Source organism: Diceros bicornis (assembly GCF_020826845.1).
Source record: "Diceros bicornis minor isolate mBicDic1 chromosome 21 unlocalized genomic scaffold, mDicBic1.mat.cur SUPER_21_unloc_1, whole genome shotgun sequence".
Classification (NCBI taxonomy): domain Eukaryota; kingdom Metazoa; phylum Chordata; class Mammalia; order Perissodactyla; family Rhinocerotidae; genus Diceros; species Diceros bicornis.
The window spans coordinates 1,446,547-1,518,635 of NW_026690885.1; the positions used below are offsets into that span (position 1 = coordinate 1,446,547).

General features: G+C 43.8%; 2 long non-coding RNA genes across 3 annotated transcripts in view; one reads left to right on the forward strand and one right to left on the reverse strand.

Moving 5' to 3' along the window:
* Positions 1-21,343: 21,343 nt before the first annotated feature.
* LOC131401867 (uncharacterized) lies at positions 21,344-48,113 on the reverse strand. Of its 2 annotated transcripts, none has more exons than XR_009218065.1 (4): positions 47,802-48,113; positions 41,425-41,487; positions 21,564-21,682; positions 21,344-21,403 (listed from the first exon to the last, which is right to left on the reverse strand). It is a non-coding gene; the product is annotated as an uncharacterized LOC131401867 (long non-coding RNA). The 2 variants fall into 2 exon arrangements; XR_009218066.1 differs by having other exon boundaries at positions 21,564-21,685.
* A 13,100-nt stretch (positions 48,114-61,213) lies between these two features.
* Positions 61,214-72,089, forward strand: part of LOC131401870 (uncharacterized) — a 19,565-nt gene continuing 8,689 nt past the window's right edge. The window contains exons 1-2 of the long non-coding RNA XR_009218068.1: positions 61,214-61,414; positions 68,230-68,347. This is a non-coding gene — a long non-coding RNA (uncharacterized LOC131401870). The remainder of the gene's footprint in view (positions 61,415-68,229; positions 68,348-72,089) is intronic.

Below are 72,089 nucleotides of genomic sequence, written 5' to 3' on the forward strand. Positions count from 1 at the left end.
CAACCTGCTCCACGTCACAGCCAGCGTGCAGCCTCCGCAGAGTCTGGGCCCCAGAGCAGACCAGGACATAGGGCAAGTGGTTTGTCTGCAGGTGAGGGAGGAGGCCCGAGGGAGGCCATGGGGAAGGGAGCCTGGAGGAGGAGCGCCAGGGCGGGGCCTGACGAGGGAGCACTGAGGTGAGCATCCCTCCTAGTCCTGCTGGGAGACGAGATCCCACCCGGACTGGCTGTGTGCCCGTGGGTGGAGGGTTTACCCCGGGTTGTGAAGGCTTCTGTGCTACAGGCTGGTACAGGCTCGCAGGAGAGGAAGCTCCCGCTGCAGGAGAGAGCCCTCAGGCAGAGAGTGGATGCAGGTGCTCCAGGGGGACACTGTGGGCCTGCCGGGGACTGGCTCCCGGGGACTGCAGGGACTCAAGTGGGCTGAGGGAACTGAAGGGCAGCAGCAGCAATGTCTGCAGCGGGGGTCTGCACACATGTCCCACACTTATGCCCCCAGAAAGGCTGCTCTGCATGGCATTTCTCCCCCCAGACGCGTAGTTGCCCCAAACCGCCCCTCCACTCCACACTCCCAATTCCTTTCCACTCGTCTCAGGTTACTAGAAATTCAGAATATTTTAGTTGGTGTTGGAGCCCAGAGACTTTTGTTTGTCCTGCCCATGTTCTAACATTGCTGGCTTTTTAAAGATCTCAGGGCTTTGACTCCAAAACAGCAAGATGATGAGGATCCCAGAGAGCTTTCTGGAAGCAAGGCTTTATGTTTTGCAATACTGCCATCCCACCAGCTCTTCTCAAAATCCCTCCAGGACACAGACTCACAATCTTGGGTCCTCAGATTGCTGAAAGGATGCGCCTTCAGAAAGTGATCGGCGTGGGTCGGCAGGACGCACCGAATGGTTGAGTGAGGAATTCAGCCAATCCTCTTCCCGGAAAGCCATGATCACACCGGACGTGCTGTCAGAAAACAACCTCTGGGAAGAGACCGAAGACATACAACCAACTGAGGAGCATGTGAAGCTGAGGGAAGAACAGTGAGAGTCGTGGTGTTTTTGCCCAGGGCAGGTCCCGTCCCCACCCCCTCAGTGTGACGGCCCTGTGAGCGGCGCAAGCCTGAATGCGGGTGGCTTCACTGTCAGAGGTTGCCCACTTGATGTCGCCATGCGTGGGCAAAGCCCGGCCCCTAAGCATTCCTGGAAACAGTAGCCATCTCAGTGGCAAGCTGACGTGGAAGGTCAACTTTGCAGCCGCCTGAGGTTGGATCTAGAACAGAGCAGCGAATCAGCCAGGAAGGTGAGACAGACAACCACACAATGCGACAGACACAGCGGCCTTGATGGGCTGCACGTAACCCCAGGGGGTCTGGAAGGTGGTGTGCTTGTGCAGGCCTGTGCTCAATCAGGTGAGACCAGGAAGATGGGCATTGTGGGGATGCTTAGAGACCTGCCACCAGCCTAGGCCCTGCCCCCAGGGGTTGCTGCCTCCCAGGAAGTCCAAGTTGACTGAGGGGACAATGCCCAGCCCTGTCGAAGGTCCCTGTCCACTCTGGGGCTCCCATGGAGAGAGGCCTTCCCACCTGGAAACTTCTCCCCAGGTCTTCTTCAGAGGCTGAAACGAGGTGCTCTCAGAGCAGAGAAGATGGTGAGCAGTGAGGAGAGGCTCCTGAGGAGTCGGCCCTCCTGGGGAAGGAAGCAAATGAGCTGGGAGGGTGGAGTGGTCCCTGCTTGCTCTGGCCTCAGCCCCCTCAGTGTACATCTCCCTCCTGGAGGCGACAGGAGCCCAGGGAACCCGGGAGAGCACACCCGGGCCGCGATGAGCAACACTCCCAAGGAGGAGGATCTGAGCTCAACGCAGGATCAGCCCAGGTAGGAAGGGAGCCTTTCGCCACCAGGACACTCGAGTCAAGGTCAGCGTGCCCCTGCAGGGATGATCTCCCTGCCTGTTCTTCACGTCCCTGTGGACCACTGACTGCTTAGGGACTGGCTTCTGACCAGCAGACCCAGCACAAGTGACAGGACGACCCTTCCCAGATTCCATCACCGAGGCTGTCATTCTCTCTCACTCGCTCTCTTGTGTTCCCTCTTCCCTCTCCCCTTGTTCCCCTCTCTCAGTCTGTCTAACCCCTGGACCTGGGGACATACATGGACGTCCTGAGCTCCCCTATGCAGAGGCCCACGCAGAAGAAAACCAAGGGAATGCCCCGGCCAACAGACAGAAAGGAGCCAGGCTCTCAGTGAAGCTGATCCTGACCAAGCCCACAGGAGTAAGCTTGACAGCACATCTCACCCTGGTCCAGCCTCGGTGGAGGCCACAGCCCCAACCTGGAAGTCGTCATGAGCAGAGGCTCCAGCTCAGTTGTGCAGGAGTCCTGGTCCACAGAGATGGAGAGAAAGTGAATATTTGAGGTTTACAGATGCAGGGTGGGGAGCAGTGTTGTCAGAGAGGAGGAGACACCTCACACCATCTGCCAGTTCCCGGGTCTGGCCTGCCCTTCTCCCTCCTCTCCCCTCCAGGTTCTCTGCAGCCACAGTGCCCACCTCTCTAACCTCCTCTGGCCAAACTCACTTCTGCCTGGGTGTCTCCACACCAGCAGTGCCTTCTCCCTGGCACGCTGATCACAGGTGAGTGCAGCGCTGGGTCCTCATCTCATTCTGGTCACAGCAAATGTCACCTCAGTCAGGCCTTTCAGACCCTCCTACCCAGTGAGACCCCAGCCCTCCCTGCAGGACACTCTTTATTTTCATTCCAGTTCATGCTCTTCTCTTTCACGTGTCTCTGATTTTGTGCTTTTGTCCATCTGCCTCCAGACTGAGCTCCTGGTGGGCAGGGACCACTGGGTAGATTTCAGCACCACCCTTGGGCCCACCAGGGCTCCCAGCCCAGGGTGATGGCTTGGCACATAGCTGCCGAATGAACAAATAGGGGCATCTTGGATCCCTCCTTCCTGCTTTTGCTCCACTCAGTCGGTGAAGAGGAACACTAGTAATAGGAAGTGCAAGTGGGTCCTGAGGCAGGCGGAGGGTCAGCATGACTTCTGCATGAATCCTCCTCTCCCCAAATTGCTCCAGCAAAGCTCAGTGGGCACCACTGACACAGGAGGCTGCCACCTGATGGCCAACACAGGAACTGCAGCCTCAGGCAGGGACAGCACAGCACCAGGCAGGCATGTATCTCTTGTGGAGAAATGCCTATCCAACGCATTGCCCATTTTTCATTGTGCTATTTGTATTTTATTGTTGAGAGGGGAGAATGTATTATATATTCTCAATAGTAGACCTTTATCAGATATGTAAAGATCTGTAAACACATTCTCCCCTTCTGTGAGTCGTCTTTTCGCTTTCTTGATCGTGTCTTTCAACGCACTCAAGTTTTACTTTTCATGAAGTTTAATTGATCTGTTTTCCCTTTGGTTGCTTATGTGTTGGGTGCCACAATTACAAAAACATTGCCTAATCCAGGGTCATGTTTTCTTCCAAGAGTTTTATAGTTTTAGGTCTTACATTTACATCTTTGATGGTAAGAAGATGTAACATTTTTGTATATGGTGTGAGGTAGGGGTTCACCTTTATTCTTTCACATGTGGATATCCACCTGTCCCAGCACTACTTGTTGAAAAGATTATTCCCTCCTCATTGTCTTGGCATCTCAAATAATTCTAGAATCTGTGGTTGTTGCAGGTGGTTTGACTTACAGTTCCTTAGAATTTTTCTTTACATGAAGGTTGCTTTTCTCTGGCCTTGTGGACTTTCACCCACTGCATATGTAGACTGATCATTAGCGAAATAATCATATCAGGTATTTGGACTAGTTTTTTCTTTGCTTGCGGTGGGTATGTAAGTCCACACCCTGTTACTCCCTGATGGCTGGGTGGACCACATTGCACCATTGTTCTGGCCTGGATTATCGCTCTATCCTTCTAACTGGTTTCTCTGCCTCTATATTTGACCCGCCATCTATCCTCAATGCACCAATTGGAGTGACCCTTTAAAACCAGATGTCACACCCTGACATTGTGAAATCTCTCAAGGGGCTCTCCATTTCTCTCAGGGGGAAAGTTCAAGTCCTTATGATGGACCTCAAGCCCAATACAGTTGGTCCCACACTCTCTCTGACATCACCTTTGGCCAGTCATCCCCTGTACCATTTGCTCCAGTCCCTCTGCCTCCATTATGCTCCTGGTACATGCCAGGCACTCTCCCACCTGTAGACTTGTACTCTATGTTCCTTCCACTTGGAATCCTCTTCCATATGATGATTTCATGCCTCATCTTCTTCACTATCTTTAATTCTGTGTTCAAATGTCATCTTGGTGAGGCTGTATTGACCATGTCATTTAAAATATAAACTATCCTCTTGTCCTGACACTCCCTATCCAACTTGTTCCCCTTTCATTTTTCCCCTTAGCACTAACACCCTATAAAATAATATATAATGATAAGAATCAGTGTTCAATCAGGACACGGAAACCAACCAATAGATTGAGCAGGGACAGTTTATATAATGAACAATTAACCATAAACCTTTAAAGGGAACTATAGAGAATAGCCCAGAATTACAGTAGAGTAGTTAAGAAAGAAACAAATTTGGGAGAGGACCCCCTCGCCAAGGCTGCCTTCAGGCCTTGTTGGAGAAGGAATTATTGCAGCACAGGGATGGTGGAGAAGATTGTCATGTTTCCCAAGGCCAGTACCAGTCCCTGGTCAGGGCAGAGCTCAGCAGGTAGGGAACAGCAGGCTGAGACCGGCAAACAGGAAAGCCCTGTCCCCTCCCAGGGGCAGGTAGGCTGAGGCTGGGATGCCTACTGGATTCACTGGGATTCCACTTGCAGCGGTGCCACTCATTCTCCTTATTAAGCCATCCAAGGGGATCCACTGAATCCACTGTGGATCACCCACTGTGGGTGAGTCCATGTAGACACCCCTGAATTGTGCCACTGCTGGTTGTACTGCAGGAGAAAGAAAAAGAAAAGAATGGAAGCACCCTGGAATTAGGATGGAAGGCCCTTTGTCCTAAACCTTCTCTGACAAAAGCTTAACCCCTGCCAGGTGCAAAAGAGAAATGTCTACTGGGTGCAGCTCCATTATTGCAGAACAGACAACAGAGGGCAACACTCTGATGTTGTTACACAGGGGCAATCCATTGATAACTGGCACCATAATTCCCTTATTATTTTGTTTATGTATTCCATGCTTTTACTTCCAACTTGCCTCTATTGCTTTATTTGAAGTAAGATTTTGAAGACAGCATATGTTTGTATCAAGGTTTCTAAAAAAAGGTATTTTGACCCCCCAAAATGCCATTATTAGATCAAAACAACAGAAGAATTAAAAGTACAAAGTAGCTATACTATCAGTATATGCCTTAAGTAAATAGTTTACTGTCAAATTCCTCTTATATAAGAAAGCACCATGCAGTTTCATTTTAATGATGTTAGCCTCAATAATCTAGTATAATAATAAACTCCTTTGTAATGAGTAACTATATAAAATGAAGTTACAATAATTTACAATTTACGTCTGTGACATGACCCAACTACTCTCTACAAGCACCACTGAAATCTTGATTGATGCTTGGCTACCTTGTTCTACTAGAACTAACGGGAATATTTCACTGCCAACAAATTCTGTTTACCTACTGTGTAGTTTATAAGGGTTGAATTCTTCTCTACTTGAAAATCACCATTTTCATCGCTCCATATGGATACCTGTTTATTGGTAGATAGCTTTGCAGCCAGTATAGTTTTTTTCAGGAGAGTCTTATATAAGAAGTCATGAAATATGAGTATAAATAACTTACACTTAGGCAATTTTTCTTTTTCTTTTTTTTTCCCTGCTTGGAAAGATTTGCCCTGAGCTAACATCTGTTGCCAATCTGCCTCTCTTCTTTCTCCCTTCCCAAAGCCCCAGTACATAGTTCTATATTCTACGTGTAAATCCTTCTAGTTCTTCTACATGAGCCACTGCCACAGCATAGTCAATGAGAGACGAGTGGTGTGGTTCGTGCCTGGGAACTGAACCTGGGACTCCGAAGCGGAGCGTGCCAAACTTTAACCGCTAGGCCATCAGGGGTTGCTCCAGGAAATTTTTCTAGAAAAATATTGGAATCAAGATGTATGATTTATTTCTAAAAATTTCATAGCATACTTTAAAACATGAAATGCTCAACATGTTTAAAAGCACTTTACCACTCAGTTTACCTTAACAAAGATATAGCAAACATTTTGAGAAATATACTTTCAACAGGAAAGTCCAATTGTAGCTTTATGCTTTTGTAGACCACTCCCAATAATGTGGCTTAAAAAATATAACTGTAAGATTCTCTCAAGAAAATGTATTTCATTTCTATAAAAATCGTTCTTTACAGTGTCTCAATGTTTGTTTCCTACTAAGCTTCTCAATGTTCTTTAGGCTTAACAATATAGTAGAATCAAGCTCCTATAATCTAGCTTTTAATCCCACAATCCGGAAAGCTCTATCTCAAGGTCATCAACGACCTCTTAAATCACTGAATAATATTATTCCCATTTTATAAGTGCGAATACTAGGTTTTAAAGAAGTCAAGTTCATGCCCAATATTGTTTAGCTAGTAAGAGGCAGAGCCTAGATATGACTGACTCCTGCTGTCTGATTCTAAAATCCATAAGCATAACCTCTAGGTATACAGCCAAACATAACACTCTGTATTCTTGCAACAGAATAAATGCATTTGCTTTTTCTTTAATATCTGTAACACGGTTCTTAACTATTCCAATACATTGGTTTCTCCCTTTCTGTAAATGAGAGTGTTCTTCAAAGTACCTTCCTTCCTCCCTGCTCTTCTCTATACATTCCCTCCACTCCCAGTTCTTGAATTCATTTAACAAGCATTTATTTTATTGAGTCCATACAATTCCAGACCCCATGGAAAAACAATGAAAAAAAACCAGTCCCTGGCCTTGAAGGATTTACAGACTACTAGGGGAGAAAGCCCTATAAGCAAGTCCAATACTATTTTCAAAACAAAAACACAAGTTTGAGTCTGCACAAACACAGAAGGCTATCTATGCCACATAGCACGGGTTTTCAAGCCTTTTCTGAGGAGGACTACAGTTTTTTAAGAAATAGCGTTTAAAATTTCCAAAAGAGCACGCAAGACCTAGAACTTCCCTGATCCACTGTCCCCTTCCCACTACAAGCCATGTTTTTTCTAAGACTCTTAATAACATCATTTGAAAACCACTATATTCTAACATCTTAATAGTTTTGCCTTTCATGCCTAGGTCTTTAATCTACCTGGAATGGATTTTTGTGTACGGAGTAAAGTAGGGTTCCAATTTGAATTTTTTCCATACTGATATCTAATAGTCCCAGGACCACTTAAAGAAACGCCCCTCCTTTGCCCTCTGCTCTGTAAGAGCACTTCTATTAAAAGAAATCAAGTTTCTGGATACACGTGGAACTGGATTTGTGTTCTCTACTGTTTTCCACTGGTCTAACACTGTGCTAATACCAAAGTGCTTTAGTTACTATAGCTTTATATATAATAAATCAGGATATCTCATAGATCAAGTCTTCTCACCTTGACCTGCTGCTTAAAAAATATCTTGGCTATTCTCAGTCCTTTGTATTTCCATATGGATTTCAGAAAAGACACGTAATTTTGAGCTCTGTAATTTCCTGGTAAACTGGTAAAATACCCACAAAACAAATCTAGATCAGTGTTTCTCGACCAGGGCAATTTTAACACCCCCACCTCCCACCCCAGGGACATTCAGCAACGTCTGGAAACATTTTTGGTTGTCACAAAGTGGGGGGTAGGTACTACTGGCCTCTAGTGGGTTGAGGCCTGGGAGATGCTGCTAAGCATCCCACAGTGCACAGGACAGCTGCCACAACAAAGAATTATCCCATTCAAATTTTAATAGTGCCACTTTTGAGAAACCCTGTCCCAAATAAATCAAGGGGCAAATTTGCATGGGCCCATTAAAGACCAGGGAACGTCTACCAAAAACAATAATTTAGTTTTAGAAAAACTGAACTGCCATGTGCCAAATGAGATTTACCCCAATTCATTAAAAAAAAAAAATCATATTATTTGCATAGACCAAAAGGCTTATCTTCCTCTTCTCTATAGCAGGGACATTTGCAGGAAGCTTATTGGAGGGGTTAAGTCTTTAAAATACAAAGTTATAAAGAAACAAGACATATCCAGAAGATATTTAAAAAAAAAAAGAAACTCATAGAAATCAGTAAGAAACAACCCAATAGAAATGTGGGCAATCTAAATAGGCAATTCACTAAAAGGAATATTCAAATGACCGATAAACATATAAAAAGACACTCAACCTCATTAGTCACCAGAGAAATACCAATTCAAACTCACGAGAACACCATCCATGCACCAGAATGGCTAAAATTTTAGAAGACTGGACATAGCAAGTGTTAACAAGAATGCTGAACAACGTAATTCCCATATACTACTGGATGTAGGGAAGGGGTTGCATAAACTGGTTCAACCACTTTGGAAAATGTTGGCAGTCTCTACTATAGCTGAACATATCCATACACTATGACCAGCAATGCCATTCCCAGGTATATATCCAACAGAAAATACTTACTTATTTGCAAAAGAATGAACAAGAACCTTCATAAAAGCATTAAAAGCCTAATGTAGAAACCATCCAAATGTCTAATAACTGCAGAATGGATTAATAAACTGTGATATGTTCATAGAAGTAAATAATATACCACAACAAGAACTACTACTATATGCAACAACACAAATGAATCCCCAAAATACAATGTTAAGCAAAAGTACGCAGACTCAAGAGTACAGATATCACTCCATTTCTATAAAGAGGCAAAACTCATCAATGGTGACAGAAGGGAGGATAGCCAATACCTGTGGAGAGAAAGGATAGTGACTAGAAAAGAGCATAAGAAGGGGCTGTAGGGTGTTGGTAATGTCCTATTTTTATCTAGGTGGTAGATACACGAGTGTGTTTACTTTGTGAAAATTCATCAAGCTATACACTTAGGATTTGTATGCTTTTCTGTATTTAGCTTATATCTTACTAAAGAATTTGCTTAAAAATAGAAAGAATCCAACCCTGATTTATCGCATCTGATGCTTCAAGAGACTATTCTAAACAGCCCAAACTCACAAGGATGCTAAAATGCAAGTTGTGTATATATTGACAACGGATTTTTTACCAAGGAACAAAGGCAATGCAGTGGATAAAGGATAGCCTTTTCAATAAATGGTGCTGAACAATGAGATATCCATAGGCAAAATAAATGAACTTGGATCCATACCTCACACCATATACCAAAAATAACTCGAAATGGATTTTAGACCTAACAGTAAAACCTAAAACTATATTTGATAGAAAAACACTTGTATTCAAAATATATAAAGAACTCTCAAAACTTAACAATAAGAAAAAAAAAAAGGCAAAAGTTTCAAAAAGACATTTTATCAGAGAAGATATACAGATGGCTCATAAGCACATGAAAAGACGCTCAACATCATAAGTCATCAGGGAAATGCAAATTAAAACCACAATGAGATACCACACTACATGCCTATTAGAATGGCAGACAAGACTGACCATACCAAGTGTAAGCAAAGATGTAGAGAAATGGGAACTCTCGGACACTGCTGGTGGGAATGTAAAATGGTATAATGTATAAACACTTTGGGTAACAGTTTGGAAGTTTCTTAAAGAGTTAAACATAAGTGATCCACTCATTCTACTCTTATGTATTTGCCCATAAAAAGGAAAGCACATGTCCATAACAAAGACTGACATACAAATGTTCATAGCAGCTTTATTTGTAATAGCCCAAAACTAGAAACAACTCACATATACATCAACATGTGACTGGATCAACAATTTGTAGTATATCCATAGAACAGAACCTTACTCAGCAACACAAAGGAACAAACTGTTGACACACACAACATGGATGAATTTCAAAAGAATTATGTTAAGTGACAGAAGCTAGACAAAATTGGTGTACAAATTGTCTGATTCCATTTATATAAACTCTAGAAAATGCAAACTAATCTATAGTGATAGAAAGCAAATCAGTGGTTGTTTGGGGAGAGAAAGTCACAGAGGGGTGGGAAGGAGGGATAACAAAGGTGCATGAGAAAACTTTTGAAGGTAATGGGTATGTTCACTATCTTGACGCTGACTGAAAGTTTCATGGAGGTACACCTTATGGTGGAGGCCATAACTTATCAAAGCGTACCATTTATTTTATTTTATATTTTTTCATTTATATATTTTTATTTGGAAATGTTTATATCAGTACAGTGAAACTAAATTTTAGAGACACGGGATGTCATTAGTTTGGATATCATTAGTTTATTATAAAAGAGAGACATGGAAATTATTTACATGATGAAAAATTTCAGTACTTCAGTGGAATGGGCAGCTTCACGTGATGCCATTTCAATAGTAATTCATTTCAGTCTACATATTTTCCAAGAATGTCACCATCTCTAAATAAGAAATAATCCTTGTCGTCTAGAGCTACTTTGGTGCCTCCCAACTCTAGGAGAAGAACTTTATCTCCCACTTTCACACTAACTGGTTGAATCTCTCCACTCTTTCCTTTAGAGCCCGATCCAACAGCTACTACTGTTGCTTGCAATACTTTTCCTTGAGATTTTTCTGGAAGCATAATGCCTCCTTTGGTTACAGTTTTGGCTGCACTCCTTTCAACCAAAACTCGGTCAAAGAGGGGAAGAGACTTTCTAAATGCCTGTCCTGCCATGACTCCGGCCGCCGCAGCCCACGCTCCGCTCTAGCGCCGCCGTTGCAAGCAGAGACCCGCAGTCCCACCCTCGAGACACGTGAACTTGGGACAAGGCACCCTGCGCGCAGGCGCGCTCGCCCCCCCCCCCGCCCCTGCCCCTCCCCGCGCGAGGGGGCGGCGAGGCAGCGGGCGCCGCGATTCGCCAGGAGGGCCCTGTGCAGGCCCTGACGCGAGGACCCCAAAGCGTACCATTTAAATAAATGCAGTTTGTTTTGTCAAGTATGTTTCAATAAAGCTTTTCTAAAAAAAATACAGGTTGTATATAAATATTATAAACCAGAGTTTCTATAATTAGCTCAAAATCAACTCCATTCATTCACACAACAAATAGTTATCTAGCACCTACTATACGCCAAGCACTCTGCCAGGTTCCAGGGTTACAATGGTAAGCAAACTGACATGGCTCCTGACCTCATGGAGAACACAGTCTGCTAGGGGAAGCAGAGATCAATAAAAGATGCACACAGACACATGGATAATAAAAACTTCACAGACAAGTGCTGTGAAGGAGACAAACACAGTGAGATGACACAAAATAACAGGGAAACCAAATCTGATCTAACGGAAAGGTCAGCATGGCTCCCTCAAGGAAGTGAAATTTAAGCGATACCTAATGGAAGAGGAGGATCACAAGTTGAAGATGTAACTTTCCTCAGAAGAGACACTAACACAAGCAAAGGCTCTGAGGCAGAAGAAAGCATGACCCTTTGAAGGAATGGAAAGAAAGTCAAAAGGGCTAAGGGTCAAAACAGTGTAGACAACACTATTGGTCACCTCTCCAGTAACTATTCCATCTTCTCTTCCTCACTCCTAACAGAATCACACTTGGGTTCCAGCAGCCACCCTCCTCCACACATAGTCATGTGCTTTAGAGGAAGACGACTCCATTCTTGATTTTAGGAAGTGGATACGTTGAGACTTAAGTCAGTCATGGCCACCTCTTTTCTCCCTGCCAGTGATCAGTTAAAGAATGGCTTGAGTGAAAGCAGGAAAAGAAGTTATTGCATGCTCTAAACAAGAGATGGTAGTTTGGACCAGGGAGTTGTCAATGGAGATAGAGATTTGCACGGAGAAATAAGGTAGAGCAACGTGTACAGGATGTCTCCTAGGTTTCTGGCTTAGGCAAATAACGACCAATCTTTTCCATATAGTCAAAGCCAGAGAAATATTTTTTAAAAATTAAGAGTCTTATGTTATTCTTAATATATTTCACTTAAATAAATCTAATTAGAACTATTCAAGGATCATACCTAAAACATATCTCATCCTCAAGCAGGATACTGGCTTCAGAAGTTCATGCAAACTTATCAAGAATGAATGAGGCTAACTAGATTTTGTCTTACAATACAAATCAATGTTTTCTAAAATCCTAACTTATAATTAACAATCCTGCCTACAAATAACATCAATTTCTGAATATCATTTATTTTGCCTTGCCTGCTTCAAAAAATGATTTAAGCTAGCAAAATGTCCAAATCAATTAAAAGCCAAGCCAAGAATAAAGTAGTCCAAGGATTTCTGACCACTCTTGTGTTATCTAAAAATAATTCCAGAGAAATTAGATGGAGGTACCTAATGAATTATGCTCATCAAATTTATCAAATTAGGTCTCATAACAACAGTAATGAAGGTTCCTATTACACATACCAACAGACCCAGGCAAAAATATAACCTACCTTGACAAGTTGGTGAACTGCCATTTCTTTCAGAAGGTGGTGTACTTGGACTGTTGAAATGACGTGAAGCTCCTCGGTCCTCGCCATCGTTTGTAACACTCTTTGAGTGGCACGTACAACGACGTGACAATGGCACTTCAGCTTTTTCGCTTAAGCTTTCATCCACTGGCTTCCCTCAAAGTGAAAGAACCTCTATTCATAATATTTCTAATTAAACAAACATTAATCATCCTCTGCAGCTAGAGTGAGCAACCACTCGAATTTGCCCAGGATTGGGAGGTCCCCCAGGCTGTAAGATTTTCAGGGCTAAACCTGGGAAAGTACCTGGCAAATCTGGACAAGTTGGTCACCCTATCTGTAGCATCAAATTAGGACAGGAGAGAAACACTTATGCTGTCAGAGACATTTATAGAGAAATTATCATCAATTTACATAACTTACAAAAAGATAATAGTCAAAGATTAATAATGTAATAAAGGCACAACCACTTGAGTATTCGTTTATATTGAGATTCATTAAAATATCAAGCAGAGAGGATTAAAAGAAAGACCAAAAGTATATTCTTAGTTAATGCTATTTCCTTAAATGAATCATTCTGGATAAAAAGTACTTTATTATATTTTTTTCAAGTCCCAATAATCAAGCTGAATATATCAACCAAATACTTACCACGAAGAAGAGACTGTTGCCACGCTAAAGCAGCACAAAGTAAGACTAAGCTTTTCCCACTTCCTGTAGGGCTCTCCAACAAACAATGGGGCTTACTTTTTAATCCTCAGACAATCTATTGACACAAAAACAATAAAAAAAAAATCAGTAAACAATTTACTTCATTAGGGTCTGTCTGCATCACAAGTACAAACACAACAAGCAGTAAAGTTGTACTTGAGGGAACATAGCCATAGCAGAAGGGAGAATTAGTATTTCGTTCAATCTAGACCTTATTCCTTTATCTTTCTCCCTAAAATTATGTTGGACTTAAAAGCATATAGGCATAAAGAAATGAACAAAGCAATTTGTGCCTTAAGGATGCAAGCACCATCATTTCTGTAAAACTAGAGTATACTAATACCTTTGAAGACAACTTAATGGAGGATACTGCTAGAGAGTGTAAATCACTACAACCACTTTGGACAGAAATTAACAATTTCTAGCAAAGTTGAAGATACCCAACACCAGGAAGTCCAGTCCTATGTATATATCCAAAACCTTTCCCACAGGAATATAAGGAAACATGCATAAGAAAGTTCATAGCAGCATTGTTTAGAATTGCAAAAGAATGTAAACAACTTAAATGTCTGTCAGAAGGAAACTGGATAAAAAAATTCTGGTACATTCATACAATGGAATACTATACAGCAATTAAAATAGATTAACAATCAATAAGGCTACTTCTTAAAAATAATGTTAAGCAACTAAAAAAAATCTGAACAAATATAGGTACAGTATCATATCATTGTACAAAGTTTAAAAACAGGTAGAGTAATGCTCTATATTGTTTACAGATACATACATATGTAACAAAAGTATAACAACACGTCTAGGAAAGAAAAAGAATAAATTCAGCATACTAGTAATGTTACTTGCAAACAAGGTATAAAGTAAATATGGCAAAATATTAAGATGGAACAACTCTGGAAAGTTGGCTTACTCATTTGTCTATTAATTTTCTATATGATTGAAACATCTCAAAAAATATGGTGAGAAATATAGTATTCTGTGTAAAAGACAGTAAATACTTTGTAGAAAGTAGTAATTCCGTAAAGTAAATAGAAGTTCCAAATGAGCTGAGAATAGTTTTCAGAATATTCTCCTTTGCCTCCTAACCATATACAGTTTATAGCGATCAGGATCATTTTTCGAAAGCTTACATGTTCTTCCATAAACCCAGCAAATATTTTCAATCCATTTACTATCTGAGAAAATGAATGTAGTCACAGATTCAGTATATGTTATGAATTATCAGCATCTTTATCTTAATAAAGACTTAACTGCTGAAAAATCCTTGCAGAATTCATTATAGCAAGCTATGATGGACAAGCTTTACAAGGAAAGTTCATCTTCACCCCACCAACTGTACATTCAGACCATATTGAAGAGTCATGCTTTCTTGTTTACTTAGATTCCTAACTGCAGCAGAAACGAAAATCAAGACTGAAACAATGCCAGTCAAAGAAAACCAGATACCCAACTAGACTAGGACAGAAGTCTAGAAATAAAAAGGGGATTCCTAACTGTATAAACAAAACAAATGCAAGTAAAAGAATTTCCTAGTCTTAACCATCACAGTGGTTGAGAACATGTCTCGGAATCTGACAAATCCGGATTTGTATCCCTACTCTGCCAAAACTGTGGACCAGGAGGTAGAAGTACGAGTTCTAGATCAGGTTCCCACAACTCAGCTGTGTTTCCTTGATCATGTCTTCACTTCTCTAGACTAAGATCCTTATCTGTAATAATCCCTAATTGAAAAACTGTTGTAAGGGAGAAAATGCCTTGACACACAGTAGGTGCTTGATATTTCTGATTTAAAGGTCAGAAGGGTATAATGAAAAGAAGATGGGCTTTGGAGTAAAGCAAGCCTAAGTGTGAGTCCCACTGTGTGAATCACTGAACCTCAGTCTGTTTCTTCATCTGTGCAATGGAGATAAGATTATCTACCTGATAGAGTTTTGACGAAAATTAGCCAGGCATTGAGATAAGAAGTAAGTAAGGTAATGGATAGAACGTGCCTAAACTCCAGTACTTGACACAGAGGAGGTGATCTACTTTAATCCCCACCTCTTCTAAACCACCTATGCTTAGTCTAGGATCCAGAGACGGAAGTCAGAGACTGTGCTCTCTTGCTATTGCGTGCAGAAGTCTTGGTACATGACTGCGTTTCTCTGAAGAGAATGTCCGTGGATTTCTCATTCCCAGAACTATATCCTAATAAAATAACTGAAAACAGAGGGGAGACTGATATGCACTGTTATCAACTGAGGACTTCCTTGCAATAGTGAAAAAAAATGGCAAAGTCGACCTGGGGATGGAGGGATGGCTAAAAGAGCAACTCAACAGCTTATGAAGCCAATTATACCCTGACCCCTAGCCTATGTGTTCCCAAACAAGCTAAGAACCACTATTCTGAGGTATTTCCCAGTTCTAATATTCTGTGTTTCTATCTGTGCGACTCTTGAGAAGAGATTTGGTCTGGATTTGGGGGTGCGGGACTTATGGCTGCAGAGCCATCTCCTCTCCTTCATCCAGGGGCCCTGGCTGGGAGGGAGTGAAGGTGCAGAGAGACTGCTGGGCTCGGGCGGGTGGGGGCCCATGGGGCAGGGTGGGCAGAGGTCCAATCTCCATGCCCATCCATTCCCCACAGCCCTGAGCACCCCTTTCCCTCCTCACCTGATCTGCTGTGCACACAGCGGCCCCAGACGCTGCAAACAGGGAGAATCCACCCCTAATTACTTGCTGTCCATCATGTTACCAGTCCCTGGTGACCCGTCACTTCCCAGGTGGCCTCCAGCAATGTAAAGAGTGGAGGGACCTGTGATGGCCGATTCTCTGACCGGGAGGAGCCTCCCTCCGTCGTCGGTCACTTCACCTGGCAGGAACCGGAGTCTCTTCTCCCCAAACGCACGCACCTGTTTCTCTGCGTTGGAACCCGGAGCGTCCCAGGATTGCTGACTGTCACCCGAGAGGAGCCGATGGCCTGGCTCCCAGGCCTGGCAGGCGCGAGGGGCCTGGCTGGGACAGGGCCCGGGAATCTGGGGGAGATTCTTGCGAGCTGGAGAGCAAAGTGTGCTCAGGGGCCTGGGAGCTTCTAGTCAAGCTCTGGAAAAGTCCTCCAGGCCCCAGGGCGGAGGTAGAGCCAACCCCCAGAACGGGTGGGCGTTCCAATGGCAGCCGGGTCACAGAGCTTCACTCAAGGGACGTCTCCGAGGGCGTCCCTCATCCAAACTGGGGGCTCAGTGAGGTGGGGGCTTGTTCCCAGTCTAGGCCTAGTGCCTCTGGGAGGCAGGAAAGGAGGGAGGAGGGACGTGGGAGGAGGGAGAGGGAAGAAAGCACTTCCTGGGTCTTTATGAGGCACCAGGCCACCAGGCTCCACCACCTTCTGCTTCACAGTGGTGCCTGAGGTGTAGGACCACCCTTCCTGGTCTGACAGTTACTCAGGAAGCCTTGGGTTCTCTGGGAAGAAAACTGGCCTGGGAATGAGACCATCTGGGGTGGAGTTCAAGCTCAGTCATCACCATCCCTGTGGCCCCTTGACCTTCAGGTGAAGCCCCAGGTGAGCTCCAGGTGAGCCCTGCACAGGGTCCCCACCTGCAACTGTCTGTCCTCTGCACACCCCACGCTCTGCCCAGGGTGACGTGGGCAGAGGAGGGCCTGACAGCTCTGGCCAGGGAGGAGGCCTGCCCCCGAGTCTCAAGGTTACCATGGAAACAAACAAAGGGGACAGGGCTGAGCTCCTCCTCCCTGGCAGCTTGGAGACCACCACGAAGGCAGTGGCCTGTGTGTGCCGACATGTCCACTGGCAAAGGGCAGAGGGCTGCCACTTGTCACCCAGAGGGACAGGGCCCTGGGCTCCCACGACTGTCGAGCATGTTCTGGACGCTTCAGTGCTGCTGATGGGGAGAGCTTCTGGGGGGAGGTGTCAGACCGTGGACGTGTTAAAGGTCAGGGGTGTGAAATTACTGCACACGGATAAACCCTGGACACAGTTGCCGAGAAGGCTCTTTAGGTTGGCAAATGTGCTTTGAGGTCATGAGTCAGGGTTTTATAGGCCATTTCTTAGCTGGGCCCCAGGAGGGCTGACGGCTTTGCAGAAAGGTGGCGTCATGTTTAATGAACGACAGATGCTATCATCACCCTCCGCACTGTCGTTCTGGTGACAGGACTGTGGCAGCCCCTGTGGACGTGGCCCCGGGTGGTACCTACAGGCAGAGCCTGGGTTCTGGCCTGGAGTGAGGATCCCTGGACAGTGCTCATGAAGTTTGTACCTCCCTCTGATGTTCCTGCTGTCAAGTCACCGCAGCGAGAGCATCCCTGGGGCCCCTGGTGTCCGGTGTGGCCCTGACGCAGGCCGGCCTTGCAGGATTGGCGGTTCTCCAACGGGACCTGGAAGGGCATCTGTCCCAGGCCCTGGTCCTCCCTCCTCCCTCCTGTCTCCACAGGCATCTGCAGGAACATCCTTGTCCAAATCCCATTCTCCTCGTCCATTCTTATCTTTTGTGTTTTCTCAGCCCCATAATCTGGGCCTGACCTTTAGGGGTGAAGGCTGTACGTTCTGCTCTCTGCGGCTCACGCTGATCACGGCTCAGATCTGCCCCAGTCCTGCTTCGTTGCAACAGAATTATTTTTAATAAACAGATTTATTTCTCAATCTGGGAGAAATCACTGCATTTGGCCAAAACAGACATGATTTATGTTTTTAAGATCAGCTCTGCTCTGCTCAGAAAATGTTTAAAGGAAAGATGGGCAGAGACATCTGGGCTCTTAGGGTGAGACTCCAGGGAGAAGGCGGGGATGAGAGCCAACCCAGGACCAGAGGGTGGTTTCCGAGCGGGTCACAGGGCGATGAGTCAAGGAGCAGAGATGCGATGAGTCAAAGCCACAGCTTGAAACTCTAGCCAGGCATCAGCTGCTGTGGTGCTGCTGGAGCCCGGCCCAAGGGGAGCAGGGGTCGGGGGTCAGGGGTGCAGAGGGGTCAGGGGTGCAGAGGGGTCAGGGGTGAGGGGGCAGAGGGGCAGGGGGTGGGGCTGCGTCTGTCTGTCAGGTGTGAGTCCGTGTCCTGTACGGAACCCAGTGCCCAGGGCACCAGCAGGCCTGGCTTCTTCCCTGAGTCCTGGCCAGCAGGTGTGGGCAGGTGAATGAAGCTATGGGGACACTCCTGGCCTCTTCCTCTGGGTGGGAGAAGCACAGAGGAGTCTGTTCAGGCCAGGAGAGAGCTGCTTCAGCATTCTGGTTAGTTCCGTTTTTTTCCAGCACCCCGTGAGTCACACAGTCAGCAAGGACCGCCTCTGACATCCTGCTCTGAGCCTCCCAGACCACCCCCCTAACAGCCTGGTGACATCTCCCGGCCCCTCTGAACAGGGCCTGCTCCAGGCCGCTGCCCCGCAGACAGGTCTCACCGTGGCCCTCGTGGGTGCTGTCCAGAGTGGTCTGTATTTTCTCAGTAGAGCCAGGGAAGGGGCCCTGGACAGGCTGTGGGGACCCCAAGTCCTCTGTAGAAAGTTACTTGGCCAAGCCCTCAGGGGACCCGAGAAGGCCCCAGCTTCTGCCTCAGAGATGGGGCGCTGTTCTCCTTGACACCTCCTGGAACAGGCAGTTTCTCCTCTCCTGGTGTCCTCTTCTCTCTCCTTGTCTCAGCTCACGCCTTCCAGCTGCAGGGGTGTGACAGAGACCTGGACACAGGCCAGGGCTGGGCTGGCGTTCCCTCGGGAACACTTCTGGTGAAAGGGAGCTGTGAGTGTGCGTGCGTGTGTGTGTGTGTGCATGTGCGCACACGTATGTCACTTATAAGCATGCCTAAGCCAGCAGTGGCACACAACACACACACGTGCTCATTCTGAGGGTGGGCCCAGTCCCCCTCACGATGCCCAGCGTTTCCCACCGCCTTGACTGTGTCCGCCAGCTTCAGACAAGTGCAGTCAACCGTCAAGAAGAAGAGAGCGCTTGGGTCCCATAGCTGCTCCTGAGGGGACCAGGATGCAGACAGTTGGAGCAGAGGCTCCGCACACATGTTCCAGGAGCGCCCGCGTGTGGCCAGCCTGGCTGCTCCCCACTCAGGAGCCACACGGCCGGACCAAGTTCTTGAGCGGCTCCAGTCACAGCGTCGCGTCTGTATGGGGGGCAAGCACCCCCACGAAGCTCGTGTCCTGGCCCTGAGTCCCGGCTGTGGCGTGGCCGGCAGAGCCAGCAGCATCCCCCTCATTTCCTCCCACCGCGTCACCCTGTCAGCTCACCAGGACCATCCGACACCCCCATGGGGTCTACAGGTCACTTCTGGGAGGTGGTCAGAAGGGGAGGTGGTGCAGGTGAAGCATGGCAGGAGCGTGTGCTCGATGCACGGTGGCTGCTGTTACAAGATTTACTGTCTTAACAACAGTGTGTCCGGGTTCTGGGGCCCTGCCGCCCCATCCACAGGAAATGAGTGTGCAGGGGAGAGCTCCAGCCCTTAGACCATCACCTGAACACTGAGCCTCCAGGACCGACCTGCACCCGCATTCCTGTCCTGGCAATGCCCCTGGCTGGGCTCCCCGTCAGTTCCCTGCTCACCCCGCCCTCCCGTGCTGGAGCTCTCCACCTCCTCTCAGCTCCAAACCCGGGACCACAGCCCTCCCCCCTGCACTTGGTGGGGAAATACTGCCGCCGGGATCCTTCTGGCTGGCGTCTGCCCCTCTCTGGAGACGCACTGGGCGTGCCAGGGGCGGAGGCTGGATGGGAGCTTGTTAATGCTGAGTGAAACGCAGTCGGATCACAACGCTCCTAGCACAACACTCCTGGGTGCCCCAGCTCCTGCTGCCTGCAGAGTGAGGACCACCCTCCTTCCGTGGCACAAGGGGGCCCCCCAACTTCCCTCAGGTGTAACCTCCTCTGTCCTGACCCTCACCCATCTGCCTCTCACCTGGCGTCTGTTAGCATGACTATCTCTGCTGAGCTGTGAGGCAGAGACCAGACTGCTCAGTGGTGTGTCCTTGGATCCTGGGCCCACTCTGACCAGTGGGCATGTGTCAGGCTGACACTGAATGACTGGTGGGCATGGTGTCAGGCTGACACTGAACGACTGGCGGGTTGGTGGGGATGAGGGGGGAGAAAAGGAGGTTGGCTTTATTTTTCCCTAAGGACATAGAAAGAAGGAGGGGAGGTGGCTTCTGGGCAGGAGCAGACAGCTGTGCTGAGACAGGGACTCTGAAAACAGAATAGGCTCCAGCTGTCCTCTCCTCCTCCCTCGTGGGGTAGCCGGCCCCAACCCTCGTCTAGTGCACCCGTGGCTATTCAGGGGTTCCGTTCACTACGCTGCACTCATGTCCTCTGGAAGAAGGTAATCTTATTCAAGTCCCCTGCAGTGAAGCTATCTCGACCTTTGAAACAGATGAAAAGTACACTTTTTCCAAATGTGACTCAAAGGATGTGAGGTTCGTGCACAAGGCAGTTCTAAAAGTGGACGGGTAATTACTGGTTCTGCTTCCTGTAATGATTTTGTGAAATCACGCCACACTGCCTCCCCCGCAGAGAACAACTAGAAAATCTGTACATAACGCAACCAGGAGCCGCTTGACGGCACTGGGGAGTGAACAGCAGCAGACAGATTCCAGGGGAGTAGTTTGAAGTGAATTCCTGTGGCTTCCAGTCTGGGGCCATGTGCAGTCAGAGCAGGGCATGGGAGGCAGTGGCTCTGGGAAAACCACAGTCTTCACAGCCCAAGAACAAGAAAAATGAAACTGGGGGGCTGTGGTTGTTACCAAACCAAGTGGGCTTGTTACCGAACCAAGTGGGCTCGCCTCCTGGTGAGTTAAATAAGACTATACCAGTGGAAGTTGTCCCACAAAGTAAACTGTATTTGCAGCAAATAGGAGGCCGTGAGGAATCATTTCCAAAGTCATGGCGTCCCAGAACTAAGGGAAGCAGGAACTTTTATTTCAGTTGGGGAATAATATTCAAAAGGGAGAGGTGGGGGTATTCACTAGCACAGGCTCAGTTGGAGAACATGCTTCCACATAATGAGGCCTAAGCTCCTCCTGGAGAGATCTTTGCATTAAAAATAAAGCAAAGGTCATGGGCATAGCTCTTGTGGTGAGGCTTGGTCAGTTTCAGGATGGCTGGTGGTTACATCTCCCTTGAGTGCCTCATTTGGTCAGTTTCAGGATGGCTGGTGCTTACATCTCCCTTGAGTGCCTCATTTGGTCAGTTTCAGGATGGCTGGTGGTTACATCTCCTTAACCTACAAAAGGAAAAGAAACAGCTTGGAATAACAGTTAATTGCTTCCAAACCCACCTTTGAGTTTCTCCAGGCACCTAGTCCCAGACATGGTCACTGAAGAGGGAGGGGGATTGCAGGAGGGGAAGAAATGTGCAGGGGAAACTTCAGACTCTGCCCTCACCTTTCTGACGGACTGAACCACGCATGCGCAAGCCACTCGCTAACAACAGAAGATCTGAACTGAGGCTGGCGCTGCAGCCAGGAGCCAGTTTGCGGTTCAAGACCAGCTGAGATCACTACCTGCTGAACCAAGAGACACAGTCATTGGTGGAAAATAACAGAATCCAGAATTTCCACCACACCACATTCATAATGTCCAGGACACAGTGCAAAATCACCCAACATCCAAAAATCAAGTAAATGGGACACATTATTAAGAGAAAAGAGGATCAACTGAGATAGATCCCAAGATGACCCAGGTGTTGGAACTGGCAGATAAGGATTTTTCTTCATGTGCCATAAAGCTCGGTTATTAGGTGCATAAACAGTCTGTATTATGTCTTCTTGATAATGGACCCTTTTGTATTTCACAACGACCTCCTTTATTCCCGGTCATATTCACTGTGCCTGAAATCTGCTTTATCTAGTATTAGTATAGCTTCTCCAGCTTTCTTTCAACTAGTGTTAGCATGGCATGTTTTTCCAATCTCTTTATTTTTAATTTATTTGTGTTTTTATATTTAAAGTGGGTTTGGGGTAGGCAGCATGTAGTTGAGTTTGCTTTCCTATTCAATCTGACAAATTATGCCTTTTAAATGGGGTTTTTAGACCACTGTCATCTAATGTTACTGCTGATAATAGTTAGATTTGAATCTATCCTGCGATTTGTTTCTTATTTGACCAATCTGTTTTTTGTTTGCTTTTTCCTCTTAGACTGCTTTTTTTTGGATAATTTAAGTATTTTTTATGATTCCATTTAATCTTTTTTGGCTTATTCTGGATAAGTCTTTGCTGTGTGCATGCGTGTGTGTGCATGCCTTAGGGTTTACAGTAAACATCGTTAACTTTTCACAGTTTATCTTCAAATAATATCAGACCACTTCATGACGCCTGAACAACCTCACAACAGTACTCTCCCACCCCCACTGCAGCCTCCGTGTCCATGTTGTCACACGTTTTATTCGACATGTTACATACCCCACAGAAAGTGCTCTCTATCCCTTTCTTCACATAAGGTTTCCATATTGTGTCATTTTCCTTCAGCATCTCTCAGCGCTGATCCGCTGGTGACCGTGAATTATCTCAGCTCTTGTGTGTCTGAGAAAGTTGATATTCTATCTTATTTGTACCCTTTGCTGCCAGGCATAGAATCATAAATTAGCAGCTTTTTTTCTCAATACTCTGAAGACCTTGCTTCACTCTGCTCTGGCCTCAGTTCCAGTAAGAGATCTGCCTTCATTCTAACCTTTGTTCCTCTGCACTCAGCAGGTCTTTCTATCTCCTGTCTGATTTCATGATTATCTTGTTATCACCCTATTTAAGCAATTTAATTATAATGTGCCTTCTTCATACTTCTTAGACTTGGGGTTCATTAAGTATCTTGGATATGTGGGTTTATAGTTTTTTTTTTTTTAATAAAATATGGAAAATTTTCAGTCATTATTTCCTCAAATTGTTTTTTCTGTTTTCTTCTCTTTCTCTTTCTGGGACTCTGATTACATATATTTTAGGCCATTTGAAGTTGTCCTGCAGTTAACTTTCTGTTCATTTTCTTTGGTCTATTTTCTCTCTCTATTTTATTTTGAATGGTTTCTATGGTATGTCTTCAAGTTCATTAACCTTTTGACGGATTTGCTCTTAATCTCATCTAGTAAGTTTTCATTACAGATGTTTAATTACAGACATTTCATCTCTAAAAGTTTTTGGGTCTTTTTCCTATCTTCCATATTTCTACTTAACATCATCAGCCTTTTCTTTTTTTTACTGAAGTATTGACATACAATATTATGATAGTTTCAGGCGCACCGCATAGTGATTTGACATTTATATACATTATAAAGTGATCACCATGATAAATCTAGTTCCATCTGTCACCATACAAAGTTATGACAATATTGTTGACTTTGTTCCCCATGATGTAATCCCATCCCCATGACTTATTCATTTTATGACTGGAAGTTTGTACCTCTTATCCCCTCACCTATTTCACCCACCCCCGACCCCCTACATTGTCAGTCTTGTCTCTAACTTCTTGAACATGTGGAATATGATGACAGTAATAACATCCCATCTTTGTCTATGAATTACGTCATCTGTGCTATTTGTGGTCAGTATCAATTGAGTGATTTGTCTCCTCATTACATGATGTGTTTTTCTGCTTTTTTGCATACCAGGTAATTTCTGGTTGGCTGGTAGACATTGTGTATTTTTCATTGTTGGAACCTGGATAGTTTGTACTCCTAAAAATATTCTTGAGCTGTTTCCTGGGGCAGAGTTGTGTTACTTTGAAACAATTGGAAACATTCAAGCTGATTCTAAGCTTTGTTAGGTGGGATCTGAGTAACCTTTAGTCCAGGGCTGACTGTGTTCCACCACTGAGGCCACTCTGAATACTGGACACAATCTCCTGCGAGTTATGGGGCTTTCCTAAGCCATGTGTGGACTGGTTGAACCCAAACCATTCCTGTCTGAGTGAGCTCCAAGAATTATTTCCTCTAATATTTTGGTGTTTGATTCTGTAGTGTTGGGTAGTTTCCTCACATGGGTGCACTGGTCATTACTCAGTGGAAGATGCAGTGGGCCCACGGAGAATCTGTGAAGTTCTCTCTTGCTGCAGTTCTCACTTCTTGGGTGGTCTTCCATATGTGCTCTAGTCACCTCAGCCTCCCAGGACACCCAGTGCCATCTCTTCAACTCAGGGAGAGCTCAGGGGTCCACCTGGGTTCTCCTTCCCTGTGCTGGAGCCTGGAATTCTCTCTCCAGGCAGCAGGGCCATCACAGGGCCCACCTCATCAGTTCCAGGTCTCTCAGGGGTCACTGAACTCTGCTGCCTGAGACCCACTGCATGAAAACTACTGTTTCATATATGTTCCCCAAAATTTTCAGTTGTTGTGGGAAGAAGGGTAAATTAGTTCCCTGTTATTTCATCTTGGCTGAAAGCATAAGTATTAAACAAAGATTTTAAAGTGATTGTCATAACTATCCTCCGTGAAGGTAAACAAACATGCTTGTAGAAAATGAAAGAGTAGGAAATCTCAGCAGAAAAATTTAAAAAAGAAAATTTTAGAATTGAAAAATACAATATTAGAAATAAATTCTTCACATGGAATTTAAGTAGAGCAATAGAAATTAACATGGAAAATAGAAAGAAAAAAGGGTGGAAAAATAACAGAGCCTCAGTCACTCTTAAGTAAGATCAAACTTTAATATACATGTGGTCTGCTTCAAAGAAGGAATGGAGAGAGAGAATGTGCAGACAAAAATACTTGAAGAAATAGTGGCTGGAATTATCCAAGTGATGGAAGATAGACATTTGCAAATATGATGCTCAACTAACACCAAGCAGAATGAAGACAGTCCCACATAGAGACACATCAGATCAAGCAGCTGGATACCAAGGCCGAAAAGCAAATGTTGGAAGCAACAGAGAAAAATGACACTTCACACAGAGGGGAATAATGATTTGATTAATAGCTGACTTCTCATCAGAAACTATGGGGACCAGAAGAGAATGAGAAAAGAGATTTAAAGTGTTGAGAGAGAGAGAAAAAAAGACCTGTCAATGCAGAATCGTATATCCAGCAAAAATATCCTTCGAAAATCACTGTTGAAAGACAGCATTTTCAGATTTAGAGAAACTAAGAGAAATTATTACCAGCAAATCTCTACAACAGAAGATGCTAAAGGAAATTCTTTAGGAGAAGGGAAATTATACCAGAAAAGGAATCTCAGATCCTCAGAATGGAATAAGTAGCTTCAGAAATGGTAAATATCTAGGTAAATGTCAAAGGCTACTCATTTTTTCTGCTTTCTCCTTCTAACTTTTGTATAATACACACAACTTACAGTAAAAACTGTAATATTATGGGGAGGGTAGAAGGATGAATAGGTGAGCATAGAGGGATTTTAGGGCAGTGAAACTATTCTGTATGACACAGTAATGGTGGATACATGTCATCAGACATCTGTCCAAACCCACAGAATGCACAACAGCGAGAATGAACCTGGTGTAAACTGTGGACTTTGGGTGATGATGACATGTCAGTGCAGGTTCGTCATCTGTAACAAATACACCATCCGATGGGCAAAGCTGATATAGGGGGGCTGTGCATATGGGAGCAGGGCATATATGTACCAAACACTCAATTTTGTTGTGAAACAAAAACTGCTCTAAAAAAATAAAGTCTTTAAAAAATGATAATATTTTCTTCTGAGGTTCATAAGATATGTAGATGCAGTACGTACAGTTACTACAGCATAAAGGATGGGCGGGGTGGCCCAATATGGCTGCACTATTTCCATATTTTACCTGAAGTACTAAAATGTTCATTGTAAGTGGAATAGGAAAAGTTAGAGATGGAGATTGTGAACCCTGGAGAAATGACTGAAAAAAAAAAATAGCCAATAGGACAAAAAATAAAACAATGTAATCCACCACATCACCAGAGTAAAGAAGAAAATCATGTGACATGCAGAAAATGCATTTGAAGAAATTCTACATCCATTTATAAAAGTCCAGGAAAGTAGAAGTAGAGGGAACTTCTCTAACTTGATACAAGGCGTCCCTGAGGACCTGCAGTCATCACAAACAGTGAGACTAAAGGCTTCCCCTGTAAGTCAGGATCAAGGCAGAGACATCCACTCTCATTGTCCCCAGTTAACACCACTGGATTCTTAGTTGGTGTGAAATAGCAAGAAAATCAAATAAAAGGCATACAGATTAGAAAGGAAGGAGTAAAACTGTCTTTTTTCACAGATGACATGACTGTCTACATAAAAAATCCTTAAGAATATAGCAAAAAAAAAAGGCTACTGGAATTCATAAATGAGTGTAACAAGGTCATAGGATACAAAGTCAACATACGAAAATCATTTGTATTTCTATACAGTGGCAATAAATGATTGGAAATTGACATGTTTTTTCTTTTGCTTGAGGAAGATGGTCCCTGAGCTCACACCTGTGCCAATCTTCTTCTACTTTGTATGGGATGCTGCCACAGCATGGCTTGATGAGCAGTGTGTAGATCCATGCCCAGGATCTGAACCCGAGAACCCAGGGCCGTGGAAGTGAAGTATGCGAACTTAACAACTGCGCCACCAGGCCGGCCCCCAGAAATTGACATTTTTAAAGTGCAACTTACAATAGCAACAAAAATCATAACATATTTAGGAATAAATCCTATAATATGCCTGTAGAATCTCTATGCTGAAAACTACAAAACACTGATGGAAGAAGTAAAAGAAAACTTCAATAAGCAGGGAAATGGTCTTAGTCTATTCGGGCTGCTATAAAAAAACCCACAGACTGGATAGCTTATAAACAACAGACATTTATTTCCCACAGTTCTCGAGGCTGAGAGTCCAAGATCAAGGCGCCAGCACGGTCACATTCTGGTGACAGCCCGCTTCCTGGTTCATAGCTGGTGCCTTCTTGCTGTGTCCTCACACGGTGGAGGGGACAAGGGCTCTCTCTGGAGCCTCTTTTGTTATAAAGGCACTAATCTTGTTCATGAGGGCTCGACCCACATGACACAAGCACCTCCCAGAGGCCCCACCTTCTAACACTCTCAACCTTGGGGGTTAGGATTTCAACATGTGAATTTTGGGAGGACATAAGCATTCAGACCCCAGCAGAAATATACAGTGTTCGTGGATTGGAAGACTCAGTATTTTAAATATTAATTTTCCTTAAGTTGATCTATACCAATTACAATTCCAGCATATTTTTGGTAGAAATTATGAAGTTGATTCTACAATTTATTTGAGTAGGCAAAGTAATTAGAATAGCCAAAACAATTTTGAAAAAGAAGAACAAAGTTGGAGGCCTTAAACTACCTGCTTTCCAGGCATATTATAACATTACGATAATCAATAGTGTGCTGGTGAACGAATAAACACACAGATCAGTGGAACAGAAGAGAGAATCCAGAAACAGAACCACACATGTATGAGCAATTGATATTTGACAAAGTTGCTAAAATAACTTAATGGAGAAAGAATGGTATTTTCAAAAAGAGGCACTGGAAAAATGGAATATTCATATGCAAAAATATCCACCATAATATATAACTCAAAACAAAACAAAACCCCAAAATCCTTGGACCCATGTCTCACACCACATACAAAAATTAACTCAAAGTGAATCATAGCAGTAAGTGTAAAATCTAAAACTATAAATCTTCTGGGAGAAAATATTCATGACCTTGGATTAGGCAAAGATTTCTCAGGTGTGAAACCAAAAGCACACCCATAACAAATTTTGTTTAGTTAAACTTTATCAAAACTAAGAACTTCTTCTCTTCAAAAGACACTGTTGAGAGAAGGAAAACAAGTCAAAAACTGGGAGAAACCATTTCTGCAACACATATCTGTGAAGGCTTTTTATTCGGTGTATATGAAGAACTCTTAAATCTGAATAACAAAACAAACAACCTCGTAAAAAATTGGCAAAAGATTTGAAGAGGCACTTCAGCAAAAATGATACACAAATGGAATGAAAGTACAGGAAAAAATGCTCAACATCATCAGTCATCAGAGAAATTCAAATTAAAACCACAATGAGATACATGTGTGCACCTTTCAGAATGGCTTAAAAAATTAGCAACAATATCAAGTACTGGCAAGGAAGCAGAGCAACCAGAATGCTCGTACACTCCTGCTGGGAAAGCAGAATGTTTCAGCCATATTGGAAAACATTTTGAGAGTTGCTTGTAAAGTTAAAGAAATGTTGACCATGTAATCTTTCTGATCCAGTAATCTTATTCTTGGATATATGTCAAAGAGAATCAAAATGTTACGTTCACACAAAAATCTGTATGTTGATGTTTATAGCAGACTTATTCACAATTTCCAAAAACTGGAAACAACCCAAACAGACAAACTGTAGATATAAATGTTCTTCAGCTAGTAAATAAGTGGCACATCCATCCAATGGAATATTATTCAGTAATGAAAAGGAATAAGCATTTTATATGTGAGACGAAATGGATGACTATCAAATACAATCTGCTAAGTAAAGAAGGTAAAGCTCAAAAAGTTGTTACATAGTGTGTGATCCCATCCCTGTGAGATTCAGGAAGAAGCAGAACTACTGATAGGGAGCAGATCAGTGTTGGCTAGTGGGGAGGAGGGGCTGCCACAAGGGGCAGACAGGGAATTTTGGGAGCAGCAGAGCTGTTTTCTGTCTTGATTTCTGTGGTGGTTTATGAATGTATGTGTTCATAACAAATAGTACTGTAAAATAAAAAAACTTGACTTTTATGGCATGTGAATCATGTCTCCATTACTTCCTTTGGAAAAACCAGTAGGAAAGTTTTAAAAAGACAAATAAAGGGGAAAAAACTGGAGGAAACGAATAGAGAAAGGAAATAAAGTTACAGACCCAAAACTATGTCAATAGCTATTTATTTTTAATTTTATATATTTTTAATAAAAATTATATATTTTAAAGTATCCAATGCTGATTTGATGTACATATACGTAGTGAAATAACTACTTCAGTCAAGTTAATGGACACCTCATCTCCTCACACAGTTACCATTTTTTTGTGATGAGAGCACCCAGCTACTCTTTTAGCGGATCTCAAGTATTCAGCACAGTAGTATTAACTGTGGTCATCATGCTGTACGTTAGATCTCTGGACTTATTCAACCCGCATCACTGCAGCTTTGTACCCCTGACCACCATCTCCCCCCCTCAACCCCAGCCCCTGGTAACCGTTCTAATCTCTGCTTCTATGAGTTCCATGTGTTTTTCTGTTTTTTTAGATTCCATGTATAAGTGAGATTATACCATATTTGTCTTTCTCTGTCTGGCTTGTTTCATTTAGCTTAATGTCCTCCAGGCTCATCCGTGTTGTCACAAATGGCAGGATTTCCTTCTTTCTCATGATTGAATAATATTCTGTTGTGTATATGTACCACATCTTCTTTATCGATTCATCTGTCAACGGACACTTGGGTTGTTTCCATATCTCGACTACTGTGATTAATGCTGCAGTGAACATGGGGGTGCAGATATCTCTTTGAAATACTGATTGCATTTCCTTTGGATATATCCCAGGAGTGGGACTGTTGGATCACGTGGTAGTTCTACTGTTAATTTTTTCCCTTACGTTCTTTTATTTATCATATATGTGCAGATCTGTTTTATGTACAATGATTGGTTCTATCAATCATACCAAGGTGTTCTATTGATACTATTGCTAATTTTTTGAGGAACCTGCATACTGGTTTCCACAGTGGCCACACCAATTTACATTTCCACCAATGGTGCACAAGGGTTCCCTTTTCTCCACATCCTCAACAAGACATGTTATTTTTTGTTTTTTTGATGATGGCCATTCTAACAGGTGTGAGGTGATATCTGATTGTGGTTTGGATTTGCATTTCCCTGATGACTAGTGATGTTGAGCACCTTTTCATGTATCTGTTGGCCATTCATATGTCTTCTTTTGAGAAATGTTTATTCATATCCTTTGCTCATTTTTCAGATGAGTTACTTGTTTCTTGCTATTGAGTTGTATGAGTTCTTTATATATTTTAGATATTAACCCCTCATCAGATTACAGTTTGCAAATATTTTCTCCCATTCTGTAAGTTGTCTTTTCACTCTGTTGATGATTTCCTTTGCTGTGCAGAAGCTTTTTAGTTTGAATGAATCCCATTAATCTACTTTTACTTTTGTTGCCTCTGCTTTTGGGGTCATGTCCAAAAAAAGCATTGCCCAGACCAAACTCAAGTTTTTCTCCTATATTTTCTTCTAATAGTTTTATGGTCTCAGGTCTTAAATTTAAGTCTTTAATCCATTTTGAGTTAATTTTTACATACGGAGTGAGGTAAGGGTTCAGTTCTTCCATGTGTGCAAAACCAGTTTTCCCAACACTATTTGTTGAAGAGACTATCCTTTCCCCATTGTGTATTCTTGACAACTTTGTCAAAGATCAATTTACCATAAATGCATGGAGTTATTTCTGGGCTCTCTCTTCTGTTCCATCGGTCTGTGTGTCTGTTTTAATGCCGGTGCCATGCTGTTTTGATTACTATGGCTTTGTAGTATACATATATATATTTTGGTGAGGAAGATTAGCCCTGAGCTAACATCTGTTCCCATATTCCTCTATTTTTGGTATGTGGGGCACCACCACAGCATGGCTTGATGAGCAGTGTGTAGGTCCGCGCTCAGAATCTGAACCTGTGAACCCTGGGCCTCCGAAGTGGAGCAGGCGAACTTAACCACTATGCTACCAGGCTGGCCCCCATAGCTTTGTAGTATATTTTGAAGTCAGGAAGTGTGATGCCTCCAACTTTGTTCTTTTTGTTCAAGGCTGTTGCTGAACAACCTGTGCTTGAAACTCCTATCCCACCATCTTGTTTGCTCATCATTTTACACATTAGTGGACTGAAGAGTTCAGTTAAAGGCCGAGATTCTCGGGAGGGATATAAAAATAAGACCCAAATGTATACTATCTACAAAAATTGCACTTTAAATATAAAGGCACAGACAGTTTGAAATAAAATAAAAATAAAAATCACAACAATTGGAAATGCAGTAGAGTTGCCTCTTTATGCCTCTTTATGCAGATAGAATCATACATGAGGAAAAATCCGAAGAAACCCACAAACAGTTAGTACAGGTGCTGGAACAACTGGACACCCACATGCAAAAGCGTGAAGCTGGACCCTCACCTCACACCATCCACAAAATGAGTTCAAAATGGATCCAAGGCCTACATATAAGAGCCAAAATTAGAAAACTCATAGAAGAAAACATAGGAGTAAATCTTTGTGACTTGAATTTGGCAATGATTTCTTAGATATAACACCAAAAGCACAAGTAACAAAAGAAAAATTAGACAAATCGGACTTCAAAATGAAAAACTTTTGTGCATAAAAGGAGAATATTAAGAAGGAAAAAAGATAATCCACAATCCAAAATGGCAGAAAATATTTGCAAATCCCACATCTGATAAAAGTTTAGTGGCCACCAGGCCAGCCCCCTCTGCCTGGCAGGATGCCCTGAGTGATAGAGGTCTCAACCCCCCAGCACCTGGACACCGGTCATCTTCCGCACTGCCAAGGAGTGAGTGCTGGACTGTTCTGACTTATTCAGAAACAGTGACGGAGCCCAAATTCCTTTCACAATCACCCTAGAGGTCAACGGCTTCAGTCTGCTCCTAAAGAACACACGGTGTTTGCGAGTCTGAGAACCAAAAGAATTGTCTTCACTTTTCTGAAAAGTGTGTCTTATTATTTCACATTAGTGACCATTTTCAAACTGGCTCCCAGTGGTGCCCTCCCACTTTGTTTATTTCTCTGAAAGTGGCCGTGGCGACTTGGCTGTTCTCTGTTCCCAACCCCCACGGTGTGACAAGGCCGATGACATCCGATTCCTGGGATCCTGACCTAGGTGGAGATTAACTCAGCCTCAGCCTGTGATGGGAAGTGATGGTCCCAGCTCTTCCTCTTCTCCCTCCCCTGTTCTCATCCTCCTGCTCTGCACAGTCTCAGAGTTGCCTGACATCACCACTGACAAGCCCTGCAGAGCCCAGAGATTTCTCTTTGAAGAAAAGAAAAACTCTGGAGAAATCAGAGGGATAAATAAGGAATGTACCCAATTCCTGCCTTGTCCTTCTCCCAGACTAATCCTGCTGATGGCCAAGAGGATGAACAATGAGAGAGAGTGGTTTCTCTCATTAGAATTTTAAAATCCTCCAAGTAATGGATCGTTTTGGAGCATCCTGTGTTTTCCTGCTTGTCCCAATAATATATTATTACTAAACTTGAATAATTTTAATGGGGGAAATTCTTTATCTCATAAAAATGCTGAGCAGGGGATCCATTTAAAAAAATGTTATCAAAGTAACTCCAGGGGTTTACAAGGAACAAGGAGCCTACACCCCTGTGTTCCAGACATCAGCTGAGACATTCTTGCCAGGAGCCAGGGCCCTTGGAGGGAGGGGTGCCCATGACCCTCCTCCAGCAGGGCGGGCCTTCTCAGGTGCGTCCCCCAACATGGGCGCACACACCACAGGATCCTAGGTTAGCCAGTGGCAGGCAGCCGGCTAGGGATATGGGGACAAGTGAAAACTGCTCACTCAGACTGGGACACCCCTGGGCTAAACTCAGGAGCAAGGTGTGATCCAGGCCTGTAGACCCAAAAACCTCACCATGAGTTCTTTCCATCTGGATACGGCAGTGGAAAGGAGAAGGTGCTGGGTGGGGAAAAGCATTACGCTGAAAAGAGCTCCTGCCTCTGCCACCCGCCTGGAGTTTGGTCTCCAACAAGCATGGGTTTTCTCACCTTTAGAGAAACGAGGGGTAGAAGCCATCGAGTTTCCTCAAGTGCTTGAGGGGCCTCATTTTCAGAGCTGCTCAGCTCCCTTCCCTGCCCGCAGTGCGTCCACGGGACCCCAGCCCACGGCCCCTCCCTTCCGATCTTTCCCTTTGGAAGCTTCAGATGTGCCCACTCAGGCACCTAGTGGTTTGGGGTCCTGAGCTGACGCAATTTTAATGAGTTTCCATCATTTTCAAAGGGAAAAATGGGAGGGAGGTGGCTTGTTACTGAGACAGATCGCAGCACACCTAGAAGGACAGGACACTCATTTCCATTTACCTCGTCTGATGACCCTCCAGTTCCATCAGTGGTTGAGTGAACACGGCCTGTTCTTCCCAATCACGGTGCAAGTGTGTAATTTCTCCCAGTGGAATTTGATTTTAATGAGAGGCTAGCTCATAGGAGAGAGTCATTATCTAGATAGCATGCACGCGTCAGGTTAATTTTAAATCAGCTTTTAGGTCAATCTGTCTTAATTAATCCATTAACTGTTTTTGAATAGCAATTTCAATAATTGTTTTAGCATAATACTTGGCAGTGTAATTGCTTTTTGGAATCTGTTCATTGAGATGTCAGAGTCAGATCCGGGGCTCCCTCCCTGTGCCCGAGTTTGTGTGTGTGTGTGTGTGTGTGTGTGTGTGTGTGCGTGCATGTACAAGCATGTGGGGGGTGCTTCCTCTGATTATTAATGAATGCATTTTCACGAGGCTTATTGATATCAGGGAGCCCTGCCTTTATTTTTAAAAAATTGTTAAATAAAATTTTAATGTTAGAATAGTTTTAGATTTACAGAAAATTGTGATGATAATACAGAGTTCCCATATACTTCACACCAAATTTTCCCTGTGATTAATACCTTACATTAGTATGGCCCCTTTGTCACCATTAAAAAACAGTAGAAAAGATCAATGAAACAAAGAGCTGGTTCTTTGAGAAGATAAACAAAATTGACAAACCTTTAGCCAGACTTACTAAGGAAAAAGGAGACAAGGCTCAAATAAATAAAATTAGAAATGAAAGAGGAGAAATTACAATGGACACCACAGAAATACAAAGGATTATAAGAGAACACTATGAAAAACCATATGCCAACAAATTGGACATCTAGAAGAAATGGATAAATTCTTAGACTCATACAACCTTCCAAAACTGAATCAAGAAGAAATAGAGAATCTGAACAGACAAATCACATGTAAAGAGATTGAAACAGTAATCAAAAACCTCCCAAAAAATAAAAGTCCAGGACCAGATGGCTTCTCTGGAGAATTTTACCAAACATTCAAATAAGATTTAAAACCTATCCTTCTCAAACTATTCCAAAATAGAGGAAGATGGAACACTTCCTAACTCATTCTATGAGGCCAACATCACTCTGATACCAAAGCCAGGCAAGGACAATACAAAGAAGGAAAATTACAGGCCAATATCATTGAGGAACATAGATGCAAAAATCCTCAACAAAACATTGGCAAACCGAATCCAGCAATACATTAAAAAGATCACACAGGGCCGGCCCCGTGGCTTAGCGGTTAAGTGCATGCGCTCCGCTGCTGGCGGCCCGGGTTCCGATCCCGGGATCGCACCGACGCGCCGCTTCTCCGGCCATGCTGAGGCCACGTCCCACATACAGCAACTAGAAGGATGTGCAGCTATGACAGACAACTATCTACTGGGGCGTTGGGGGAAAAATAAATAAATAAAATCTTTAAAAAAAAAAAAAAAACACACACCATGATCGAGTGAGATTTATACCAGGGACACAGGGATGATTCAACATCCGCAAATCAATCAACGTGATACACCACGTTAACAAAACGAGGAATAAAAACCATATGATCATCTCAATAGATGCAGAGAAGGCTTTTGACAATATCCAACATCCCTTTATGATAAAAAGTCTCAGCAAAATGGGTATGGAAGGAAAGTATCTCAACATAATAAAGGCCATATATGACAAACCCACAGCCAACATCATACTCAATGGGGAAAAACTGAAAGCCACCCTTCTGAGAACAGGGACAAGACAAGGGTGCCCACTCTCACCACTCTTATTCAACACAGTACTGGAGGTTCTGGCCAGAGCAATTAGGCAAGAAAAAGGAATAAAAGGAATCCAAATAGGCAATGAAGAAGTGAAACTCTCGCTGTTTGCAGATGACATGATTTTATATATAGAAAACCCTACTAAAGAATCCATCAGAAAACTATTAGAAATAATCAACAACGACAGCAAAGTTGCAAGGTACAAAATCAGCTTACAAAAATCAGTTGCATTTCTATACTCTAATAACGAACTGACAGAAAGAACTCAGGAATACAATCTCATTTACAATCGCAACAAAAAGAATAAAATTTGGCTTATTATGATTTCAATCTTCTGAAATTTATGGAGGCTTGCCTTGTTTCCCAACATATGGTCTATTCTCGAGAATGTTCCATGAGCACTTGAGAAGACTGTGTATTCTGCTGTGTTTGGATGGAGTGCTCTCTATATATCTATTAAGTCCATCTGGTCTAGTTTTTCATTTAAGTCCACTATTTCCTATTGACTTTCTGTCTGGATGACCTATCCATCGATGTAAGTGGGGTGTTAAAGTCCCCTACTATTATTGTGTTGTTGTTAATATCCCTTTGAGGTTTGTTAATAGTTGCTGTATGTACTTTGGTGTTCCTCTGTTGGGTGAATATATATTTATAAGTGACATGCCTTCTTGGTGGAGTGACTCTTTTATCATTATATATTGCCCCTCTTTGTCTCTCATTACCTGTTTTATCTTGAAGTCTACTTTGTCTGAAGTATGGCAACAGCTGCTTTCTTTTATTTGCCATTAGCTTCGAGTATCACCTTCCATCCCTTCACTCGGAGCCTGTGTTTGTCTTTAGAGCTGAGATGTGTTTCCTGGAGGCAGCATATTGTGGGGTCTTGTTTTTTAATCCATCCCGCCACTCTGTGTCTTTTGATTGGAGAATTCAATCTATTTACATTTAGAGTTATTATTGATATATCAGGGCTTAATGCTACTAGTTTATCACCTATTTTCTGGTTCTTCTGCACTTCCTTTGTTTCTTGTCCTGTGTGTTTTGGACTACCAATTCAGTTTGGTAGTTCTCTATGATGGTTTTCTTAGTTTTCTCTTTATTTATCATACATGTCTGTGTTCTGATTATTTGCTTAGTAGTTACCATGAGGTTTGTATAAAAAATCACATAGATGAGATAGTCCGTTTTCTGATAGTCTCTTATTTCCTTAGACTAAGTCAATTCCATCCGTTTCCTCTTCCCCTTCTAAGTTATTATTGTCCCAACTTATTCCACCTTGTGTTATGGTTTGTGGTTAAAATGACAAGATTATATTTATTTTTGGTGTTTTCCTTCCCTTTATCTTTGCTGTTATAATTAAGTATTTGCTAACCTGTTCTGATAGAGAGCTTCAATTTTTCTGATTTTGTTTACCTATTTTTCTCCTTGCTCACGGATTTGTATCCCCCCCCCTTTTTTTTTTCCAGGTATGAGGGCCTTCTTGAGCATTTCTTGTAGTGGGGGTCTTGTGGCAATGAACTCTCTTAGCTTTTGTTTATCTGGGAAAGTTTTTATTTCTCCATCATATCTGAAGGATATTTTTGCTGGATATTCTTGGCTGAAAGTTTTTGTCTTTCAGAATTTTGAATATATCATTCCACTCTCTCCTAGCCTGTAGAGTTTCTGCTGTGAAATCCGCTGAGAGCCTGATAGGAGTTCCTTTGTACCTTACTCTCTTCTGCCTTGCTGCCCTTAATATTTTTTCTTTGTCATTGACTTTTGCCAGCTTTACTATTACATGCCTTGGAGAGGTTTGGAAAAACTTCAAACTTCCCCAGGTTTGGACTGTTCTCAGTTATTATTTCTTTGAACAAGCTCTCTGCTCCTTTTTCCCCTCTCTTTTCCTTCTCGAATAGCTATAATCCTTATGTTGCATTTCCTAAATGAGTCAGATATTTCTTGCAGAATTTCCTCTCTTTTTTTTAGGCTTAGTTCTGTCTTCTCCTCCATCTGGAGCATTTCTGCATTCCTATCCTCTAGATTTCTAATTCTATCCTCCATACTCTCAGCTCTGTTCTTTAAAGATTCCAGACTTTTCTTTATCTCCTCCATTGTGTTTTTCATCTCCAACATTTCTGACCGGCTTTCTTTATAGTTTCAATCTCTTTTGTGAAGAAGTTCCTCATTTCATTGAACTGTCTATCTGTATTTTCTTGTAACTCATAGAGCCTTTTTATGATAGCTATTTTGTGTTTTGTTTTTCTTTTGAGGAAGATTGGCCCTGAGCTAACATCCGTTGCCATCTTCCTCTTTTTCTTTTTTATCGCCAAAGCCCCAGTACACAGTCATATATCCTAGTTGTCGGTCCTTCTAGTTCTTCTATGTGGCATGCAGCCTCATCACGTCCTGAGGAGTGGTGAGTAGGTCCGCGCCCAGGATACCTACTGGCGAACCCTGGGCCGCCAAAACAGAACGTGTGAACTTAACCGCTACTCCACTGGGCCAGCCCCCATGATAGCTATTTTGAATGCTCTGTCATTTAGATTATAGGTTTCTGTGCCTTCAGGATTGACTTCTGGGTGCTTGTCACTTTCCTTCTGGTCTGGATATTTAATATATTTTTTCACACTGTTTGACGGTGTGGATTTGTGTCTCCGCATGATAGTATCTGGTTGCAGCTTCCACCTGCCACCATTGGGTGGGGGTCAAGAGCTGTATATTCTGAGCCCACAGTGATCCATGGATACTTTGGCCGACTGGCTGTGCTGGAGCACGGGACAGGGGGAGGGATGCTTTCTTTTGCCTGCCCAATCCCAGGGGCTTCTCGCTCTTCCTTTGCTATCTGCTCTCCTGGGGTGCTAGCTTGATGAAGATACCCCTCAACAGTTCAGTCACCTCTGTGTGGGGGTTTCCCATGGGCTGTGAGCGAACTTGGAGAGTCACAGTTTTCCCACAGAGGGTCGCCTCTCCCCCTCTCTCTGCAAGCCATGCGGTCCCGAGGTCACTGCCATTGGGGAGCAAGAGGAGCTCTCCCTACCTCCTTCCACTTCCTCTGGGGGGGTGTCCAGCACCTCCACGTTCAGATGTATAGCTGGGTGGGTCTCTCAGATGTCTTTTGTGTTGTGTGAGTGTCCTCTTTTGGTATATGAATGTCCTTTTTGTTGTATCTTAGTGGGGAGAGTCTAAGGGGAGAGCTTGCTCCATCATGATGCTGACATTATCTCCCAAATATTTTATAATAATATATGGACTGTAACTTTACTCAAATTGTGAAAAAACCTTTAGAGACTGTCATCAAAAGTGTAATGCTGCATAGCTCAAGTTGTGCAGCCCATTCTTCTCAAAGAACCAACACTGCTAATTCTAGCTCTTTCTCCTTTACAAGTATTTAAATCATAAAAGAGTACCCGGTATGTAGCATTTCTATTCTTGGCTCAATAAATTATTCAACATTCTTTTAGCAAGCAAAAATAAGTTAAATACCACAAAAACGTTCACCCTCAAAACACAGATTTGCAAAGATACTGGAGACGTCCAAAATTAACCAACAGGCTACCCCTGGGCCAATAATTTTTAAAAACTTCCTTACCATGCTAATACTGTGCTTTAATCTTGGTTGGCTGTTCCCATTTTTCCTTCTGAACAAAAAACCTGAGACTGGTTTTACTGCTGCCCATATCTGCCATTTTCGACACAAGCAACAGTAATGGAGGAAGACCCAAATGTACTATCTTTCACATGCAGGCACTTGGTAAAGCTGCCAGGGGTGGCCAGTGTCCACCTGGAACAGGTACAATAGTAACCATGCCTTCTCCATCCAAATTCTAGTTTCATTCTTGCCTCCACAATAACCTTCAAAGCTGACCACATAAGCAACTCATCCACGCATCCGTGCAATCATTCATATATTCAGGGCTCTGAAGATGAATATGAAAGCCACTCAGCTAGGATCAACAGGGAAAACAATCAGGTAAGTACAATACCTGTCAGGGACCCTGACAGACTGGACACCCTAACCTAGCAGAAGGACTCAAGGAGGATTTCACAGTGGAAATTACTTTTCAGCTAAGACCTGAAGGATGGGTAAGAGTTAACCCAAAATTGGGGAAAGCAAGAGTAAAAAGACGAGGGGAGAACATTCAGGCAGGGGAACTAGCATGTTAGAAGGCTCAAAAGTAATAAATAAGAATAATGATGATATTGACAAAAATAATGATGAATAATAAATTATTGACTCTCTGGATCAGACACTGCTTTAAGGTTCTATATGTATTAACTCATTAAGTTCTCATAAATATCCTTATCCCCATTTGACAGATGAAGAAATGGACGCACAGAAAGTTGAAGTAATCATCCCAAGGTCATAGGGCGAAGAGGTGGTGGGACTTGGACTGAACTGAGGCGCCTGAAGACAGAGCCTACCTGCTTACACTGTGCTACAAAAGATCTGGTCATGCTTCAGAAACTGGAATTTTGGTCCATGAAGAATTTTAGGGGGAGGCTGGCAAGGGTGGTGATGATGAGAATTAAACCAGGGCAGATAATGGAGGGTCTGGGAAGCCCCTGTACCAGACACCTCTCATGTCCTCCTCACATCCTCCTGGCCCACCTTTTCTTCTACCAGCCACAGCTGCAGCAACCTGCTGTATGCAGTGAACCTGGCAGCACCTGCCTCAGGTGCATCAGGTGCTACCAGGGCTGCAGCACGGAAAGCCTGGATGTGAGGAGTCAACACCTCCTGGGACAGCCCTGACCAACAGGGGTCAGGAACCAGTAGGTAAACAGCCCCTTCTTCCTTGCCTTCAGTGGACACTTGTGGGGAGAAGAGGGGCAGACTACATGGCTCCTCTGAAAACCTGGAGGGATGGAACCCTAGGTTCCCACAGCAGTGATCAGCTCCTACTTCATTCTGCCCAGCCCTCCTCTTCAGTTTTATGTGACTACTTCCTACAAATTACCACCTACACGCAAACCCTCCTCTCACACTCTGCCTTCTGTGGGGAACCAGATTGAAACAGCCATGTTAGACAGTTTAGATTTTATCCTTCGGGCAGTCAAAGACAGCATATTTTTGGCAAATCATACCTTCTCTCTTCCAGGAAGCAACAAGAGGCTGAGCGAGGGGAACAAACTCAGCAAAATGATGGCTTGGTAAAGGTTCCCATTCTTCTCTCACCTTACCTCTCCCACCACCATTACACCAGGAAGCCACCCAAGAATAGGGTGCAGGAAAAGTCTATACCCTGTCTTCTGCTCCGTTAGCCAGAGGCTAGAAAAATGGCAGCTGCCCTGGACTCCTTCAGCCTGGGGCCCACTTCTGAGGCCACGGCATCTACAACACTGCTACTTCTTCCACCATCTCACTGGCTCTTCTCGTCTCCTCTAGACCTACTAGAGACATATGGCTACCTGACTGGTACCTTTGGAAGTACACTAAATCTTAAAACCAAAGAATAAGCTTGAAGATGAGGAAATAAATGGAATAGATAGATGATTTGGTTTTAAAATATTCTTGGCTTCTCTCTCTTCTGGATGAGATGTTTTCATTTCTCACTCATATTATGATGTAAACAAATCACAGATTAAATGCTATAATAGCCAGAAATTTTTCATATGAACAATATTGGAGGTAACACCATACATCTGGCTTAAGGATGAAGTTCAGTTTCTATAAAATAGAATTAAAAATATTAACATTTTGCTCTTAATATTAGATTAAGTAACATAAAAAGGATAACATGTATATTATCCACTGCTCATAGTAATTTTAACTGTCATTATCATATATCCAGGAATAAGTGAGACACCATGTAACCCTGCCTACAACAGTTTGTTGAAGGGCCAGCTACAGCAATTACGCCTTAATCAATACACAGGCTCAAGGTGTTTAAATTGTGGCCAAAAAGAAAGAAAGACCACAAGGCATCTTTCTTTTTTTTTTCAAAATTTCTTCTTTAAATTTATTTATTTAATTAATTAATTTTCATCCCCAAAGCCCCAGTACATAGCTGTATATCCTAGTTGTAGGTCCTTCTAGTTCTTCTGTGTGGGATGCTGCCTCAGCACGGCTTAACGAGCCATGCGTAGGTAGGTCTGCCCCCAGGATCTGAACCAGCAAACCCCGGGCTGCCGCAGCGGAGCACGGAAACTCAACCACTACGCCACTGGGCCGGCCTATAATCCATCTTATTCTTAAGACATTTAAGCAAAATAGCTTCCTGAGATAACACAAATACTGAATGATGAAAAGAAGATAATTTTTATCTTATACTAATTTTAACCAAGTTTATTCTTACATTTGACAGTGATTATATTAAATTGCAATGTTTAGGTGAAACTACTACACAGCAGAAATAAGAGAATGGTAAAAGTACTGTAACTATGGTATTTCTAACATATATTAGGGTTAAATTTTTATTGACTAACATATGCAAATTGGTTTAAAAACTGTTACCGCTGTCCTTTCTTACCTGCATATATCAGATTGATTATGTTCATAAAGTTTCTTTTCCAGGTCCAATCTCTTCTTTTCACTATAATACAGAAAGAAAATGTTTTATGAATAATTACACTGATAAGTAATAGGCAGTTGGATTTAGAACATGATCTCCTTTGAAATCACACCTTTGTAAGAATGCTTCTCTGGCCTCTCTAAGAAGCAGAAAATGCCAGCTGCGTTTGAAACTCAAGACAAAAATACTTAGCAGTCATCACGGAAGTCTAAAAAGCAAAAAGGACACTGAAATGAAGCAAAAACAAGATTCTCAAAGTAAATGGGGAAATGCAGTAAGAAAAGGCTGGGAAGCAGGTTCAATCACTCAGCAAGTATTTCTTGAGTGCCATGATGAGCCAGGCACAGTTCTAGGTCTGGAGACTAATCCGGTGTACACCAACCAAGGCCCCTGCCCTCAGGCAGCTGACATTCTAGGGGGAAGGAGAGACAATAAACAAGATAAACATGTAAAATATGATATGGCCAGACTTCTCTGAGACGGTGACAGTTGAGTGATGGGGATCCCACCAGGTCTGGACACAATGCCTCCACAAATCCACCCTAGATTGAAGACTGGTGGCTTGCTCTGTTCCCAACTAGACACGCCTGGGCAGAGCCAAGTAGCTGAGTTAGGAAGAGGTCTCTGAAAAGTAGACCTGCCCTCACTCACATTTAATGAAGACTAGGCCCCCTAACACTATTACTTCAAATTTGGGGGGATTTCTTTTTACAACTTTGTAACATCGCCGTGATTTGTCACTGACTGCTATCCTGTGATGATCAGGTGAGTGCTGGCAGTCAGCTAGAGGACAGAGCTTACCCTGCACACCCAGCCTGGGCAAGAGGTAGGGGAAACTGGGCAGCAGGGGTGGTAGCAGCCAAAACCAAGGGGCTAGGGGTAAAACTGCTAAATGAGAAGCCATCTCAGTCCCAAAAAGAGTCCTTGGGAAGTTTAACCACAGAGGGCCCCGCTCAACCACCACCAAAGTACCAGCTTCAATCCCATCTAACTGAAGCCAAACTGCGAATCTAAGTTAACAAGAACTAAAGGCCAAAAGAGAAATCACATAATGTCTGAGAGAAAAATGCTAAAGAAAAGACTGAATCAATGACAAGGAGTCCAACAGAAGGTGAGCCTAGCTTGGCCCCCTGAGGGACAGGGGCTGAGCCCACATTCCATTTGTGAGCTCTTAATTATTAGTTTCTGTTTTCCTTCAGAGAAAAAAAAAAAGCCCAAAAGTTACTCTGTTAGCTAAATTATAGGTTAAGTAAATTTCTTTGCTTAGCATAATCTAGAATGGAAACCATCATTTAACCAAAATTCTTTTAATGGGAAAATGGGGTCCAAAATCCAAACACTGAATCTTTGCTTGGGGAATAATCTCTTCCTCAGTTGGGGTATGCCTACGTTAAAAAAAAAGGAAAAATAATTAAAAGAAAAAAAATTACAGAAACAAATTTTTAATCTAATAGCTTCACACAGATCTTTATTTTCTCATTAAGAAGACTGAACTCAGAAGAGAAGTGAAAGAAATATGGTATAATTGCTTCCACGTTAGAAATTTTTATTTGTCACTTTCCTCCCTTCTAAGGTTCAGTGATCAATAGGATATTTAGTTCATGAAAAATGAATGTCCGGACAGAGTGAGCAATTCGTCACTAAATTATGAGACAGACCCTTAAAGGCATCTATGACCTTGTGCCTCTGATGTCATGCTTTACTTCTGTGGAATTTCTGCCAAGAAAGCATGACTGGAATCTGGTCATGAAGAAACATCAGATGGACCCAGCTTGAGGCTCACTCTCCAGAATGAAAGCTGTTCTCTATGAAACTGTCAGGAACAGGAAAGGCAGGGAAAGACTGAGGAATAGGCACAGATGGGGAGAGACTGAAGAGACATGGCAAATGGGTTCACAGATGGACTCCTGGACCAGACGATAAAAAAGACAGTGCTAGGACAGTTGGTGAAATTTGACTGGGGTCTGTGGATTGGTATATCAGCATTGATTTCCTGACTGGGAGGGTTATATGGTGATCACAGAGAGAGCACCCTTGCTTTTTGGAACTATGCACTGGAGTGCTTAGGAGTGATGGGGCACCAGTTCTCAAATGGTTCAGAAAAGATTAATAATTTTAGATAGAAAGAGAAAGAGAAAATATAACAAAATGTTAAGAGTTGAGGAATCTGGGTGAGGGAAATATTAGAGGTCTTTGTCCTCTACTTGCAACTTTTCTGTAAGCTTGAACTCATTTCAAAATAATTGTAACAATTTACCTCTGACTTCTAGTGAAGAAGGACCACAGTCTCTTTGGGAATCCACCACCTCACGAGCAGCAAGTTCTTTTTAATAAAGAACATAAAACTTCTTTGTTCTTGCTCTATCTCCAGTAGGGACAGACTGGTCAAACTTCTTCTCTAGCATGACACTTCCTACACTGAAAAACCACAAACACCTCTTGGCCTTCTATTCCAGGCAAAATGATGCTACTCTAATTCACTCTTCATCACAGGCCCATTTTCTAACCTCAACATCCATGCAGCAGTGCCTCTGAGTGCTGTCTTTCATATGTTTTAAATTTAAAACTTAAAACAAGATATCTACCCCAATAAAAAGCCAGAGAAAGGATTATTGGGAGGATCATTTTGCAATTCCTACAGATTAAATCTCTGTTTCAGAATCTTTGGAACATCCAGCCCCGGGATATGTACCCACTGTCAACGGTTTCAGGCACCTGCACCCCTCACTTGGACCTTTCGAAGTTTTACACAGCTGGGTGGTCCTTAAAGTGTAGTATGTGGTCTAGTTTCCTCCTTTTAAGCCACCTGTTATTCAGTTTTTGTATCAATATCATCTTCAGCTTTACTCAACTAATACCTCAGCGTCAATTTCTGGACCTTTACGATATCTCACCCTGAATCAATATTGGTATTGAAAACACTGGGGCTGGTTAATGGGCCTTTTAAACAGATGTTTTTATATAATTGTAAGTGTCAACTCCACTTACATGTTTCTACTACACTTGTGGCACTATATGCACTGTACAGAGTCATTCCATCAGGCTCTTGTAGATTCAACGACATTCCCACAATGCAAAGAAAACACTGATACAAAAAGGAAAAAATTCAGAATATAAAATTACATCTATGTGTGACTACAGCTAAGACAATCTGGGCTAGAAACACACCAAGTACAAGGGAAAAGCCCAGTTATTAGACCAGCTAACATTGCAATGACCCACCTCTAAGAGGGCTGAGAAAGGGCAGGTTGTTTTTCTCTCTCACTCCCAGGAAATCTGTGGACTGATAAAGCAGCTGTGACTACCCAAGGTCGTAGCCTGTAAATTTCTGGAGCTTTAGGAGACAATGGTCCTTGTGGTCAGCGGGATTGGTTACGAAAAACAGGTACATTCAAACACTCCAATAGGGTACAGACAATGATATTCATTATCTGTTGCTTCACAAAACTACAGCTTTCAACTTTTTTACTTTGAGGCTCTTTATTTACTAGAGAAAAAAAAAATCTGTGGCCATACTTTACATATTAGTCAAGGCCTCTCATTTCTGTGAAGAACCAAGGTTCAGAGAGGCTGAACGACCTGCTCAAGGTCACACAACAGTTCACAGACTGGAACCCAGGTTTCCATGTTTCTACCGCACTTTTCTGTGTATCCAAAATTATTAGCCTCTGTACTTATTAACTATGCATTAGAGTTAGTCATGGACTTTTAAAATGAAAAATGAGTATACACAGCAACATATCTGTACTGACTTAAAAATAAAACCAACCTCCAAAGGCAGAACCATGAATAGGCTATAAAATTTGACTCAAATTCCTTATACAATTTCAACAGCCTCACCTTGCTTAATAGTTAAAGCATTAAGTGTTAAACATTAAGTAATAATCATTACACAGTTATTATACCATAAGGACTATAAACAGCCAGGTGTTCCTAGCACAGGAAGCAAAAATGATAACTCACAATGAACTTAGTTCAAAAAGAATGCCATTTGAACCAGTGACATTTTAAAATTTAGAACTTGGGCTAAGAGATACAAATAACTAAAGGCCTGGGGTAACTAAGCTATTATTCTAAGAGAACAGAGTCAAAAAGCAGTTAAAAAAAAAAACAACTCAAAAAACGAACACACACACAGTACAGAGAACAGATTGGTGGTTACCAGAGCGGAAGAGGAGTGTGGGGAGGGTGAAAGGGGTAAAGCAGGACATGTGTACAGTGACGGATGGAAACTAGACTTTGGGTGGCGAACACGATGGACTCTATACAGAAGTCGAAATATAATGATATACACCTGAAATTTATATAATGTTACGAACCAACGTGACCTCAATAAAAATAAATTAGTAAAATGTAAAGAAAAAAATTACACCCACACCCAGAGGTGAATTTGTTTTATTATTTGTTTGTTTGCTTTTTAACTTGGAGCTGGACTTCAGTATAAGATTTCACTTTGGGGATGGGACAATAGCTTAAATTGGTTTGAATCTATAAACCAAACTTTAGTTTTTCAAAATGGTTAAGGAACCTTGGAGCAGAATTGAAATTTTAAAATTTATTTTAGGGGCCGGCCTGGTGGCGCAAGCTGTTAAATGCGCACGCTCCGCTGCGCCGGCCCGGGGTTCGTGGGTTCGGATCCCGGACGCGCACTGACGCATTGCTTGTCAAGCCATGCTGTGGCGGCATCCCATCTAAGTGGAGGAAGATGGGCACGGATGTTAGCCCAGGGCCAGTCTTCCTCAGCAAAAAGAGGAGGATTGGCAGATGTTAGCTCAGGGCTGATCTTCACACACACACACACAAAAAATTATTTTATTATTCTTATTGTTCTTCCCCCTGGTGATTTCTTTTAATGTATTTAATCTTATATATAATGGGTTTTTTTGTGTGTGTGTGTGTGTGAGGAAGATCAGCCCTGAGCTAACATCCATGCTAATACTCTTCTTTTTGCTGAGGAAGACTGGCTCTGAGCTAACATCTATTGCCAATCCTCCTCCTTTTTTTTTTCTCCCCAAAGCCCCAGTAGATAGTTGTATGTCATAGCCGCACATCCTTCTAGTTGCTGTATGTGGGACGTGGCCTCAGCATGGCCAGAGAAGTGGTGTGTCGGTGCACGCCCGGAATCCGAACCCCGGCCGCCAGTAGCGGAGGGCACGCACTTAACCGCTAAGCCATGGGGCTGGCCCCAATGGTTTCATTTTAAACACAACCTAACAAACAACATTAAAGAAACTGGGTTTTTTTTCTTTAAGAAAAAGCAGTTTAAGTGTACTGATGCACAGAGCAATGTCTTGTCTTTTAATTATCAAGTATACGCAGACACAATATCATCTTTGAAATATCACACTGTCCACTCTTCCTGGTTGACTGGAACATGGTCATTATTTGGTGGCAATGTGTGGCTAATGTTCTATACAAGACATTTATACCTCCTGGACATTAGCTGGTTGACTTGGGATTTCTTCCATTCCTTTAACAAACATATATCAAGCCCCTCCTCCACCTAAGGTACTCTATTATCAGCTAAAGCTTCAGCTAGATATGGTTTCTGAGCTCCTGGAATTCTCCATCTAGGCAGGGAGCAAGTCACTCAAGCCACTATCTAGAGTCCTTTAAGAATGCCGACGTTGCATGAGTTAGGGAACAGGCTGATCAATACTTAGTGCAGGGAAGCCACTGAAGGAAGTGATTTTTCAAAAGCTGGAGTTGAGGAGGTTCCTGGGGTGGGTGAGTGGCGGTATGTCAGAAAGAAAATAGGATGTAGAAAAAGATTAAAGAGTAAAATATGGTGAGGACAATTAAGGAGGCCTGTTGTAGATGCTCTAAAAATATTTGACAAAAATTAAATCTAGCATAAAACCAATATAATTCCTTCCTTTTCAAAACCACTTACTTCTGCCTTTACCTTACACGTAACTATTGTTGTCATTTTAGCATTGTTACACACACACAGCTCTCTTCACTAAAATGATTTTGTAACTTTAACACTCATTAAACCTTTTGTTTATCAAGAGATCCAAACATCTATTTCCTTTCTTGTCAACTCATGAGATTTCCAACACCAATTAATATAGCAGCTAAATAATAGTTCCAACAACTTATCTTTTATGTGGTTATTTATAGCAAAGTGCTTTTTAATTTTCTTTCTTTATGTGCTCTTAGATCTAGCTGTCTTCAGCGGTTCTCATCTTTCATGTCTTAATCAAGGTATCATACATACTCCAGAAGCTGGACTTCTCTGTCTGGAAATTTCATCCCTTCGCTGGAACTATGGCCCTCAAAAAGTCTCCCGCATTTAAATAGGGCATATGTTTGACAAACACACACACACTCACCTGCCTGCGTTCCTGGACCTGTCACCACTGATGCAGTGCAGCTGTCAGGGTGGGATGACAATTTGAAGAGACTGCGGAGGGCGCGTGTAGAAGGGAACGAGAGAAATTCACGAGGCTTGACTGAGAGTGACAGGCAGGAGAACTCCTACTCCCCCTTCCGGGCAAATTCAGCGACGCGGCCGCGTCCTTCAGCGGGAGATCTCCAACAAGGGGGTCTCTCCGGTAAACTCTGTCCTCCAGGCCCCAGTGGGAGCTTGGGGGCCGTCGCGGGCGGACCCAGGCCCAGGGGAACCACGGGCGGGGCGAGTGGGAAGGACAAAGGGCAGGGCACCAGCCGACCCTGGGCGCCGGCCGATTCCCGCCCCCGCCTCGGGTAGGCCGTACCTGTCCCGCAGCCCGCGCTGGAGGCGGCCCAGCCTCTCCTAGTAGCCGGGGCTCGCCAGGGGCGCGGACCGTGCGGAGGCCTGGCGCATGCCGCCGCCGCCACGCTCGCCCCGCGCCGCCTCGGGCCAGCGCGCGGAGGGGAGCGGCGGGTTGTCGGGGGCGACGGCCCCACCATGCACCGCGGGTGAACACGGCGCCCCGACGCTGTGCAGGGGGCGGGACGGGGCGCCGTGAATGGGCGGGGCCGACGGCCGTGGAGGGGCGGGCCCCGTGGAGGGGCGGGGCGGGACGGGGCGCCGTGAATGGGCGGGGCCGACGGTCGTGGAGGGGCGGGGCGTCGTGGGAGAGGTTGACAGCCGCCTTGCGGGGAGCCGACCCAGGCTGCACGCTGCGGGATGGGCAGGGGTCCTTGGGGGTTGGGTGCCCAGGGCTCTCTGGGGCGTCGTGGGAGAGGTTGACAGCCGCCTTGCGGGGAGCCGACCCAGGCTGCACGCTGCGGGATGGGCAGGGGTCCTTGGGGGTTGGGTGCCCAGGGCTCTCTGTCCGAGACTGGCGTCTTCCTTCTCCCTAACCGTTCAGAACTCTCACGGGACAGACCCTGGTCCTCCTCCAGGCGGAGCCGTTCTCTGAGGGTCAGTCAGAAGCCCACTCCTGATCCCCACCATGGGTAAAGGATGGAGCGTGGCTGGGAGCAAGTCACGTGATCAGTTTTTGTCCTGGCATGAAACTACATTAATTTTGCAAGACGCATTCTCTTTCCCTCCCGCCACCTCTCCCTCTCTTCTTCCCAGGATATGCTGAGTGCCAGGCACTGTGCTAAGCTTGGTTTCCTACCAGCACTTAAAAGCAAAAGAAAACACCACAAAAAAGACAAAATTCTAAGCAACTGTGTTCAGCCCTGACAGCAGAACAATCCCTTACCTGTAAATCCGTGCTGACCATAAGGATGTGGTTAATGCTGTAGGTCACATTACTAGTTGGTGAGGAGAGGAAAGTTGCTAACAAGTTGCTTGCAAAGCAGACATTTGTTTGTGCAGATATAGAATCCTGCAGCAGGGACTTGAGCCAGGCTGCCTAGACTCAAATCCCCTCTTCCACTGCCCAACTGTGTGACCAAGTGCAGGTCACCCTCCTGAAGCCCAGGGTTCCTTATTTGTAAAACCGGGAAGATGATTACTGCAGGGCCTAGCTATGCCATTGCTATAAAGATTAGATCTGTTAACGTTTGTAAGTGTTTAGAAGAGGGCCCAGCACATAGGAAGCATCAGTTTTTATCAACATCATCACCAACTTGGGGGAAAAGCTTCCTGAAGAAAGACAACCATACTCCAAAACCTGCAGGGCAGAAAAAAAGAAATTATAGTTTCTTTAGTCTCTTATTCTTCATTTCTTTTGGTTTCTTTTCTCAGTCATTAATTTCACTTACTTGCAAGGTGTGACTTAAACTAGTAAATCAATCATTAGCAAGAGAGATGGACTACTCAAAAGTCAATAATATAAAATTATAATGTTACTTAGCCTTCCCTTCACATTTGCCAGGGCCAGGGCAAGAGTGTGAATGGACGCTCTCATACCATCTGTCAAAATATTAAACAATTATAAATCAAGATGACAAATTGTAGATAAAATATGTTCTCTCCTCCTACCTTGGCCAATGTGCCTTCATAAGAACCTGGAAAGCCAGAGGGAAATTTAGTTCTCTGACTCCTTCCCCAGCCCACTTTATTTCCCACCCTGGGCCCAGTCTTGCACTGTGAGGGGCCTCACACGCTGGCAGGGATGTGTGTGTCTCCCCAACGCCGCCACCCCAGTCTACAAGTCCTAGCTCTGTCCTCATCCCCACCTCAGCCTCCTCTTGGCCAATCCTCAGGCCTAAGGGTGAGCACCTTGCAGGAAGTGATAGTCACCCTTGCAGGAAGAGTCCAGGAAAGAGGTCTTTAAGGGCCTCAGAAAGGAGGTTAGGGCCCTTTGAGCAGGGATTGTCAGGGTGATGGGTACCTGGAATGTGTTGCAGAATGGTGTGTGTGTGTGTGTGTGTGTGTGTGTGTGTGTGTGTGTGAAAGAGAGAGAGAGAGAGTGCGCTCTAGGCAGGCATGTCCCCTGGCCCTGGGCCTCCTTGCCTTGCACAGAATGGCATGGCCAGAAAAGGGCCAGAACAGGCTTTGTAATAGATAAAAGCCAGGGTAGGGGCCCTCTTGCCTAGGTCTAAGGGTAATCCTGATGTTACTTTTATTTAGTTGTTATATCAAATCATTATACCAAATTGATTCCATGGTAGTTGTGGATCTTAAACAGCCAGTTATTTCTCCAGCACAAATAGGTTTATTTGGGATCAGCAAAGAATTGCAATCTAAGGTCTACAAACTTGTCAAGCCACCTGCAAGTCCTCCTGCAGAAAAGGGAGGAGAAACTCTTATAGAGGGGAAGAGGAAGTTGGGAGGGCTAATGTAAACAAAGAGTCCTCCAAAGAGGAGGAGACTGGGAGTTGAAAGTGCAGTGGCTTTTCATTGGCTGAGCTGTGGTAGTCTATCATTGGCCGAGCTGTTGCTGGCAAGAAGAGGAAGTCTTTCTTCTTCCTATTGGGCTCTGCTATCTTCATAGGGTGTCAGAGCTCCCCTTTTTGGCCTCCTGACTCCATTTTAGTCAAGTTTATGTTTATTAATTTCCACATAGTGTACAAAGGTTTACTTTACTGATTTTAGTGCAAACAACTACTGTACTACAACCCTGGCAAAAAAAAAATGCATCTTTTTAGCATGTTTTATTTAGGTCTCCCCTCACCCAGATGAGTTTTCTAAGGGAAAAAAATCCCCCAAACAATGAATGTAATTAATTATTTTCAGTAAATACATAGAGTAACCAGGTGAGGCATCGTTTAGCATCCCAAATTTTTATTAGGCCATTTTAGGAGAGTCTAAAATTAAATATAATTAAACAGTAAATAGATAATTCAAAATTAAAATTTGCATTCTATGGTTGATTTATTAATGACATATGACAAATCTAAATGCAGGACCCTCTTTATTAACAATAACACATAGCAAACTGAATATTTCTAGAGTATTTATGCTAAAATTATGCATTCTAAATGGTGACAGACTTTTATTAAATGCAGAGTTTTTCACTTTGAATATTTAATTTGCTGGAGCACTCCCTTTTAATATTGTTCTTAAATCCGTTTATATTAGGAGAGCTGATTTCTGTAAACAGCTCTGATTGTACTTCCTGGACCACAGGCCATGAAGTCTGCCTAGATGGACAAGTCTTCCTATAAGCTACAGAATGTCTTAGCTGTGAGTTAGAGGGAATCTAGCTTCACCCCCTTGTTTTTTTTTTTTTTTTTTTTTTTTTTTGTGTGTGAGGAGATCAGCCCTGAGCTACCATCCGCCAATCCTCCTCCTTTTCTGCTGAGGAAGACGGCCCTGGGCTAACATGGGTGCCTATCTTCCTCCACTTTACATGGGACGCCGCCACAGCACGGCTTACCAAGCAGTGCGTCGGTGCGCGCCCGGGATCCGAACCAGCGAACCCCGGGCCGCCGCAGCGGAGCGCGCGCACCCAACCGCTTGCGCCACCGGGCCGGCCCCCACCCCCTTGTTTTTTTTAGAGGAGAAAAAGGTTCAGGGCAGGTAAGGGACTTGGCCCGGGTCACAGCTGATAATCTGTGTAATGTTAATGAGTCTAGTTCCAAAGATGGGTCCCTAATGGCCCCATTAGGCAAAGAGGAAAGAAAGCCAGTGTTTCATCTCAGTAGACATATGGCTCTTTGGGTGAACCATATGAAATTGCCATTTTTGTAGCTCAGAAACAGTTGGATCAATGAATGGAAGATTGGTTTTGGAAATATGTTGAAATTAGAATTTTACATTTTAAAATGTAAACACCACACAATTTTAAAATTAAATCCTGTATATTTGAGTCAATAACTGCTTGGATATTATATTATGTAGTTTGCTAGGGCTGCCATAACAAAGTACCACAAACTGGGTGCCTTAAACAACAAAAATTTATTGTGTCACAGTTCTGGAGGCCAGAAGTCTGAGATCAAGGTGTGGACAGGGTTGGTTCCTTCTGAGGAAGACTCTGCTCCGTACCTCTCGCCTAGCTTCTGGTAGTTTGCCAGCAATCTTTGGCATTCCTTGGCTTGAGGTGCATCACCCCAATCTCTGATGTCATTTTCACATGGCATTCTCCCTGTGTGCATGTGTGTCTCCAAATTTCCCCTTTTATAAGGAAACCAGTTATATTGGATTAGGGGCCCACCTTCCTCCAGTATGACCTTATCTTAATTAATTATATCACAATGACCCTATTTCCAAATAAGGTCACATTCTGGAGTGCTGGGAATTAGGACTTCAACATACGAATTTAGGGGGTACACAATTCAACCTGTAACAGACATGAACATGGAAAGTATTTCATTTTGCAATCACTATTCAGAAATATTTGACATTGCATCCTATGCTATTAGAAAATTCACTTTTAAGTAGAGATGACTCAAAAGTAGAAAGTAGGGAGAAAGGCTGTGATGCCACATGAATATGTATATGGAACCCCTCCACCCATTGAGCATTTACACCAGTATAAGCATTTATTGCCTTATTTAAACCCAATAACAGTCCTTTGAGGGCACCTGGCCTAAGATCATGCTGCCAGTATGTTCTTGACCAGCTAGTGGTAGAGCTAGAATTCAAACAGATCTTTTCCAAATCCAAAGTCTATCCTTTCTTATCCTCCATTCTATATGGCCTTGAAACTCATCATTTGACAGCTACTGATATTTTTTATTTTCCTTGTATGAGTTGTGTAAAATATATATTTTGTGACCCAGAAGGGTTTACACATATACATGGTTCATTATTTGAGGAATAGTATTCATTGACATAGAATGCATTTTTTACATGCTGTGATATAACACTATGTGTTCACCATTCTGTTAATTTTCCTCCTTAGCACTCAGTAAGACTATGTTTCTCATCCTTTCTAGTGGTTAGATGGGTCTATATGACCCAGTCTGGCAATGAAGTATGAGCAGAAGTGATATAGCCACTTCCAGGCCTGGCCTCCAAACATCCTGCACTCTCTTCCTTATTTTTCCTTAGTTGGCCAGCTAGATGCAGAGGATCCAATGGAGAACTCTGAGGCCCTGGAAGAAGAGTGGATGATTGCAAAGCATCGAGCACAGAACTGTGTCTTGGGCCAGAACTAAACCTTCACTATATTGAGCCACTGATGTTTTGAGGTTGTTTGTTTCAGCAGCTGGCACACTTATCCTGACTAATACACAAACATTCCATGCAACAATTACGCAAATGCACCAAAACAACTTTCTACAACGTTCTCAATGGATTTATGTGACTATCCAGATGGTGAAGGAGACTGAAAACCTGGAACTCTGAGATTAAGAGTTGATGTCTGACAATGGAATACTACTCAGTCAAAAAAAAGATGAAATCTTGCCATTTGCAACATGGATGGACCTTGAGGATATTATGCTAAATGAAATAAGTCAGATGGAGAAAGACAAATACCATATGATTTCACTCACATGTGGAAGATTTAAAAAAACAACAAAAACAAACAAACACATAGACACAGAGAATAGACTGGTAGTTACCAGATGGGAAGGGTGGTGGGGGGAGAGTGAAAGGAGTAAAAGGGCACAGTTGTATGGTGATGAATGGAAACTAGACTTTTGGTGGTGAACACAATGTAGTCTATAAAGAAGTCAAAATAGAATGATCTACACCTGAAATTTATATAATGTTATAAACCATTGTTACCTTAATAAAAAAATAAATTTTTAAAAAAGGAGTCAATGTCTGAGAAGAGAAGCCTAGATAGTGAAGGCAAAGTTACAATGAAGAACCATCTAGAGCAGCTCTGGCCAATAGACTTTCAGCAATGATGGAAATGTTCTATTCTGCGCTGTCCAATACGGTAGCTGCAAGCCACATGTGGCTATTGAGCATGTGAATGTGGCTAGTGCTACTGAGGAATTGAATTTTTTATTTCATTTAATTTTAATTAAAATTTAAATTTTAGAGGACATGTGTATCTAGTGGCTATGTATGGGACAGTGCAGATATAGAGATAAAGTGGAAAGATGGATTAGCATGGTGGGGAAAGAGGGGAGGTCATAAATTACTTGGAAGTGGAAAGGCAGGAACTGGAAGGTAAGATGTCATCCTTGGTGGGAGGTGATGATGGTCAAGAGGAGAGGTACGATGGTTAATTTTATGTGTCAACTTGGCTAGGCCATGGTGCCCAATTGTTTGGTCAAACACCAGTTTAGATGTTGCTGTGAAGGTATTTTTAAAATGTGATTAACATTTAAATCAGTGGACTTTGAGTAAAGCAGAGTTCCCTCCATAATGTGGGTGGGCCTCATCCAATCAGTTGAAGGCCTTAAGAGAAAAGACTGAGGTTCCCAAAAGAGGAAGGAATTCTGCCTCCAGACCGCTTTCAGACTCAAGACTGCAAAATCAACTCCTGCTGAAATGTCCAGCCTGCAGGACTGCCCTGTGGACTTTGGACTTCCAAACCCCCACAATTGCATAAGCCAATTCCTTAAAATTAATCAATCTCTCTCTTTCTCTCTCCAGATATAGATATAGATATAGATATAGATGTAGATGTAGATATAGATATAGATATAGATATAGATATAGATATAGATATAGATATAGATATAGATATGGATATAGATCTAGATATAGATATAGATATAGTTATCTATCTATCTTAACTGGTTCTGTTTCTCTTGAGAACCCTGACTAATACAGGAGGGCATGAGGTTACTAAGAACATTTTGCTCAAATGTATTCGTAATAGCTAATTTAAAACAATAAGAATCAGGTGCAAATTCCAATAAATAAAATGAAATCATAGATTCCCTCATTTTATTTCATATCGTGTAAACCAACAACTAATCTGTGGGTCTCTAAAATACACCAGCTCTATGAAAGCTAAATAACAGCCAAACGATAGAACAATAGAGTAGTTGAATGGCTCCAGCGAGAGCCTCACTAATTCAGTGAGATGGGCTCCCTCTGTCTCACAGCTCTTGCATGCCTATTTCCACTGAAGTCCTTGAATTTGTGCTTCCACGAGGTCTCCAGGATTATTCATTTGTTGACAAAGCGGAATCCTCAGAAGTGATAAATTCCACACACTCAAGTCCTTGTACTCTTTTCTCCGTGCGTGGTGTCTCCCTGGATGGTGTCTTGGTTCTGCCTGGGAGGGACTACTCCACAGCCTTGGACTCCTGGTGCGTGGGCAACATCCTTGCATCCCTGTAGGTGCTGATGTCATGCATGAGCAATCTTTGAATGCTGAGATTCTCCTCAAAAATCATTTGGTGGATTTCATAATTGTTTGCCACTTAGATGCACTTCTCATCAGGGTTCAACAAGTACTCCTAACTACAAGGATTGGAAACAAAGGGATGCTCTAGGCCTGCTCTTACAACTCACAAGCAGACTGAAACCAAGGGTCTTGCATAATAAATACCATTTAATTTGATGGCTATGTGTTTATGCTTACAAGGTGACAGGGCACCAGGTGTAGAACATTCCACTTCTTATTGTCTGCAATTATCCATGGCCTGTGTCTGTGTAGAAATGTTGGCTTCATTCATTCCTGGGGCACCTGGGTGGTGTCCACCACAGAGAACACCCTCCCGGCTCCAACAAACATTTGCCATTGTGTCCTAGAGAAGTGTAGAACACAGAGGTTGAGAATTTTGGCTCAAGTGCCCCTCTGCGTGGTATACTACTACTTCCTCTTAGAAGCTGTATGACCTTGGGCAGATTACTTAACCTTGCTGTGTCTCAAATTCCTCACCTGTAAAATGGTGATAGTAATAGTGTCTTCCTTTCAGGCTTGTTGAGAAGATTAAATGTGGTCGTCTGTGTGATGCACTTAGAATCATGCCTGGTAGAGTTAGCCCTCGGTAAACACAAGCTGGCATCACTTCTTCAGAGAGCAAGAAGAATATCCCTTTGGGAGACGAAGAGAGTCATCAGAGGTAAGGGCCCCTGTTCTGCTTCTTACTATTTGTCTGTCTCTCAGAGTCATTTCCTAAGCGTCCTCTCTGTCCTTCTTTATCAACGCTGCTAGCCCTGCACTCACATGCCCACTCAAAGGGGTCAGGTCACCTGAACTCATTGCTGCTGACTCAGTAGCTGACATCAGTTGGGAACCTCAATCCCAGACTCATTTTCAGTCCTTTTGTGTCAACCCTGGCAGTTGTATGGATCCCAGCCCACCACCCCTCAGGAACAGAAAACCAGGACACGGAAGGGAGCACACAGCACCATGTTGTCAAAAGATCACATGCTTTGGAATCAGAAGACCCGAGTTCAAATCCTGACTCTGCCTCATATCAGGTGTGTGGCTCTGAGCACATTTCTTAACATCTTGAATGCTTCATTTTGCTCATTTCTAAATGAGGGTAATGATATTTTTATTTATGAAATTATTGTGAGTTGTGAATGAGGTAACATTTGAGAAGCTCTTAGCACAGGCCTGGCCCATAGAAAACATTCAATAAACAAATGGTTCCAACTTCTCCCTGAGAATTAGGAGCATTCCTAATTTCCTAGGACTTTTACGTGTAACCGAAGAGGAATGGCAACTGATTCATTGTGTTAATGGTTGTTATGTGTGTGCACGCTCATGTGCACCAATAAATAGCTAATATTAGCAGAGCCTTACTTTGTTCCTAGCTCTTTACATGTATTATCCCCATTTTTTACAAGAGGAATTTGAGGGCACATCAAGGTTAAGCCATCAAACCAAGGCGGCACATCTCATAAGAGGAGGAGTGGTATTATAACCCACATTATGTAGCACAGAGCCCGAACTCTCAACTACTGTCTTCTACTGCTTTTCACAATGGCAAGTGTTTGTTACAGCAGGGAAACTGAGGCATGAGAGGCTGTGTCCTGTCCAGGGCAGGCCACTGCAGTTGGAGCAGACATTGGAGTGTGGCCTGTGAAGGTGAGACAGAGACAGTGCTTCTTCGCAATGGTAGACCTTTTTTGGGTTGGACTCAAGCTAGAATCTTTTCAGCTACTTAAATAATGCATTGAGAGTATTTTGAAGCCATGTTTCGTTACCATAACTCAATCATAAGTCTTCTGCAGGGAGGAAGACTGGCATATGTTTCTTTGGTGTTCTTCAGCCCAGCTCTAGGATCAGAACCCAGCCCAGAAGACCACCCAAAAATACTAGCTGACGGGAAGATGTAGCAATAAGAAGCCATTTTTAAAAATTGAGGTATAGTTGACATATCATAAAATGCACTCTCTTAAAGTGTACAATTCAGTTGTTTTAGTATATTCACCAAGTCGTGTAACTATCACCAGTACCTAATTCCAGAACATTTTTATCACCCTGAAAAGAAACCCTATACTCATTAGCAGTCACTATCCATTCTCCTGGGCCCCCAGTCCCTGGATACCACTAATCTACCTTCTGTCTCTATGGATTTGCCTATCCTGGAAATTTCATATAAATATAGTTATACAATAGGTAGCCTTGTGTCTGAGGAAGCCATTATTTTTTAAATGCAATAGGATAGTCACTGTGGAAGCTAGCTTCCACAATGGCCCCTGCATTAGTTTGCTAGGGCTACCATAACAAAGAACCACAGACTGGATGGCTTAAACAATAGAAATTTATTTTCTCATAGTTCTGGAGGCCAGAAGTCCAATATCAAGGTGTTAGCAGGGTTGGTTTTTTCTGAGGCCTCTCTCCTTGGCCTGCAAATGGCCACCTTCTCCCTGTGTCCTCACATGATCTTCCCTCTAGTCGTGTCCTAATCTCCTCTTCATATAAGGACAGCAATTATTGGATTAGCCCCACCCTAGTGACCTCATTTTAACTTAATTGCCTTTTTAAATGTCCTACCTTCAAATATAGCCACATTCTGTGGTACTGGGGGTCAGGGCTTCAACATATAAATTTTGGGGGACAAACTCAGCCCATAACATTCCCCCAATATTCCTTTCCACCAGGAACTCATGCCCTTGTGTAGTCCCCTCCCACATTGAGTCAGGGCTAACTCATGTGACAGTGAGTGACATTCAAGGATGGCTCACTTGGAGGTAAACTAGCCACCATGTTGTGAGGACACCTGAGCAGTCTTGAGGTAAGGGACATTTGGAGAGTAATTGAGTCTTCCTGCTAACAGCCAGTACCAACTTACCAGCCATGTGAGGGAGTGTGAGTGGATACTCCAGCCCTGTCTAACCTCCTGATGACTGCAGCTCTAGCCAACATCTGACTGCAACCTCGTGAGAGATCTCAAGAGAGAACTGGCCTGCCGAGCTGCTCTTGAATTCTGATCCACAGAAACCATGAGATAATAAATGATCCTTGCTATTTTAAGTCATTGAGTTTTGGGGTGATTTGTTATGCAGCATTAGATAACTGACACAGCTGAGTGGGATGGTAGTGGTTGAAGAAGTCAATGATTATTATATACCCACTATCTTTTAGCCATAGAATCATCTGTGGGAATTATCTTCAAGCCTCACAAGAGCTCTGTAAAATGTGTGTTATTATCACTGTTTCACTGAGGCTCGGGAGGTTCAGGAACTTGCCCAAGGTTTAAATCTACGTGCTTTCTACTGTATCACTGAACCATTGCTGTAGGATGCCCTCAACCAGGACTGCTGTTGTGAACACAATTACTTGCTATCACTTAGCAGCAACAAGAGTGACCCCAAATGCACCTCATACTTACCTTGGAATCTACTTTGGAAAAGTTACCCTTTTGCATTCAACATTTCCTTCTGTTTTTTTTCTCTTATACATTTCTTTCCTTTCTTTTTTCTTGTGTGTGTGTGTATGTGTGTGTCAGGGTCTTCAACAAAAATGATTTATTATGTCTCACAAATCTGTAGGTGGCTGGGCTCGGCTGGGTGACCTGGGTTATATACTGGGCTGCATTCAACTAGGAGTTCAGCCGAGGCTGGAATGTCCAAGATGTCTTCACTCTTCGAGCTGGGCCTTGGTATAGCTATTGGCTGAACCTCTCTTTTCACACGGTCCTGCATCATTCAATAGTCTAGCTTCTTTCTCTGATGGCTGGCTTCTAAGAGAGATCTCATATATTTCATTATTTTTTCTTTTAAAGCTCAAGTTTTTTTTTTTTTTTAGGAAGATTGGCCCTGTGCTAACATCTGTTGCCAATCTTCCTCTTTTTTCTCCCCAAAGCCCCAGTACATAGTTGTGTATCATAGTTGTAGAGTTGTAGCTCTTCTATGTGGGACACCACCTCAGCATGGCTTGATGAGTGGTGAATAGGTCTGCGCCCAGGATCTGAAACCAGGATCTGAACCGGCGAACCCCGGGCGGCCAAAGTGGAATGCGCGAACTTAACTGCTACGCTACTGGGCCGGCCCCTATTTCCTTATTTTTAAAGCAATACGTCATGCAAAATTCAACTGTGAATAAGATATTCAGTGAGAAATATCCCTCTTATCCCTGCCACCAGCCCTCAATTTTTTTTTCCCAGAGGTATCCAGTTACCACTTTCTTAATTAGCCTTCTCGATTATTCTGAGCATACATCTATGTCTATGTCTATATGCATATGTATATCTCTACATTTCTATATCTATAGCTATTATATCATTTTAAATAAAAATGGTAGTATTCTTTACACGTTTCTGATTCTTGTGTTTTTGCTTACCATATCCTGGAGATTTTTGTATATCAGTATATGGAGAGCTATAGCTCTACCTCATTCTTTTTTAACAGCTATATAATGTTTCCTTTTATGGATGTTATGTGAAACAATTTAATCAGTCCTCTCTGGATAGACTTGTTTTTTTTTTGTTTTTTGTTTTTGTGAGGAAGATCAGCCTTGAGCTAACATTCACGCTCATCCTCCTCTTTTTCTGCTGTGGAAGACCGGCTCTGAGCTAACATCCATTGCCAATCCTCCTCCTTTTTTTTTTCCCCCAAAGCCCCAGTAGATAGTTGTATGTCATAGTTGCATGTCCTTCTAGTTGCTGTATGTGGGACATGGCTTCAGCATGGCTGGAGAAGCGGTGCGTCGGTGCGTGCCTGGGATCCGAGCCCGGGATCCGAACCCGGGCCGCCAGCAGTGGAGCATGTGCACTTAACTGCTAAGCCACGGGGCCGGCCCAAGGATAGACTTGTTTTTATTTCATATACTATGATACTGACAGTGGTGGCATTTAATGCAGTGACTTCTATTTGTTTTTCTTTAATTGACTTAATAATGTCATGGGGGTAGGCATCTTTCTGGTATATCACAGCACCACCCCACTGTAGTACTACTAGTGGGTCATTCATGAAATGTGTGCATGTGTCATGCTTATGGAAACATGTGGTACAGGAAATGCTGCTGACACATACCTCTGGGCTTTTTAAAACTTGCATCATTAACTCTTATCCACAGATGTGCTCCTCTGCTTTAAATCCCCTCTCCCCAATTTCCATTAGATTTTTTTAATACCCCATACTACTACTATTCCATTATTTTAGAGAAATTATCCCTTCTTGGCTTCAGTGACCTGCACCTGAGCCCCTCCTTCAATCATTAGCTGTTTATATTGCTGCTTAGAACCAGACAGTCAGATCTGTCCTTCATAACACCATTCTTAGGAGACAACTCAGTACTGCACTGTTAGTGTCCAGGTTTATACTACTCAACATCGTGTCATCATGGCTTCACGTGTATTACTCCCGTATCCAGTGAGACTAAAGGACATAGTCTAGAGTCAGAAGACCTGGGTTCTACCTATAGATCTGCTACTAACTAGCTTGATCATTTTGACCTGCCTTGGTTTGATTCCCAAAAGCAGACCTCAAGATAAGATTTCTGGGCACAATTAGTTTATTTAGGAGGTGATCCCAGGAAGTGGTTGAGAAAGAGGGGATGAGAGACAGGGAAGGGAGGAAGCACATATAAGGCATCTTGAGCAGCAGGTTACCACTGTGTGCAACTGTGGCTCAATTCAACGGGGACCTCGAAGGGCCGATGTAGACTAGAACAGAATTGAGGGATGAGAAGGTAGGGTTTTTATTATCTACGTAGTCCCATCACTCATTAGTGGAGAGTTGCTCCTGGAGTCTTAACTCCCTAGTGGTTTTCATCTTCCATGCTCTCTTCCCAGTGCACCCTAGGACCACAGAACACCCTCAGGCAGAGAGAAGCAGGCTGCCCTTGGCTGAACAGAAACCGTGAAGGTAACTTCCAGGGTTGGACCAAGGAGAAATGGACTCTGACAGAATCTGCTATCTTTAGAAACAGCATATACGTTAGCTAAGAACATAGACTTTGGCTCCTTAATTGAGTACTCCATGATAGTTCAACAAATAAGGCCTTTTTGAGCACTTACTCTGGGCCTAAAGGGTGTTTAGCATTTGGGGGCACAAAAGAAGTTTCCATAAGGAGCTTAGAATATAAGGCAAAGGGCAGTGACATGTACTGAGTGTTTGCCCTGGGTAGGCCTTTAAAATACCCGATCCCGTCAGTCCTGATATAGTGTGGCAAGGTAAGCATTATGATCGTGAGGCTCTGAGAGCTTGATTCTCTTGTTCAAGGTCCCACAGCAGATGGAGAAATAGAAACCAATTCATGGTCCTCTAGATAACAAATGTCCTCTCAGCTGGCTAAAGGGGAGCAGGGAGACCAGGCTGTGTCTGACCTCTGGTTTCTATCGCCTTGCTAAGAACTAATAAGTGAGCTTATTAAGGTTGTAGGATAAAAGATCAATATAAAAAATTGATTGTATTTCTCTATACCAGCAACAAACAATAGGAAATCAAAGTTTTAAAAATTCTGTTTATAATAGCATTAAAAAATATAAAATACTTAGGGATAAATCTGACAGAAGATGTGAAAGTTCTGTACACTGAAAACTGTGAATTTGCTGAAGGAAACTAAAGATCTAAATAAATGGAGAGAAATATGGCTCAGGAACTCAACATTGTTAAGATGTCGGTTCTCCCAGACGGATCTATAGATTCAATGGAATCCCAATCAGAATCCAAGCAGGCTTTTTTGTAGAAATTGGCAAGCTAATTCTAAAATTCATATGGAAATGCAAAGGACCTAGAATAGATAAAACAACTCTAAAAAAACAAGACAGTTGGAGAAGACTGACTTCAAGATTTATTACAGTGCTATGGTAATCTACTACCTTGCTCAAAAGGAAACTGTTCAACTGCCCCTGCATGATTTGGGTTGAACAACTAGGTGGACGCACTCAGAAACTGGAAGATGGATGAGATTGGCATGAGCAACACTGAGCCTAAGTCTTGGGCCAGTTTGTTGCCTTGTGACATTAGCAACTCCAATATGTTCATGAAAATGACTTTTTTACTTGCTGATTACACAGTTGTCTCCCCTTAGCTGTGGGGGACATGTTCTAAGATCCCCATTGGATGCCTGAAACCATGGATAGTACCAAACCCTATATATATATTATGTTTTTTCCTATACATACATACCTATAATAAAGCTTAATTTATAAATTAGGCACAGAAAGAGATTAATGATAACTAATAATAAAATAGAAAAATTATAACAATATATTGTAATAAAAGTTACCGTAGATCTTAGCAACCTCAGCATATGACTTTTTTTCTTTCCTTACTAAGTTGAGAACTCTCACCTTTTCACTTAAAGGAAGCACTTGACAGCTTCTTTTTGGCATATTCAAATTGCCAGCATCACTAGTCTTGCGCTTTGGGGCCATTAGTAAGTAAAATAAGGGTTGCGTGAACACAAGCACTGCAGTACTGCAACAGTCGATCTGATAACCCTGAGAGCTAACAAATGACTAACTGGTGGGTAGCATATATGGTATGGATACTCTGGACAAGAGGATGAGTCACGTCCAGAGCAGGACAGAGCAGGACAACATGAGGCTTCATCACGCTACTCAGTATGGTGGGAAATTTAAAATTTATGAATTGTTTATTTCTGGAATCTTCCATTTAATATTTTCAGACTGAGGTTGACTGAGGGTAACTGAAACCATGGATAAGGAGGAACTACTGTAGAGTACTTGCTGATTTTCTGGCTTTTATTGTTGCAAGATTGGGAACAACAGTCTTTCCAGCTCCCTACATCACTGAGCAGGAACTGTAAATCAATGGAATGAATTTTAAGTAAAAAGTAGAGGAGATGAAATAATTCAGTGGTCTAGAACTGACGATATGAAATGAAGAAAGAGCCTCAACCCAACTGGATATTGAAAGGTGTATAGAGAAACTAAGATATCCTAGAGCGTGAAGGCAAAGTTCTCTATCATGTCTCCATTTTCAACACCCCGTGAGATTCCTTCTCCAACATTCTCTAAATCGCTTACCTTTCTTAAGCTTCCTTGACTATTTCAAAGCTGAATTTCTCTTTATGAGTATATTTCCAATGGACATGTTGGAAATTATGACATCATTATCTTCGGGTAATAAAAGGACAAAAAGAGGGGCCTGCTGGGTGGTAGCAGTTAAGTTCACGCATTCAGCTTCAGCAGCCTGGGGTTTGCCGGTTCAGATCCTGGGCACGGGCCTACTCACCACTCATCAAGCCGTGCTGAGACAGGTCCCACATAGAAGAGCTACAACTCTACAACTATGATATACAACTATGTACTGGGGCTTTAGGGAGAAAAAAAAAGAAAGAAAGAAAAAGAGGAAGATTGGCAACAGATGTTAGTGCAGGGCCAATCTTCCTCAAAAAAAAAAAAGACAAAAAGAGAAAATATTATCTGCTATGGGCGTGAAACAGAAATACAAGATTACCCATGACCTCTCAAATCTCAGAGAATGCACCTGGGCATTCCAAGAGTAGGAGAATAATTGGACATCATGTCATTTCCAATAAGATAGTCAACTACATCTCCAGAATATTTTGGCTACGTCATTGAAGAAAATGATTACCTCTTGTTCTGTGGAAAGCCTGTAGACAAGGTCAGCGTCATTGTGTTTTATAAAAGCGTCAGATAAAATCTCCCTCATAATAAAACCACAGAAATATTTTAAGGTTTATTTAAGCAACCTTATAGAGAAAGCAGATATAAAGCCTCTTTCACCTTAACCTACCAACTATTTAATTAACTCTATAACCTCTCCAAGTCCTCCAATTTTTATAGTTTAGTAATTGGTCCATATTATCTTATTTCATTTTTTATTAATTATTTCATATTTTGCTTGTTTCAGTATTAGTAAAACATGTATTATCAATTTAATGACAGCAAAATATTCCATTTCATTAATGAGTCTTGGGATTCTGAGAACAAGAAAGTTGAAAAAGACCTAAAAGGTAAATCTAGAAAAGATATTCACTGTAGAGATGATGAACCTGAGGCCCTGAAAAGCAGGATATATCAATGTTGTATTCTGTTCTGGTTATCTGTTGTTGCACAATAAATGATTTTTATTACCTTTTGTCGTTCTATGGGTTGACTGGGCACGGCTGGGTGGTTCTTGCTTTGGGTCTGTATCAGTCAGGGTTCTCCCGAGAAATAGAACTACATATAGACACAAATATATTATATATATATGGGTTTTTTTCTTTCCATCTTTCTTTTTTTAAAAAAATTGGCTGGAAACTTCAGCAGGAGTTGATGCAGCAATCTTGAGGCAGAATTTCTTCTTCTCCAGGAAACCTCAGTTTTTGCTCTTAAAGGCCTTCATTGATTGGATGAGGCCCACCCACTTCATTGAGGATAATCTCCTTACTTCAAGTCAACTGACTTTAGATGTTACCTACATCTACAAAATACTTTCCCAGCAACATCTAGATTAGTGTTCGATTAAATAACTGAGTACTATAGCCTAGCCAAGCTGACACATAAAACTAACCATGACGGGGTCTCTTATATTGTTACAGTCAGATGTCTTCGGAAGGCTCAATTAGGCTGGATGTCCAAGATGGCTTACTTCCGTGGCTGGTGGTTGATGCTGGCCATTGGCTTTGGAGTTCAGCTGGGGCTGTTGGCCAGCATGCCCACCTGATCCCTCTCTGCTGGTTGGCAGTTCTCTCAGCAGGTGGTTGGGTTCTGAGAGGGAGCCAGCATGCCAAGGAACAGGAAATGGAGGCTGCTAGGCCAGTTAGAGCCTATGCCTGGAGCCAGTACAGTGTCACTTCCACTGTGTTCTATTAGTCAAAGCAGTCATTGGCTCACTCAGATTCAAGAGAGTGGAGAAATAGAGTCCACCTCTTGATTGGAGAGTGGCAAGCCACACTGTAGAACGTATGGGCTGGGAAATTTAGTTGTGGACATTTTTTGAAAATATAATGGTTCTCGCTACTTCCATGCTCACTGGCTCACCATCCAACTGCCAGCACCTGCAACTCTGCCTCAGGGCTTTCACTGATGGCCAGAGTCTGCTGCCTCTTTTTTTTTTTTTTTAATTTTTATTTATTTATTTATTTTATTTTTTTCCCCCAAAGCCCCAGTAGATAGTTGTATGTCATAGCTGCACATCCTTCTAGTTGCTGTATGTGGGACGTGGCCTCAGCGTGGCCAGACAAGCAGTGCGTGGGTGCGCACCCGGGATCTGAACCCGGGCCGCCAGCAGCAGCGTGTGCGCACTCAACCACTAAGCCACGGGCCGGCCCTCTGCTGCCTCTTGTGGGACAGGTCTCCAGCCACGGGAAATTAACAGCCAAGCAATGACTGACAAGAGTTGGGTACTACAATTCCCTTGCCTCTCAGAGCTCCTCTGGCAGGATTAAGTTGCAGCTGCAAACAATGGTAACTTGCCTGATAACTCAGTTTATTGCTCTTCCCTTCCTTGTTTCTCTTCCCTGCTCCCTCTATGTTGCTTCTTGAGAGCAACCGCTGAAAAATTTACTTGCCCTTGAATCTTTGTCTCAATGTCAGCTTCTGGGGGAACCCAACTCAAGTTACAGAGTAACTGGTCCGTGGTCAGAGCTAAAACTAGGGTCTGAGCTGAGCCCCAGTCAAGAGTACTTTCCATATTTGTTACACTCTGAAAGAGGTTCAGAATATTCTAGCAGAATATTCTAGCACTTAGCTTTACTGAGTGATGGAGGGAGGGCTTTCAAAAGAGAAAAATTCAAAGTGTGTGTGTTAGCTATCTTAAACAGATGTTTGGAAAGAGCACTGGACTGGGAGTCAGAAAATGTGGGTTCTCACTTTTGCTCTGTCGTGAACAAGTTGTGTAACTTCCCCAAGCAGAGCGAGAGAGGTTAAAATCTCCTGGAATCAGACCTCTGGTGTTCCCATGAGAGTCAAATGCATGATGTCTGCAAAAGCAGTATCATGATGAAAAATAGCAAATGAACGGAAGGAATTAATTTTTCTCATTTTTGGTGGCTCCATTCAACAAAACATTGTGTGTTTAATTTTTTTCACAAGCATCTCATGTGGTCTTGATCCTCATTCTACATTTGAGAAGTAGACAACTGCCCAGTTCACCAATTCATGCTGTCTGGATAGAGCAGGTTATGTCGAAAGTATCCAGTTTTTGTGTGTGTGTGTGTGTGTGTGCGCGCGCGCGTGTGAGGATGATCAGCCCTGAGCTAACATCCGTGCTAATCCTCCTCATTTTGCTGAGGAAGACTGGCTCTGAGCTAACATCTATTGCCAATCCTCCTCCTCCTTTTTCCCCCCAAAGCCCCAGCAGATAGTTGTATGCCATAGTTGCACATCCTTCTAGTTGCTGTATGTGGGGCGCCGCCTCAGCATGGCTGGACAAGCGGTGCCTTGGTGCGCGCCCAGGATCCGAACCCCGGGCCGCCAGTAGCGGAGCGCGTGCACTTAACCACTAAGCCACGGGCCTGCCTGAAAATATCCAGTTTTAAAACAGAGTCTTCACATAGGATTTTTAGCAGGCAGTTACCAATGGCCACTTTAACTAGAAAGAGCTGCTAGGATAGAAAGTCATCTCTCAGTCTGGTCAACAAATGTCCCTGCAACTGCAGAACATACTTAGGCACAGATAAAGCTGGCCAAGATATTTTTTTTCCATTGGTTTATTTAAAAAAAAAAATTCACCTCATATTATGGCTTTTTCCCCCCTTCACTAGCTTCTGTAGGATTTATGAATTTCACCTAGCAGTGTTTGTGTATGTTGAGTTTTTGATACCTATCTCTTTGTGTGTTAGTGAGTAGGGTAGAAAAATGCAGACAACAGATAAATAGGGGAGAAAATATCTCAAGAATGGTCTTGGACACATTTAATAATATCGATCATATTCTGTGATAAAACATAAACACAGGGTCAAGATTTATGTACTTATTTGCTTACTAGATTGATCACACTTTCTAGTCAAAAAGGTAAAATGCAATTTAGCTGCATTTGAACATGTCTTGAGTTGACATTCGTTTTTATGTTATATTTTTAAAAGGGAAATAATTTGATTTAATCTACTTGCCAGCTTAACTAAATTCACAGCCATTTCCTACCAGAACAGGAACTGGCCTTCTCTTGCTACACACTAGCCTTGGCTTATGATAAAGAGGGAAAGGACTTAATCTGGGAGTTACATTTCTTCCAGATACTAATTTCATACTGGATATTTACAAAAAATACAGTTGGTTAACAGATTCCTATCTACACCACCCCCACCAGAGGGGAGATATTCTTTCTTTTGTTCATTGTTCTGCTGGTGAGTTAGATCCTAAATGCTGAGAACTAATTACTCTCCTTGTGCCACTAAGACAACTCTTTACAGCACTTCACTTGCTTCTTCCATTGTATGGAATCAAATCATATGAATTTTCATTTAATTTGTTTATTCATTTGAAAAATCCATCTAATAGAAATAGGAAAAGGAAAAAAACTAGAAAATAAAACCAGTTTCTAACGACTTTAAAGTGAAACACACGTATTATTTTAAAAAAGAAAACCTCAAATTAAGGATTTAATTGAAAAAAAAATCCTTTATTTTCCTTTCTTCGTATCTATAGTATGGAAAAGACCACACAGCCCATTTGAGTTGGGGGAAAAGTTGTCCTTTGAAATGACTTCAGTGATATGATTTCATCTGTATTTCAAACGCATTAATTTCACACCGTCCGCAGTAGGTAATGAAGATGCACAAGTTCGGGTCAAATTCGCCCTCCGGAAAAACTGCAAATTAAGATGCTGTTGACGGATACGCCGCAGGCTGTCTTAAGCGTCGTGATCAAAATCCAAATAGTAAGGAGAGGGTCCCGGGAGGGATGCGTTTGGGATTTTGACAAACCCTCGACCAAACTCAGACGCCCAGCCTGCACTTTGGCGAATCTTTTTCCCAGGCAAGAGACCCCCTCAGCCCGCTCGGGGCTCGCAGTGTTTCCCAAGAGTGGTTCGACACCCTCTTCAACCCCCAAACCAGACACACCCCGACCCCGCCAACGGGTCTGGGCTGTCAAAACACGCGGCGGCTCGTTCAGTCCCAATAACTCGCGTGATGATTAATGAGCGGCCTGATTTAACGTCTCGTGTGATTAAATTATAGGGCGTGGGGGAGGGAGCTCTGCGCTCCCTCGCCGAGGGCCGACCGCGCGCGCTGCGGGTCTGGGCTGCGGGCTCCTCCTCCGCGCGGCGCCCGGCCAGGCTCCGCGGGCGGCCGCTCCGCGCCCCCAGGGTCAGTGGGTCCCGGAAGGGCAGGGCGGCGGGGGTGGGGGTTGGAGGAAAGCGTGGCTTGGAGAGCAGAGCGGGGAGGTATGGGCACCGGGCAGCTTGGGTCTGAGCCGAAGAGCTGGGCGAGGCCGGCTCCTCCCCCTGCAAAGGGGTGTAGGGCCCGGGAAACAGCCCCGGGCGAAGGAAGAGCTCTCCCTTGAATCCTCTGTCTCTGCGCCACAGGGGCTTAGAGAGTTCCAGGGACCCGAGACCCCTGGGAGGAGGGGAGCCCTGGCCCCGCTGGGTCTCCTCCCAGCCCCCAACCCCTCGCGCCTGCACTTGGAGAGGGTTTCCCTGCAGGCGGGGATGTGGCGGCCGGGTCGAGCCACCCCAAGCCCCTTCTCTTCCCCAGCCCACGGACCCCAGCCCTGTCCCGTGTCCGGGGGGGGGGGGGGTCCATGCCAACCCAGGGGCAGGCACGCCCGGCGGGGGGGAGGGAGTATGAAGCCTCGCAAGAGCCTGGAGCCTCGGGACGGCGGAGAGACGCTAACGACACTCGAGGCGCAGAGTCTCCGGGGTGCCCAGCTTGATTGATGGGGGAGGAGGCGCGGGGAGCCGATCTAAGCCCCTTTGGGGTTACTAGGGGGACTCCTTGCTGTCACTCTCTTTTCCTTAAGGGGCCGAGGACAGGCTCCAGCGTGTCCACCCCTTCCTCTGGGAGAGGTGTGAGTGCGGGTTTGGAGGTGGCGCCCCGCACTGGTCCTCGTGGGTAAAGGGGCCGGCTGCCCTCACACTGTACCCCGCCGCCTTGGCGCAGTTCTGTCCCAAAGAGGCAGGTGGATGCTTTTGCTGCAACGCAGAGCTCCCGGTCTGCGCGGGGGGCGGCAGCCTCGGAGGGGTCCCTGAGAGGCCACTCGCGGGCCAGAGGGAGGGTCACCTCTTACTTCATGATCGCATCGAAGGGCTTAACTTTCAGCAAGGAGAGGCGAGGATGTCCCCGGAAGACCCTAGGAAACTGCAGCCCGGGCTGTTCAGATGCAGAGCGGGAGGGTGACAATGAGAGGGCCACACCCGGGCTCCGGAGGCCCGGTGTCCAGCGGTGCCCCGGGCCTGGCAGGAGAACAGCTGCTCAGCCGAGCAATGACATCCTGGGGGGGACGCCGCGAACTGAACCCAGGCTACCCGCTTTCCTTAAGCTAGAGAGGTCCGAGAGAGCTCCAGGAACGGCGTGCCTGGTGTCCGGTGCCTGGGCTCCAGGTGCGGTGGCTGAACCTCCCTCTGAGAAAGGGATAGAAGATCCTAGGCCGGGTTCCTCGGATATGCGGGAATTACCATTTCTTCCTCGGCTTCTCTAGATATTGGGAAGTAGCGCCAAGGAAGGGGGAAAGATCATGAACAACCAAATGGACTTGTAAACAGAGATCACAGTATGGGAAAAAATACATATATAATCTCAAAATATCCAAAGAGAATATAAAAATAAACTTGCCAAGCCAGAGCAGAAACAAGCTACTAATTCGTTCTTGGAGGATCAGCCTGAAATGCTGCAAGTTAGCGGAAGGTGTAGGCTGTGCCTACAATTCCAGGATATTCGGAACATACAAAATCCCCCTTAGGAAAAAAGTTTGAAGGGCAGGGGTGGTGGGGATGGAGGAAATGCTCAGAGCCTTGTCTTGTCCTTGGTCTGGGTGTGGTCCTGGAGGTGACTTTCTCCGGAATGGCCGAACCCGCTTCTGTCCAGGCCGGAAGGCTAGTGTGAAGAGGAGGTCACTCCCCTCAAGGTGCCTGAGTAATAAGTAAAAAGGGTTTATGGGCAAGGCTGTTGCCTGCGACCATCTCTGCAACCGGGAATAATTCTGCAGACAGGTAGCCCCAGATATCAGTAGTGTGCGCGCTGGCGCTCGAACCGCGGGTACCGACACGCCCCGAGGCCAGACGCGCAGGTCGCGGCCTGCCACTTTTGTCCCTGTTCTTAAGCTCATTTCTTAAATTTGCTCCTCGTCGGTGCTTCTCTCAGACACAAGCTGAACTCCTATATCTGGTTTCCACCCAAAACAGTGGCTGGGCCCACGGAGGACAATTTAAAAGCTCAGGGCCAACTTTTTCCTCCAAAAGGTGCCACATGCCGCGTAACTAATAGGCGCCTCGTGGATACAATATCTTTCCCAGAAATTGAATTTGGGTTCCAGAAACAGGACTGGAAAGATCCTAGACAGAAGTGTGTCCTTGGACAGAAGGACTTGGCATTCTCAATATTAACATGGGGGCAAGAGGGGAGCCCAGGTAGGTTTTATTTTCCAGATTATCGTCGATCTGTTGTCTGACTGAACGACGCCAGGATACAGTGAGGGTGATGGCAGTCTCCAATCTCTAACGATTCCCAACGTTTCGAAAGGAGAGTTAGTTTTATTCTCTTATGCACAAGATCACTCATGTCTAATGATGTCAGACACTTGCAAAATGACGTCAAATTGGTGGCGCTTTGGGTGGCATTGTTCATTCGACTTGCCAAGACGCGAGCGGGGCTGCCTTTTCCTGCCTCCAGAGCGCGAGTTCGCGCACTGATCTCACCCCTCGCTCTCAGCCCTGCTGCCGCGCATCATTTAGGCCAAGATCGGGTATAATAGAAAACACCATCAGCAGACAATTACCCTTTCAGAGGATTCACGTCTCCTCACAGACACTGTTATTTGAGAAATAGGATCATTTGATTTCATGTTGCACTAAATAACACCCAGCCGGTTCAAATTGCCAGCTTCTTAAAAACCGCCCATTGGAATAAATTGCAGCAGCCTCTTGCTTTTCAGGGCAATATGTTGGGCACTGGGCAGAACCTGTAAAAATAACTACAAAGCCAGCCCTGAGCCGTCGCTATTGGTGGGAAGGGCTCTGCCACCCCGCAGGCAAAGGCATTCAGCTACCCGGTTTCCTGCCACCGCCCCCTTCGCTCGCCAATTTAGAGATGACTCAACCACTGGGCTTGGGAATTAAAATGCACAGCCCCAGCCACCGGGAGAAAGCGCTTCCGGCCACACGGCGCGTTAGTGTCCCACGGAGAAAGATGGGCGGGTGTGCAAGGCGCAGATTTCCGTGTGTCCCGCCGCGCTGCCTGCGGGGCTTGCGCGTTTGGAGACTGCCGCGGGTCTGGGGCTCTGCGGCCGGCGTGTGCGCTCTCCAAGTTGGCGGGTCTTGGGTTCCCAGCTAGAGCGTTCCGCTGCTGCCGCGCCCTGCTTACCGGTGCGCCCTGCAGGCCTGCGGCTGCGGCGCCCCTCTCTGACCTCTGCACGGGCGCCTAGCCCGGGCCGTGGCTCGCGGAGTCTGACTGGGGACAGGAAGA